The sequence below is a fragment of the Protopterus annectens genome, chromosome 7.part0, assembly GCF_019279795.1.
Source record: "Protopterus annectens isolate FY-2018-M chromosome 7.part0, PAN1.0, whole genome shotgun sequence".
NCBI lineage: Eukaryota > Metazoa > Chordata > Ceratodontiformes > Protopteridae > Protopterus > Protopterus annectens.
Window position 1 is genome coordinate 935,334,824 of NC_056739.1, and position 72,089 is coordinate 935,406,912.

Here is a 72,089-nt window from a genome sequence, read left to right on the forward strand (position 1 = left end):
CTGTCACATTTAAAATGAGAGCTGGTTATAATGGGGATCAAACTGGGAACAGTACCTCACAAAGCGTATGTTCTAACCACTATACTACTGCCATACTGCTTATATGGGTTGTCTCTTACTATTTAATTTCTTGTGCTGTTTAAGCTGGACTAAGCATAGCTAAGCAACAGACACCCGCGCAGCTATGCTTAAACTTTATCACATTTATAAAAAAAAAAGTTTTGTTGTGTTATTTTAGCTATACCCTTTAGAAAATCCCTGCTAATCCTAAACCATGTACTTTTATCAGCCTTCTTCTTCATGGTGGGCATACCTCTCAACCTCTTGGAGCAAAAAGTCTGGACAAACTCTAGAATGATAGGGGGACAAGTAGGGACAGATTTTAAATATTGCTCTTACAAACTTAGACAGCTGATATAATGATAGATCTTGCATTAACATGGATCATCTGAAGGATGTGGAGTCTTTTAAACTCAAATGTTTGTCATTATTTAATGACTTCAATCCTCAGCTATTTTCCAGAAAGGTACAGATTTAGGAGGAATACACCAAAAATATGAGACAAACATCTGGACATTCTGCAAAAATCTGTACAGTTGAGAGGTATGTTCCTGACATGTTGGGGGTGTTATGAGCATTCTCGCTCATTTTAATTGCCAAAAGGCAATTCTGTAGTGCAGGGGCATTTGTATTGTGAGAGCTCTGGTCTTGGACACACCCCCTGCACTCGTACATGGCTCTGTGTAAGTTTAACAGCATAGGCAGCAAGCCTTCATGAATATACAAGGCACTCTGCCGTGCTGTACAGGAGCAGTCCCTGCAATGCAGGAATAACTTATTCCTGCATGGCTGCTTGCTGAATCCCAGGGATTGTATTTGCTATGGCTGGATGAGAATTTAACTTACCTTTTATCACTTTGGACAGGTATCAGAAGGTTAAGTGAGCTTTGAGCCAAATGCCGCCACACATGAGGTAGAATACACACTCATTAACTAAAACTATCATTTGTGATATTCCAAGGGTTGCCTGTAGTGAGAAATTTTGCAGTGCTGCAAACAGCATACCATTTTCAAACATGGTTAACCTTCCACAAAAGACCATTAAGCTTCTGTTTCTTGTGAGCTCATTCATTCCACCAGACAGACGGGGATTCTGGCCTTCAGCCAGTAGTTAGTCTGAGGAGACTGAGATGCTAATAGCATGCCTCACTGATTAAAAAAACAAGGCACAGCATGCACTGCATTGATATAGTACAGTTGTATGCTCATGCCCACCTATTATCCTTGGTGCTTGTGCTGTGCACCCCTTCGTGGGATTCCTTTCCCTTTGGGTTTCTAACAAAATTCACTATTTCCCCTTGGCCTACAGACCTAACTTCTTGCCATGTTTGACCACACTACTTGAAATAAGCTGCGCATATACAAGTCTAGGGCTACCTAGCAGAACTCTGCACCACGGTTTTGTGTAGGGTAAGAATCCACAGACAGCTTTATTTTTCTTGTCTAATGTTGTACATTCTACTTTAGACAGGTATAAGGTACTACTCACAGATGTTATGAAGATCATTGTTCTAGGTAGTCACAACATTTAGATTCTTTGACCACCATTAAATTCACTCTAGATGTTGAATGAATATTCATCTTTTTAACATAACACTTTATTTTAAGTAAGATTAATGTATGTTCACCCTGCTATATTAAACTCAAGGGATGCCAAGGATCAGTCTTGGAAGCTCTTCACCATATTAATCAACTACCTGCCTCCCTCCTGATCCTTCCTTTGGTTTTGCCATTATGATGATGTGCTAGCCATCTTGTAGTCATTTTACTCTCATTTTGACTATCAATTCCAAACTTGAAAATGGAATTAGAAACCTCTTAGCCTGGATTAACTACAAGCAGCTAGTGCTAATCAAGAGCAAAATGAAATGCATATTTTGTTTCCTCAGCTACTCTAAAAACAATTTCTCCAAATAAAACATTTCTCAACAAATTATGAAAAACTTAATTCCTTTTAAATACCCTGCAATTCTTCAAAACAAAAGACCACTGTTGAGGGAAGCACCATATTCATTTATTTTCCAGTGTTGTGCACTTTTGTCTTGGCAGTTATAACAAAGACCTCATCAAAACTAATAGTAGTGAGACACATTTCTGTTTAAATACGTCATGTTAATGAATCCTGCAGCTTAGTTAACATTTAAAACTATATGCTTCTTTAAAACAAACAAAACTACATATCCATTAAATCTTTTCTTAAATACAGATATAGGTAATATATAAAAGGTTTTTAAATGCATTTAAACATGTACTTTAGTCCAATAATTTTATAAGGGGAGTAATTTTAACATATTACATATGCTGCCAATGTACCTTCAGTGTCATAACTCTAGTAGCATCCAAAAACTGTCAATTCAGTTCTTTAAATTCTAACATGGTCAATATGTTTTAAAGGTATTTGGGTAGTCTAACATAGTGTTGTAACTTTTTGTTGAAGTCAAGTAAGTACGACATGGTATTTAAAAAAAAAATCTTTATTTCTGTACCCTGTATATAATGGACGGGTATTTCCTCTGTTCTTTGTCAAATGAAAAGAATCACTTTGTATAATAACCAAAACATTTAACAAAACTAAGAAATATTAAGTTTTTGACTAAGTGCCTTCAAAATCTTATGACCAAATTTAAAAATGCAAGGTGCACATCGCAACTCTAATACCATGAGAAATCTCTCTTCAGTTATTAGTTTTAAAGGAAAAAGATTAAGTGCAAAGAGTATAATTTGCTAAACACTATTTTATGTATTATATTCCAGATAATATACCAGAATTATTAGTGCTGGATTTAGGTTGGTAGTTTTAACTTTTATTCCAACTGGTCTGGCAAAAGGATTTATTACTTTTGTGACTTGTCAGTCATGTTAATTCTGTTATGTCTATTGATATCGATTTTCAATATTCCAGACATAGACTGTTTAATCTCTTGTTGCCATACACTTTCTTTTTATCTGTCTTGCTATTTGTTTGTCTATTTATTTACCTATTTAGATTTCTTTGTTATGATAGGTCACTGATCACAATGAATCACTTCTAGCCCCAGGCAGGGAGCAAACGCTCACAAGAGAAGCTATATCAGACTATTACATAGGTAATGATGCCTAACTGCAAACTGAGAGACCATTACTACAGAAGAAAAGGAAACCATTGAGAAATATATCTCATGCCCCTGACTAGAATATGTCTTCCCAGTTTTCAGTTCTTCCTGAAAGATCTGCAAATTTCCATTACATTTGTAATAGGATCTGTAGATTCATTCTTCACTCTCCCAGACATGTACATCACTGTTCCACTTTCTCGAGACATAACTTCCTGTCTATAATGTAAGAAAATATTCAGGCATTCTGTACTTAACTCTGATGCTGGTGCTCCTGAATTATGAATTATTCTCTCCACTTTGAAAGCAAGAGATCTCCAAAAACAGTTCTAACTCTTGAATACTATTCCCATGGATTTATTGTCCTTAAAATAATTTTATCTCTCTAAAACTAACACACTACCTAGTGATATTAGAAACAGAAAGCATTGTTAACAATCCTTAATGATTTCAGTACTCATACAGCTTGTCACTTTTGATAAAGAGCCATTTGCATTTTTGCTTTAACAATGAAACCTCTAGCAAATGTTATAAAGATGAAACACTTATATATAAGGGAAAAATTATTCTAAAATAATATTTGCTGTTGAGATGATATCAACAAAATAATATTTCAATATATCTTATCGAGATGCCTCATTAAAAATATTGAACAAATTTCTAATCTTAAACTGAATGAAGACAAAATTAGTATAATTCCAATAAATCTAAATTGAAATATCTCCTTAACTAGAGACTATAATTATAACAGCAATAGTAAATATTAGTTATTGGTGAGCAGTTTATTTTTATGTGAATATGTAATATGCATCTATCTATCTCTTCAAACAGATTTTCATACATATTTTCCTAACTGTTAGGGGAGCAAAGGATAATTCTGCAATGCTAAGCATCCTTGAGTATGTAACTAAATATACATTGCAACTTGATACATCAAGAACTGTAAAAAAAATGCAGTTCACATTTTTACAAGGTCCATGCTAATATGGCAATGTGAATGAAAATTAACATTTTGCCTACTTGCAGACTTCTAACAAGACAAAGAAAAGGCACCATGATTTCATCATCTGACAAAAGGAAGAGAACATGACAACAACGTTAGAGCACTCCCTTATGTAAACCTACCCTCGAGAGCTATCACAGTTTGTTATTTCAGTCGGTCTCATTTAGTAAATATTTTTATTTTAGATCATAAAATAGGTTGGGTTCTGCTTGCATTATAATGTTGGCTTGAATTATAATGCATTGCATTGTTGTTTTTAGTTGAAATGTTGCCATTTAGTCTCCTGTGACAGCCATTAATTAGATAAATAGCATGGGGAATGTTTACACTATTAAAAGTGTATATTATCTGAAAATACCAAGTCTTATTCCAGTGTTTTCATTCAGTAAGGAAAGTAGTATGAGTTCTAACAATTATGAAACTATTGCTGACTGCCCTATCAATAAAATTATAAATGTAGAAATTATAAAGCAACTTAACTATTATTGTTTCCCTGATTGGTCAATTTAATTGCACCCAGGGCAACATCAGCTTGTGTTCATATTAGCTTGGCAGCTTTGATTTGCATCTAGCTACACTAGAAATGTCACTGTGTTGCATGCCACTCTGTTGAGACCACTTAGCCAGGTAACATACAGCTTCCTTGAGTACTTAGCCAGATAACATTTGAAGCACCGGTCAATGCAAAGGACCTGCAGTCTTGTCCCCCTTCAGTCACCAGTATCCTAGCATTTAGCATCCTAAGACAGTGCAGTAACTGATGATTATCTTCTACTTAACACAGGAAGCAGTGCCTGAGAGAATTGTAAACACTGCACCTCTCTCACAAAAGTTTACTTGCAGTGAACATAACACAGATAAACCATCTTCTCAAACACTACCACGTTTTCAGACAGAACACACTAAAATGTCATATACTGATGACATAAAAGATCCTTGCCAAGGCTTCTTATATTTTGTAAAACAGGCATCAGCAGATGTCCCTTTACTCATCTACTCCATGCAGACCTACAAGAAGTCATCAACAGCATGGTTGCTTCAAGTCAAGTAATACTAAATGAGCTTCTTGCTTTGGTATTTGGAAAGTCAGTTGTTGGGCATATTAGTTTCACACGTACAGTCAGATGCCTTGTGTATCATGGCTTCTTAGTACCATTTCCCATGATACATATGAGTGCAATGTGAGTGACCTGGGGAGCAAAACTCCAAGGGGCACACAGAGAGGAGAGGCATGGAAGAGCTACCTATGCATGTAATGGATGCAGTTAAGACACTGGTCTTGGGTGGAATCCTTCCTTCACCAAGAATGATGTTTAATTTGCAGATGAAGAGGTGATAATTTGGGTTATTGCTGTGGTATAGACAAAGTCCTAAGCATGATCCAGGAGAGCTGGGTTTTATTTAGCAGCTCAAGAGGCTGAGGCAAAGATGGATGTGTGCTCATCCAGGGTAGGCCATTCTTTTAGGCATTCCCTGTGGGATGGAGTGGTCAATACAGAAGGCACTCTTGGATGTAAGAGGTCATAAATTTAAAAAAATCCTTTGGCAGAAGCAATCAAAGGCACAACACCCAGGGATAACCTTAGGTTCTGTGTTAGCCATATACTTTCAAAGAAAGAGTCCTCTGTCCATAAGGGGGCATGGTAATAGGAAAGAGCACTGCTTTAGCCAAAAAGAAAAAAAGCAGCAGAAGGGGAATAAAAAAAGAGAGAGAAGCTAATTGGCTTTAACAGCAGGCTTAATAATTGGTGCCATTCCAAAGGGATACAACATGTATCAGCTTGGGGTGAGATGGTAAATAGTCCTATCTGCCTTGCAAACATACTTCTAAGCTTCTTAGCACAAGAAATCTGGACAAAGCCAAAAATAATGGTGGAAGAAAGCCCCCCAAATAGGGGCAAATTTTTAATATTGCTCGTATAAACTTAGTCACTAGAATTAAAAGTTTTGTATTACCATGTGTTTTTGAAGGCTATGAAGTCTATCACCATTTAATCAATTCAATCCTCACTGATTTGTCAGAAAATAACACATTGTATGAGGAACAAACAAATATATGAGGCAAAAATCTGGACAGTTGAGCAGTATGCTTGCAAGGGATGACTTTGTATCTTTCATTCAATGCTTACTTTATACTGAGAAAAGCACTTGCTAACCCATAGTGCCTTTTAGACCATCAAATGGGCACCTCAACATAGCAAATTCTTCAAACCATTACCTGGACCACATTATGTTGGCTGCTTTTTATGTTAGGAACCACAATAAGAAACTGCTGGATCATTACGCTCTGCTGTAAGAGTGGCACAGTGGATAACGTTGTTGCCTCACAGCAAGAGGCTCCTCAGTTCAATTCTGGAGTGCCTTCTGTGTAGAGTCTGCTTGTCCTCCCTCTGTTTATGTGGGTTTTCTCTAGTTGCTCCCATTTCTTCCCACATTCCAAAAAGCTGCAGTAAGTGGATTGGTCACTCTAAATTGGCCATAGGTGTGAGTGTGCATGCAAGTATATGGTGTGGAACAGCTACTGCAGCAGGGCTAGCCTCCTGGCTGTGTAAAACACAACTTTAGATGATTGTCACTGTTAAAATGACACCCTGACCCATGTGGAAAATATGGGAAAAAGGGGTTGTGGGTATGTGGGTGGATGGACGGATTGAGGTTTTGCTGCTCCCGGAACATGTGCACTCATGTGTCATCAGAGAGACTCAAGTTTAAATAAAGCACTTCTTCCATATCTGTGGTTTGCACATACCATGTCTTCAGGCCTAGTAAAACTGTGGTAGTACATCCAAATTGTCAAGACCATATCTCCTCTAAACTGATACCCAGAGACCAACAAACCAAGCTCCTTGATATTTAAATTACCATAGACAAGACATGCTACCAGCTATAGCATGCTGCAGAATCCCCTTTTCTGATTGCAGCTGATCACAATAGATTCCTGGAAGTTTTATAATAAATTCCTCTATGTAATTACCTCATAATCCTAGATGACTGTAGCTACTCATCTATTAAATGGGACATATATATACCTGTAAGTTTTAGGGTATGTTCATAGACTTCAGGATTTGATACATAGAAATTCCCTTGACCAAATAGTGAATCCACTAAAGGCCAAACTATTTTGAATCTGATCCTCACTGATACCATTTCTGCTTGCTCCACTCCCCTATTGAATTCTTCTCCGGTAAAGTCAGACCATAACACAATAACATTTACTTTCAGAAATGCCATATACCCCTATTACCAGTGTTGCTGTATTTAAGGACTTAAAAAGAATGAACCTTTTGCAATTATAAAAAGAAATGTCAAAATGTATTGATTACATCACATTGACACAACTTCATTAAGGAGTTGTCTCTCCAGTTAGAAAGATGCATTGATCTAGCATTCTCAACTAGTCAAATACAAAGAGAACCTAGGGTCTAAAAGTGAGAGAGAGATGAATGATGGAGATAAAGTGATAGTTTATTTATAAAACTGGAAAAAAGAAGAGGAGCTAGACTAGAGCCCTGAGGGACTCTTTTAAGTAGAGGAGTGAAAGCAGAAAGGATGTTCTGAAACAGAGAAGTACCGATGGGAAAGATAATGTTTAAACCCAGAAGATGTATCCCAGCTAAATCCCATTTCATTTAAGTGATCTAGCAGAATGTTATTGTCAATCAGTTTGAAATCTCTGGCAAAGTCAATAAACATGGCTCTAGTAAAGAGGACTTGTCCATAGCCAGGAGAATGTTATCAGTAAATGTCTACAGTGCTGTAGAAGTGCTCCTATGATCACTGAATGTAATCCTCAGTACTTTATGTCTCTTGTCTCCCATAATTATGGTTCAGTGTTTCACTCAGAGCAATCCACTTTACTAAACGATGCTTCCTAACAGGGGCATCATACACACACACACACACACACACACACACACACACACACACACACACACACACACACACACACACACACACACACACAATCACATTCTAGTCCATCCTTTTTGTTCTTGAATGTCTCCCATGGGGGTATATTGCCTGTCTGTTCTGTTTCTAAACCATATATCCCATGTGGATGTCTAGACATATGTGCTGTTGTCCAAATCTTTCTGTTCTGCAGTCTCTATCACGTGAACATGTTAATCTTTGTAATGGAGCATTTTGTTTTTATGTTTTAAAGCCAGACCAGATCCTGTAGTCAGGGCTGGGCCCTAGGCAGCTGTCTAAGTTGCCTACTGCTGTATCCAACTCTGGTACTGGTTTACAAGCTTTGCCATGGTATAAAACATCCAACATTTTTCTGGGCCTTGAGTGATACCTATTGTCTCCTATAAGAATCTTCATCCATTGTAAGGGGAAATTTCTCCTGTACTCCGTACATGAATCCTGTAGAGTAAATCCAGGGTCTGTGTAATAAGTTAAAAAATAATCTCTGATCTGTTTAAGACCCATGCTCTCATGGGTATAATAGAGACCTTACTTGTTTATGATAGTTCCCATCATTACTGTTAGCAACTCTGCCCCCTTCTCTCTTGTATCCAGCACCCTCAGTCAATCAGAATTTTGGTGGTTGCATTATTCTGCATCTCAGACCTGCATGCTGTCCATTTTTCTGGTGGAATAGCTGAATAGTTTGAATATATCATTAACACTGGGTACTTTCTTGTGTCTATCCACCCAGTAATGTGTGGACCTTCCTTTTAGATTTTACAAGCTTGCTTCATTGTTTCTCAGTGCTAACAAGTTTGAGCTAGTCATTGTCATCATTTGGATGAATAAGGAATATGTGGCTTTTTTGTAGAAGAATTCCCAGGCATTATGAAGGAAATTAGATTTGCCCAAATAATTACATCTGAGATCCATCATTATCAGCTTAACCTGGACCTGGTTTTCTTGCTTGCTGTATCTACAAATGGCATGGTGATAGAGCCATTCTCATGGTTTGAGTTCTACAGACCTCCCTTCGTGTTGAAATGTTGTATAGGCAAAGCTTTAAAATGTCACTCAGGAATGCTTTGACTTGTTTTGCATCAGCATTTTGGGTAGCCCAGGGAAAGTAATCTGGATGAACTTGTAGTCTATAAGGCAGCTATTTAATTTTTATTGGATCTTACTGTCAGTGTCATCTACTCAGCTCTGTCTATGATACCTTTAACTTTGGATTTTAAACTCTGCATAATACTGCTAATGCCCTCATGAGGGTATTTATAATTTCATTGTGATGAAAGAACAGTTAAACCACAGTGTTTCTGGCTTCATCACTCTAACAATAGCCATTGTTATGAATATCCACAGGCCCTTACAACATCTAGCTGGAATTGATGTACAGGTACTATGGTGTCTCATGAGTTAACTGTAGTGACTTGTCTTTTATATTTCTGGATGCTTCTACAGGGCAGCTTAAGAAATTAGCAGCACTTCTTCCTGCAATCTATACTGCTAAGTTCCAAAGCACCATTCTGGGATCTAATTCAGTAGATCAAATTAACAAAATACTGAAAGTTAAATTACCAAAATGAAAAGAAAGGAAATGCACAACGAAAATGAAGACGATCACAACTCACAAGACCAAACTACGATTATGTTTTTGTATGCAAATTGTGGTGTAGTCCAGATTTGGAAGTTTACCTTTTCACTCAGTTTAGTGCGATCTCGAAGATGATATATATAATTTGCAAAGGGTGTGGGAGAGAAGGCTTGTCCCCTGCATAAATGATGAAAACAATAGTTATACGTGTAAAAAAATAGTTTAACATCATGCAATTGCTCCTTTATTCTGCTACATGTAAAGTACCTGCCTCACTCTAATGTCTTGTGCTACATACATTTAAGCAGTGGAGAGTTATTTATGTATTATGCTCTAGGCAGTATAGGCGCTGCCTGTGTAACAAAGTAGGTTTAAAAAGTAAAGTGCAGTTTTCTCTAAGATGAATAGAGGCATGATTTTTAAAAGAGTTCTAAATGTTGGAAACATTGAGCATGTAAGTAGAAACAGAGAGATAATTTTAAACATAGGGCAGTAATGGCAGCTATAAGAAAACTTTTGAAGTTGTAACTTGTAAATTACAATACTTATACAGTCGAACAGTGATTTATGTTTATTTATGTGGTATACTTTAAACAGTTTTTAGTTCATAATTTTTTAGATATCTAGGAGAGAGGCTTTTTCTATTTGATTTCAGAGCAGTGTATAGGGTGTCAGACATGCTGAGTGATGTTTGCAGCCTGTTTTTCTGTATTATGTACTTCTTTGTTTTATGTTTTCAGGGTTTCGAACCTTCAGCTTTTTCGTCCTGGTAATTTAACTTTCAGTATTTTCTTAATTCAATCTACTAAAGTAATCTCCATTCTGGGAACCATACTTTTTGTCATATGCTCTAAAATAGCACTTCAGCAATTACATGTTGGCCAGTCTTGTATATGATCTTGTGACGGTTTCTCTGTCTGAATCATGTGTTGGCTACTATCAAGCCATTTGGGTGACAGAAGTCTAGAATGGTCTCTCCTTCTTTGTTCCTATTGCCCCACCCATTTGGACCTATATGGACCAAGGCAATCCTCATAGCCTATTCTGGTTGTCGCAATATGTGCATTCAAGTCACCCATTATCAACACCAATTCATGTTGTCCTGCTTTATCTAGTAGGTCCTGCAATTACTATCTGAATGCATTCATTCTCATTATCACAACCATGCTGTGAAGCATAGACAAGATTATGAATTCTATCCTGTCATTACATTGGAGTCTGGTTGCCATGAGACTGTCAGTAATTCTGATGATATCTCTTACTGCTTTATGAAGCCTCTCTCTACAATTCCCACACCATTTCTAGCCTGTCCTTCTCCTAATTAGTAGACTTTGGATCCCAAGCCAAGCAGCTTAGATGCACTGTCCTTCCATCCTGTCTCTTGGATACAAAAGATGTCCAGCCTCCTCCATATCATCATGTCATCCACTTCCAAGCTGCACCCTGTCAGTAAATTTACATTGTGTAACAATTCTCAGTTTGGCATGTTGATTGGTTTTATGTCCAGCTTTTGCTCAACAGAGCTATCCCAGGTAACCCAGGCTGGGCAACTAGACAACAGCTGGCCAGTAGCTTATTGACAAAGGGTTGCTGAGCTTTATGTCAGGTGCACACTGGCCAAAAGGAGCACGTACACCCCTCCTACTATTAGCATGGGTTGCTGGCATAGGTTGGAGTAGGTTGGGTCCTCAACTAACTTATCACCAGTATCTACCATGCTTATTTTGGCAACATTAGTCAACATGACCACATCACCTATAGCCAGATCTTTACACCATCAAATGGAAAGCCCTGCCACGGTGCACAGTCTGTGTTCTGTTTTCTCCTATCTTGAGGATACTGCACACCACAGTAGATGCCCAAAGCAGTTGGTCTTTACAACTGTCCCCCATAGGGCACCATGTAAAGCCTGTGCTGCTGCCCACAGCTCCATTCATTGGTGAGTTTGAGATGAAAACACTCAGCATGTTTTTTGGAGGTGAGAGGAACCCCACAAAGATGCAGGGAGAATATGTAAACTCCAAACAAGCATTGGTCAGAATTGAACATTGCACCTTTGCTTGGGAGGCGAAGACCTTAAGCATTATGTCAACTGGTCTCAAAAAATAAAATTCCATGATCTGACATAACTAAGTAAAAAACACATACCAAAAGAATACTACATGAAAAATGTATGTGTGTAAAGATTATGTTAAGATAATTATGCCTTCTAGTGGTTTTGTTAACAGTCTGTTCTAGGGAGCATCTGTTTATGAACTCTAAGAATGATTGGGTGTATCCTGCATTAAGAGTAGAGATGCTCCAGTTAGTTTCCCAGAGTACTATAGTTTTTGTTCATAGAGAGTTCAATGATTACATTTCAGAGCTTTATATGATAGTCAGGGTACATTGAGGGTGTATGTCTGTTGCAATTTGGAGCTCATTGTACTGTGTTAATGGGTTATTGGGGATCTGTCTAGACAAGAGGTGATATGGTCCTTAACAAATATGGATATGCCACCGCAGTTGCCATTGGATATTTTAGCGTGGTAGGTGCAAATCCCAGGTATAGAGGGAGAGCTTTCTGAACAGTTAAAAACAAGTTTCATAAATTACACAAACATGGATGCAGTCCAAATGCAGGACAGCTGAATGTGATATGCTGGTTACATTGAGATGTTCAGCAACTAGACTCTGTCTAACAAAAGGCACTATGGGGGAAGAAAGGTTTCATCCAGAATGTAGAAACCTCAGAATGAGAGGTACAGATAGTTCTTGGCAAAGCAAGTGGGACTGTTGAACATCTCATCCAATGCTGACACATACTGGATCACCCTGGAATAACACCATCTATCTAGCCCATTGAAGAAAACAATTATCTTTTCTTTGCATCTAGGGATTACTCTTGAAGAAGGAAGGATTCTGCTCAGGACAGGAGACTTGCCTGCATTTGTAACATGCATGGAGAGTTCCAGCATGTCTCTCTGCATATCTATCATTGTTTTGCATGCAAAGTCATTCACACCCACATGGACCACCACCATATCATAGTCATAATTGCCAAGTGAAAGGCCCTTAACAGCCTTTGCAATAGTAGAGATCCTGGTACCTGAAAGACAACGCACTGTTGTGCTGTCTTTGTTCAGCCTAGTGACAAAAAATTAGTGAGTAGCAATATAAAAAAACATACAGTGGGATTCAGCAAACATCTGTGCAGGAATAGCTTATTCCTGCACAGAAGGGACCGTACCCATGCAGCACGGCAGCGCACCATGCATATGTATGAAGGCATGCTGCCGTGCTCTAAAATGGACACGGTCCTGTGTGCAAATGCAGGGGGCATGTCCATGCAGTTCACAGACACTAAATATGCCCCCTGTGCTAAAAAATGCTGTATGGCACTTCTAAAGCTGTACTGGCATAATATTAGAGCTTAGCTCTAATATTATGCCAGAATGTCAGTGCCCATGGACACTGAAATGCAAAATAGAGCATTTCAGTGCCTGCGGACACTGAAAAAAAACTGCAGTAGGAAATCAGTACAGAGGGTGTCTCTACAGTCTCTGTGACACACCCCCTGTATTGCTAAAGTGCCGTATGGCACTTCTGCAGTCTGCAGAAGCAGGAAATGTGTGCAAAGGCACACATAACAGGGGATAAATCCCCCAAGTGTACACAAGCACAACCCCAGCACCACAAAATACATAAAGCCCATACTGTACATGTCATGCATCAGCATGAAACATGCACAGAATCTTGAAAGCCCAATCATTACAGTATGTCACAAACACAGTCCTAAGTATTAAAGCACTAATGAACATAGAATGTACGCTGGTATCTAGTAGCCAAGTATCCAACCACTTAATGTCATGAATCAGTAAGTAAGGTATGTCACATAAGAATCCACATAAAAATCCACAACGCTTAAGAAGTAATATGTAAACAGATCCTTTATTCCCAGTAAGCGCTTTCACCCATAGGCTTCTTCAGACTTTCACACATTACAACAACCTTGCAGTTTTAAATATCCCTTTTTACAACGCTATTGGTCAGTCAATGAACTATGAAAAAGGCTTTAAAGCGCTAAAACCCATTGTTAAAAAAGTATGTACATAATACGTACATTTTATTAAATAGTGAAACATATAATAGATAATATATGAGATGTAATGTATAATATCAAACTCTCCATAAAAACCTTAAAGTAATATAAAAATCAACATAAATAAAGGCATACTAGTAAGAAGAATCCAGTAATTAATTATTCCCAATGTTAAAACCTTAAGGACCTATGCATCAAGTCCTATTCTAATACTTGGATAAAAATACTCATAATAAAGTGAAACTATTAACTAGTAATTTTGTATATAAACAAAATAAAAACATTAAGATATTAAAACATAAGACATAGACTTAAACCTCAACTTTATTCTAATGCTTTGGTACATGGAGCCTTCTCCTTCTTAAAAAAGGTTTCACCTGTACCTTATCATTTAGACCAGGGTATTGGTCGGCCCTACATCTAATTATCCACTTCATTTTACTTTCTAATGTATAATTAATTATATCACCCCCTCTTGTATTAATTTCAATTTTTTGGATAACATTGAATCTAAAAGTGTGTGTAACCCCCAATTCCATATTGTGTTTAGCCAGAGCATTAAACACTGAACCTATTCTAATGTGATAAACATGTTCCCTTATGCGTTCTTTCAGGGATCGATTGGTTTTCCCAATGTAGAACGCAGGGCATGCTGAGCATCTGGCCATATAAACAATGTTCTTACTATTGCAGTTGGTGTTTGTATAAAAATGAAATAAATGTTTGGTAACAGGATGAATAAAATCTGTTGCATCTTCAATATACATACATTGATTACATTTCCCACAGGATGTCGTATTAGTCATGCATGTATTTATTCCTTCTATGGTCAAAGCATTTTTAGGTCTACATAGTAATTTTCTTAGATTAGGTTGGTTCTTAAACACTACATTCGGACTTGGACCTACAATTTTACTGATTTCATTGTCTAGAAGGAGAATGCCCCAATGTTTTGTCATAATTTGTCTTAGATGAATAGCATCCTTTGTAAAAAGCATAGGGGCCCTAAGGTTCCCTGATACAGTTGATGAATCAATATTGGGTAAACCTAGAGGTTCTGAGAAGTAAGGTTTTGCTGTAGTGTTTCTCAAATTGGTCACTACGGATGTGGTCTGTACAAATGTTTCTTCATTATATCCACTTTGTACAAATTTGGCCTTTAAATCATTCAATTCCTTAATATAACCTTCGTCAGTGGGGTTCAGTCTTGATGCCCTCATGATTTGGCCTTTTAAGACGTTATTAAAGACATGTTTGGGATGCATACTGTCCCTGTGGAGTATGGTATTTCTATGGCACAGTTTTCTATGTACAGAGGTGTTGAGCAACCCATTACTAAGTCTAAAAATGTTAACGTCTAAAAATGAAATCTCATCAAGTGAATAGTTTAAAGTAAACTTTAAAAAACAGGTTGAAGTATTTAAACTTTCGACAAACTTCATGAGTGTGTTAACATCACTCAGCCAAATAATAAAGAGGTCATCTACGAACCTACGATACAGACCTACATGGTCTTGAAATAAATCAAGCTTAAAGAGGAAGTTCTCCTCCCAATGGGCCATGACCAGGTTGGCGTAGCTATTGGCACAAGAAGTGCCCATAGCCACGCCATCCCTCTGCCAGAACACCTCCTCTCCAAACATAAAAATATTATTCAACAAAACTGTTTCCAAAAATAGTGTAATCAAGTCAGTTTTTTCAGGGGTGTAATCAGAATTAATTCTAAGGTAATCCTGTATACACTGTATCCCTAAATCATTAGGGATAACAGTGAATAAACTAACAACATCTAAGGTTACTAGTATATAATGTAACTTGTCATCCAATTGTGTGGTATAGGCATATAAATCCAGTAAAAATAGTTTGCTATCGCTTAAGATGGTGGTATTAGTATCTACAAGAGGCCTAAGATGAAACTCAGTGTATATAGATAGGGGCTCAGTCACCCACCCTTGGCCAGCCACAATCGGTCTCATAGGAGGTTTCACCATTGATTTATGGACCTTCGGAAGTTCTTGTATGACTGGAATAAGTGGATTGGCAACCTTAAAGTAATTATATCATTTTTTACTAATAGTGGACGATACTAAAAGATCATCCAACATATCATAAGTCTGAAATACCTTTTCCATTACAATCATCATGTCTATTTTCAAGTAAAAATCTGTATTACTTAGAAGTTGCTGCATACTTGTATTATAATCAGATACGTCCATAAGTACAATAGGTCCTCCTTTATCGGCAGGCCTGATAACAAGTGTATGGTCATTCTTTAAATCTGTTAGAGCTCATCTATGATTATAGCTCAAATTATATTTATATTTAACATCATGACTTTCCTCAAAATAGTTATAAATATCATTTTCTATCATCCTAGAAAAAACATCCACTAATGGATGTAATTGTGGGATATACACACTATTAGGGCAGAAGCGAGGGCCATTATTCAATACATTTGAATTACCAAAGTCAAGCTTAAGTTGAATATTCCTTATAAACATTTTAGTGTCAATAATGGAGTCAACTACATTACTTCTTTTCGTGGGAATTAAACTCAGTCCTTTATTCAGGACTTGTTCTTCATGAAGAGTCAAGACTTTCTTTGATAAATTAACTATTAACGAGTTGTTCTCTCCCACATTTCTTTCAGTGTGGGTCCCTGATGTTCGCCACCCGACCCCTTCCTTTTCTGTCTGCCCCTGCTCATAGATCTTGTCCTCCCTGTGAACTGTTTCTGAGCTATGGGGAAAGGGGTTTGTGTAACCTCATTGGAATTTAAAGGTGACTGGCTGGTATCATTATGAGGTATTTTACATCTGACAACTACCTCCACATATGTTGGAGCATCAGATATATCACGAACAAGATTATTGGACTGGGTTATAGATGTCCCTACTTCTTTATTAACTCGAGAATCATTCAAATTATCATCTGCAACATCATGGCCGATACTAAATCATCCCCACGTGAGGGTATAAAATTAAGTCCTTTAGAAAGGACTGAATAATGAGCTTCCTGTAGCTCAAAATTTGACAAATTTAACGTACCTCTGTTAATTTTCGGCTGACTTTGCCCACACCTAAAGGGCTATCTGATTTCCTTTTATTGGAAGCTCCGACACGCGAAGCAGGTGATTCCCTCAGATTCGTAGGTCGCTCTTTAATAATCTCTGGTTGTTCCAGCCGGAACCGCTTATTAGAGAAATTAATAGTTGTTTGTTGGGGCTTCTTCCCTGCAGCGTTGAAGACGCCATCATTAGTCGCAGGTGTCTGCTTCCCTTCTAAGGTGGTGCTGGTTTCTCCTATCAGTGCAGGAAGCATTGTACAAGCTAAACCATCCACTCCTAAAGGCGGGGGATTCGAAGACGTTAGCTGTCTGGAACCTTGATTTGTGTCAATGATGACATCGCGTGTGTCATCCAGGGAGTCTAAAGCGCATCTAGCTTGTACTTTATTAGACGCGTGATTATTTTTATTATATGGAACATAGCTTTCCCTTGGCCAAGAGAAGATATTCCCTTTATTAAAATCATTGATGTCACGGACAAGCTTTCGCTCCTTGGTAGCTTCCATTCGTGTATCGAATGCCTGCATTCTTTCCACCATATGCTGATATCCATCAGACAGACTTGAGTATGCAGGCATAGTCACTAAATAATTTTCAAGTATAACAATATCTTTTTTGAGTTCCTCCTCGATAGACAAAAAATATTCATTCATAAGGCACATATAATCTATGCCCAACTTAATATGTAGCTGCTGCCATTTCTTAAGCAGCTCTGGATAAGCGTTCCCATATGAGGGCATTTTAAGGATTCTAAGCCCTCTGGGAACAATTCCTCTTTCTATGTAAGCAAGAAAGCTAAATCGCTGCCACTGCAGCCGTTTAAAAGTGTTAGCTTTTCTTTCTAACAATTGTAAAGATTTATTAAACTCAGAGACGGCATCTTGAGCAGGTACAGAACTATCCATAGCTCCAGGATTAATCTCTTCAATGAAAGTTAGCAGAGGGTTAGTCTCCATGTTGATAAGAGACTTAATAGAAACAATTGAATTTGCCATATAAACGCTAATTAGGCTGCAAATTAGACCTTACTGGTGGAGAATCCTCTGGGGTAGCAGTCAATAAATAGCCAAAAACGAATACCAAAGTTCACAAGACGAAAAACTCAGTAGGAAAAACCACTTTAATACGAACAGCAGAGCTTTCGGATACAATCCTTCATCAATACTAAAAATACAAAGGTCCTTACTCTTTAAATATAGGTCCAAAGGGGTCATATGACCTGCAGCCAAAGAATCATATGACCTAGTTAAGTGTGTAAGAACAATATATACAACAATATCATTTATAAAAACACATAAAACACATAAAACATATATATATATATATATATATATATATATATATATATATATTCCTATAAGTACATACATATATTAACTAAAAAATTACTAAAAATATATATGTATTTCATAGTCTAGACCTACTAAGCTTAACCAAAACCGGTTTAATGCTCACCATACTATTTAAGCCAGGAGCAGAATCACTGGCAAGTCTCAGAATCCACTCGTATTCCCTAATTTCCAAGGCATTATTTACATCTCCACCTCTAGGGGAAGGCTGGACGGTGTCTATAACTCTAAATTTAAAAAGATGTTGCTGTCCACACTCCGACATGTGCCTACATCGTGCATTCCTATCAATACATCTCCTAATCTTGGATTTGTGTTCTGTGATCCTTTCCTTTAGCTTCCGTGTAGTTTTACCTACGTAAAACGACTTGCAAGCTACACACGTAGCTAAATAAACTACATATGCTGTAACGCAGGTCACTGATACATTAAATCTAAAGGTCATCCTATTCACAGGATGTTCAAATGTATCACTCTCATCAATAATAATATCCTTACAACAAGAACAGTTATGGCATTTACATGTGCCAGAGCTACCAAATAAAGGTTTAATATTAGTATTAGGAAAATCCTTATAACATAATGAGCTCTTGAGTGTTCTCATATTTTTATATGCAAAGTAGGGTCTATTACCTAATAATACTTTCAAATCATTAGACACCATTAGAATTAACCAATTCTTAGATACAATTTGTTTAATAGAGGGTGTTCTCATACTAAAAGAAGTCACATATCTAACTACTACTTTCTCTGAGCTACGAGAAGGTATGCCCCCATTTATGGTGTCAGAAAGAAATATCGGCTGAAGGACCGTCTTTCTGTCTTCTATCACTTTCCTTTTTTCATTAGATAGTAAGGAGCTATCATATCCACTAAAAGCAAAATCTGCTAGCATCTCATCTAGCTGCTTTTCAAAGCATTGATCATCATTATTAAGTCTACTCAATCTACATAATTGTGATCTCACAGTGCTTTTAAAAATGTGTGGTGCATGCATGCTGCTAGAATGAGTATACCTGCCTGCACAGACATCTTTCCTATGTAAATTAGTATGTAAAAGTCCCTCATTAAGTATCAGATTAACATCCAAAAAGGTGATATTAGTGTCCGAAGAACACATTTTAAACTTTAAAAAGGAAGATGCTGAGTTTAAATGAACCAAAAATCTATTCAGATCCTCCAGTGTGCCTTCCCAAAGCAAAAAACAATCATCCACAAACCGCTGAAAAAACTTAATGTTATATCTAAATGGATTCATGTTACTAAACATATATTTTCTTTCCCATTGATAAAGCACCAGGTTGGCATAGGTGTTAGCTGCGGAAGTGCCCATAGCCACACCTGTAAGCTGAAGGTACAGAGAATCGTCAAAAAGAAAGACATTGTTTTTTAATATGACATCCATGAGACTACATATATTCTCAATTTTACCAAAATCAGGTCTAGGGCGTGATACTAAAAACTCTCTTAATAGGTCAATACCAACATCACTCGGAATGACCGTAAAGAGTGAAATGATGTCCAATGTAACCAAATAATGCCTGCTAGCAGCTAAATGTGCCTTTCCTGCACTATACCAAACCCTTAGCTTTTGCAAAAAATCAATAGTATCCCATAGGACAGAATCACAGTCATTAAGATGTGGTTGGAGCTGCCCATGCAGGTAAATAGATATGGGCTCAGTCACCCAGCCTGCCCTTGAGACAATGGGTCTCATAGGCAGATCTGTCATAGATTTGTGAAGTTTGGGAATACCATATAATTGCGGGGTAACAAGGCAAGGAACAGTCAAGTAATTCAATAAATCTATGTCTATGTCACCATGCAATTGCAGTTCATAAATCACCATGTTCACATATGAAATACATTTTTTTACATCTGTATAGGTAATGCATCTAAATGCAGCAGCATCCATAAGCAAGGAGGACATAGCTGACATATATTTAGCCCTCTCCATAAGCACCACTACTCCCCCCTTGTCCGCCTGTTTAATCACAATGTCTTGACAAGACAGCAGGTTCTTAAAAGCTTTAAATTCATCAAATGTCAAATTAAAACATTCATTACCGTTTCTAACACTACCATTATATAATTGTCTGATTTGAAGCTCACACAAATCATGGAATGCCTTTACTACTGGTACATGAAAGGGTACAAAAGTACTCAAACATTTGTAACTTCCCTCTAATGCCTTGGTGTCGCCAAACAATAACTTTAAATTCAACAGTCTAGTGAACTTCTTTAAGTCTGTCAAGGCCGATACTAAATCATCCCCACGTGAGGGTATAAAATTAAAGGACTGAATAATGAGCTTCCTGTAGCTCAAAATTTGACAAATTTAACGTACCTCTGTTAATTTTCGGCTGACTTTGCCCACACCTAAAGGGCTATCTGATTTCCTTTTATTGGAAGCTCCGACACGCGAAGCAGGTGATTCCCTCAGATTCGTAGGCCGCTCTTTAATAATCTCTGGTTGTTCCAGCCGGAACCGCTTATTAGAGAAATTAATAGTTGTTTGTTGGGGATTCTTCCCTGCAGCGTTGAAGACGCCATCATTAGTCGCAGGTGTCTGCTTCCCTTCTAAGGTGGTGCTGGTTTCTCCTATCAGTGCAGGAAGCGTCATGCAAGCTAAACCATCCACTCCTAAAGGCGGGGGATTCGAAGACGTTAGCTGTCTGGAACCTTGATTTGCGTCAATGATGACATCGCGTATGTCATCCAGGGAGTCTAAAGCGCGTCTAGCTTGTACTTTATTAGATGCGTGATTATTTTTATTATATGGAACATAGCTTTCCCTTGGCCAAGAGAAGATATTCCCTTTATTAAAATCATTGATGTCACGGACAAGCTTTCATTCGTGTATCGAATGCCTGCATTCTTTCCACCATATGCTGATATCCATCAGACAGACTTGAGTATGCAGGCATAGTCACTAAATAATTTTCAAGTATAACAATATCTTTTTTGAGTTCCTCCTCGATAGACAAAAAATATTCATTCATAAGGCACATATAATCTATGCCCAACTTAATATTTAGCTGCTGCCATTTCTTAAGCAGCTCTGGATAAGCGTTCCCATATGAGGGCATTTTAAGGATTCTAAGCCCTCTGGGAACAATTCCTCTTTCTATGTAAGCAAGAAAGCTAAATCGCTGCCACTGCAGCCGTTTAAAAGTGTTAGCTTTTCTTTCTAACAATTGTAAAGATTTATTAAACTCAGAGACGGCATCTTTAGCAGGTACAGAACTATCCATAGCTCCAGGATTAATCTCTTCAACGAAAGTTAGCAGAGGGTTAGTCTCCATGTTGATAAGAGACTTAATAGAAACAATTTAATTTGCCATATAAACGCTAATTAGGCTGCAAATTAGACCTTACTGGTGGAGAATCCTCTGGGGTAGCAGTCAATAAATAGCCAAAAACAAATACCAAAGTTCACAAGACAAAAAACTCAGTAGGAAAAACCACTTTAATACGAACAGCAGAGCTTTCAGATACAATCCTTCATCAATACTAAAAATACAAAAGTCCTTACTCTTTAAATATAGGTCCAAAGGGGTCATATGACCTGCAGCCAAAGAATCATATGACCTAGTTAAGTGTGTAAGAACAATATATACAACAATATCATTTATAAAAACACATAAAACACATAAAACATATATATATATATATATATATATATATATATATATATATATATATATATATATATATATATATTCCTATAAGTACATACATATATTAACTAAAAAATTACTAAAAATATATATGTATATCATAGTCTAGACCTACTAAGCTTAACCAAAACCGGTTTAATGCTCACCATACTATTTAAGCCAGGAGCAGAATCACTGGCAAGTCTCAGAATCCACTTGTATTCCCTAATTTCCAAGGCATTATTTACATCTCCACTTCTAGGGGAAGGCTGGACGGTGTCTATAACTCTAAATTTAAAAAGATGTTGCTGTCCACACTCTGACATGTGCCTATATAGTGCATTCCTATCAATACATCTCCTAATCTCGGATTTGTGTTCTGCGATCCTTTCCTTTAGCTTCCGTGTAGTTTTACCTATGTAAAACACTCAAGAGCTCATTATGTTATAAGGATTTTCCTAATACTAATATTAAACCTTTATTTGGTAGCTCTGGCACACGTAAATGCCATAACTGTTCTTGTTGTAAGGATATTATTATTAATGAGAGTGATACATTTGAACATCCTGTAAATAGGATGACCTTTAGATTTAATGTATCAGCGACCTGCGTTACAGCATATTCTGTCTACAGTGGCAATGTGGTGGTCAGAAGAGAGGTTGCTGTCAAACTGTGTTCACAGACCTCCTATAAGGAAATCTGTCTCCATTGGACTACCACTGATGTGGTCATTTGTGGACAACACATTGATTCAACAGGGGATTGGGACACATTTCTTGACATTGAGACCAAGGCCAGTATTTTGTCAACAACTGGAGGCGTCAATGGTGACATTATGCAGGATGTTAACATAATCTGGGGATGTAAACATAGCCCCCAATTAGCAATTGTCTGCAAACATTGTTAACCACAGTTCATTCCTGTTGGGCTGGATATCAGAGCCACACACAACACACAAGACTGGACACAGGACAAGAACCTGTGGTACTCCACACATGACTGTTTGGCAGTCTGACATGGAGTCCATTGCTTTCACACTGAGTTCCATCTCTGAGCCAGTTTGCAGACCACTTAGTGATACAGGGATTAATTAATAGATGAGTGTGTTTGCCTATGATTCCTGAGTGTGGAATTGTATCACAGGACTACAAACTACAAGGGCCACATATCTTGTTTTGGCTTCATATTGTTCTATAGTAATATCACATGGCAAACAGATTATAGGACTGAAGAGTGTCCGCAGCTACCATAAAAGTGGGCCCTGTACAATTGACATTTGGTAGTTTGCTGGGTGGAGTACACAAAAGTGTAGCAACCCCCCCCCCCAATGGATATGGATCACAATGTTAATGACACAACCACAGACAGAGACACACACTTGACAGGAATGAGATTCAAACCCCTACCTACCTAGTTTACTGTACTATAGTATTACGCATTTATCAGACATGCCACAAAGCTTACATATTTGAGAGTTGTCTAAAGGTATCTTTAAAGGTGAGTGACATCAACAGCAGTGATAAAGGAAGGGAAAGGGAAGTGTAGCAAGTGTCAATGGCCTCAAAATCATGTCTGTACAACTACAGGCCTCTCACACAAACACACTTTTACATTTGCCAGGATCAAGATTAAAACTCCTACCTAACTAGTTTACTGCATTATAGTTTTACGCATTTATTAGACATGCCACAAAGCTTAGTTAAGAGCTGTCCAAAGGTATCTTTAAAGGTGAGTGACATCAGCAGCAGTGCTAAAGGAGGGCAATGTAAAATGGAGTGAGTGGGAATGGCCTCAAAATCATTCACCTACAAACACACACACAAACAGACACACCTTTACATTTGACAGGACTTTGATTAGGATTGCTACATAAACAGATTTTGGTACTCTACTGTTACAAAGTTATCACAAGCACAACAGAGCCTATAGGGCTGAGGGGTAACAAAATGAATTTGTACAGTGACTGATTGCAGCACATTTTGATATTGGGTAATGGGATGTGTACTGGAGTAAAGCAGTAATTTCTTCACACACACCCACCCACAGTTCCCATGCCCGAGATTCGAAACCCTACCTATCTAATTATTTGTTTTAGTAAGTTATGCATTCATCGCACACGCTATTGAGCTTACAAATTTGAGGTTTGTCCAAAGGTGCTTCTAAAGTGACATACATCAGCAGCTAGTGTAGAGTGGGACTATGGGATGTGCACTGGGTGGGAAAGGATTCACAATGGTACTGTCTCTCACCATCTGTGTCTCTCTTCCCCATGTGTATGTGTGTGTATTTTTGAATTATTGTAGTATGTTGGCCTTAGATATGTGTGTGTATCCCACAAAACAGGTGGAGATTTACCGCATATGTGCTACCTACAGCTGACTGTGGGTTTTCCTGTCCAATGTGTATATGTGTGTGTGTGAAGACCAAACAGTTTACATTTTTTGTGTATTGAGTGTAGGGGTCCATTCTCTAAGTGTAGGACCATGCCCAGTATGACCTTCTATACTGCTTGTGGGAATCCATTCCAAGCAGAGTTGTACTCCAGTAAAGGGTTTTGTGTGCTACAGCTACACCTAGCAAGCTACTTTTGTAGGATATCTGTAGATAGGTTGCCAATATGGAGACACAATTGGTCCAAACATGGGGGGGGGTACTGTGTGTAACTAAGTTTCCTATTACTGCCTGTGTTGCTTTTGTAACGTGTTCTGTTTTAGCATGGAATTTTGGACATATGTACTGTTTTACAGTGTAATGTATTGTGTCATCAATTACTGACAGATATGATTTGTTTCCTCTCAGTTGTTTACCAGTGAAATAAAAGAGCAATGCAGCAGAGACCAATATTGTGAGGCAAAGACTAGACATTGTGGCACAATCCTGCCATTGTGGAGGGGTGGCTACAGACAATTGAGTGATGGGTCTGTGTAGTTGGTCCAGCACCTTGGTGCTATGCTGGCTGGGGATCCCCTTCTTGTGCATTTCTCAACTTAACTGAATGGCCATATCCTGCTGTGGGCATACCTCTCAGCTGTACACATTTGGCAAGGTTATCCAAAGGCAGGACTCATATATCTGGTCAATTTCCATTCACATTGTGGTTTACAAGCAGGTTTGTGGTTATACATTCATGGGTTTGCAGTCAGGGGGAAGTACGAGCAAACATTAGAGTTTCAGACTTCACACACTCCATGATATCCATGCATTTATGCCCCCCTCTGTAATTCTATCCTCTTCCCAACAGTATGGGAGTAATATCTCAGAGATATTTTTATATGACCTTTATCACAGCAGTATTTATGTCTTGGTCCACAATTCTTGCACTAGGACATGGAGAGGTATGCTACTGGCATTTGTCAGCATGATCTTGCATTTTTTTTTGCTTAATGTGTTATGTTGTTAGTTAGGACCCTATGACCTTCCGTATGATGGTACTATGGGTAACGCATATGATGGCATTATGGGTGAGCCATGGGCATTTGCCAGAGGCCTGCAGGCCACATGAGAGTGATGCAGGCCACTGCATTTTGTCACTCATATGTTACCAGGCTGCAAGCCAGTGGATTTACCTGGGGTGACATAGGCAAGTGAGTGAGTTGTTCCTGGAAATCCTTTCCAGTTCATAATGATTCATCATTCTGGATGTGTGCAGGGTGCTGCTTATGGCTAGGGACACACCTGCATGGGACACCATTTCAGCATGCTGCATCCTGTGTGTATTCCATAAAAAAGTGTGATAATTCTGCAATCATTCCCAACAGCAAGGATATGACTGAAGAAATACCTATGGCTGTTGGGAGGTGGTGGTGGAATGAGTGCATGTGTGATATGCAACCTTATGGCAACTGACTCATAGATATAACTGGAACCTTCTCCTTCTCCTGCCTTGTATGTGGACATCAGCAGTGTGTCATTAATTTATAACTGTGGCTTTTGTGGGCTGCCAGTAATTGGGCAGACAACCAGTATTCCATATTAGAGGGACAACTAACGTGATGCTAACCTCTATATTTAATTCCAAAAATGTGTGCAGTTCAGAGTTACTGTCTAGGCACTGCTTAGAGTACTTCCACCTGTGTACTGTTTCTATGTATGGACTCCTGTTCATAGCATGTCCAGCTTTCTGACAGTGACACATATTGACATCTGGACAGTAAGTGTGTACAACTAGTAACATAGGTATAGCTGAGAAGCAGATTGGTTGGCACTGTAGTTGTTAGAACATAGCCCTGTCAACCACAGTACTGTACCTAGGCCACTGAGACACAACATCCAGGCCTACATGCTGTCCACTTCCAGACAGTATTAAACACTCACAAATAATTGGCACACTGACCCCTGCATATAGTGGACATACACCAATTATCATGTTGATTGGAACAGCTCAGGCAATCCGTGCTCCACTGATATTACTCTACAAACTTACATGTTACTGCCATTTATACATGGGGTTGGGAGGGGCACACCTGACAACTTTACACATTTCACTGACTGCACTGGTATTTCAGTTATTCTCCGTTTGCTTCCATTTAGTATTGTATTGTGCCCTATCTTGCAGAATAGAGGCATATCAGTAAAATACACAAGTTAGATTGTAATGGCATACATTTCAGTTTCAGACTTCTTACTCTTCAGAACTATACTGCAACTGCCAGACCTGTTGTAATATGTCTATGTAGGTCTGTAAGGGGGCTGTTCACCATTGCCAGCATTTGTGGAGCTTTGCCTGACCTTTCTTTCCGGTCATCTAAACCTGTCCTGTTGGGTGAGGCTGGGGGTGGGTATGGGAATGCTCATTGACATCCATGTCTGTGACCTGTGGACACCCACAGTTAGTTGAGCCACCACATGTACTGCAGTCAGAGTTGTCAGCTTGAGTTCTACTGCCTAGTATGGGGCAACAGTATTTGTTATGGATTTCATACTGTCCCATATAGCTGTCAGCTATCTGCTGCTATCCCATTTGGCCACCCAATTCCCTTGCATGCTTGCATCCATAGCATAGATATAATGATCAGAACATACTACTCCATTCAGTAATTGATAGTAAGGGTGACTTACCTTGTGCCAGGGGTGGTATTGAAGATGGTGCTGGAGGGCTGACTATGTGGGATGCATGCAGTACACTCCCTATACATGGTAAAGTACAGATAGTGTCATGTTTGGCATCCCTTTTACTGTATGTGCAAGTCAGAGAACGGTATCAGTCCCTGGGTCCCTACAGTGTCAGTGTGTGTGTGCTATGCATTGTGTTGTGTTCTTATGGGTTATATTATTAAATGATGATTAATTGATGTTTTATTTAATTGGTTAATTGGATTGATTGTATATATATGTTTTGTGTGTGGGTGTATTTAGTATTCTGAAGAAGTCCTATTGTGGATGAAACCTAGGTAAATGCTCGTGTAATTTGCTGCTAATAAACATGTGTTGGCTTGGACTTCGTTTTCCTGATTCCCTGTTGTGGTTTTGATGCATTGCCTCTTTGCCAAGGCATAGGCATACTGAGCACACCTCTGTCTGCCTCAAGGGGTAGGCTCAGGAAGTTCTTCCTCCAAGTCCCTCTGTGCCTGTGGTGACCTTGGCAATGGTGGGGGGGCTGTGTGGCCCCTCCCCATGTTGTTCCTGCTGCAGCTGTTTCCACAGGATCATATTGTGCAGCATGGCACATTCTATGAATATTTGCCTACATGAAGCTGGAGACTACTGCAAGGCTCCACTGGATATGTCAGGGCAGTGGAACTTTGACTTAAGCATCCCAAACACACTCCCTATAATGATGCTGGTTTTTGCATGTGCCTCATTATGGCAATGTTGTTTGGGGGGCTGTGCATTTCTGATGGATGTCATCAGCCACGGCGCCAGTGCGTAGCCAGCATTCCCCACTAGATGGCCAATTGGGATGTCCCCCCTGGCAAACCCCTGATACAGCTGTGAGGAATGCCAGATGTGGGAGTTGTGATAGCTTCCAGAGCTGCCAACACACACTTGCATGATAATGCCCTGGGCATCGCACACAACCTGGCAGTTGATGGAGCGGAAGCCCTTGTGGTTGATGTAGACCCTACTCCACTCACCAGGTGGTGCTTTGGTGTGGATGTGCATGCAGTCTATGTCACCCAGTACCTGCAGGTATTCAACTACATGGTGGAAGAGAAGCATATTGCTGGTCAATTCCTCATGGGGGTTGTGGAAGTAGATGTGTTCAGGGACATGTGGTAGCATGGCATCCAGGAACTGATGGAGTACTCTGGATGCAGATGCCTGTGACACCCCCATGATATCCCCAGTAGGTCTTTGGAAAGTACCTATAGCTAGTATTCCTAAGGCTACACATACCTTAGTATCCACTGGGATGGGTTCCCCTCTGTTTATTCTGGATGTGAGGTGAGGCTGCCACAGCTCCACAGTTTGCTGAAATTTGTCCCTGTCCACCCTGTAATGCTGTACAATCTCCAGGTCATGTAGCCTCTGATAGGTCACCCTAGGTCTGAACACTCTCCTCCTCCTTCTGGGTCTGCGGCAGTTGGCAGCATTATCCTCCTCACCACTGTCAGCCTCCAGCACATAGTGATGTATCTGAGCAATGGCAGCCCCTAGCATTTTGTTGGTTTAAATTCCCAGGTTTACTCCAAAGGTGCAGAGTTTGTGGAGAAACACAGACTGAGGGGTGTTTCCATACTTTATAGTGGTGTGATTCTACTGCTGCCTGTCAGATTGTCTGTTTCTGATTCATTCCAGCTGCCAGCTTACTTGCTCATGAGTTGGATTTAGCCACTGTGAGTGCTAGAAACATTACTGGTGATTTGTAGATGACTGCCTTTATTCTGCTGTTGCCCTTTTTGTAATTAATTTTTACTTGCATCTCCTCCCATTTACAGCTCTGCAGCTACCTGCCAGCAATATTATATTTGCAGGCCCCATTCTGAGTTGCAAGACTCCCATAGTAGTGATTTATACATCAGTTCACCTTTATTTTGTGCTGTTGCCCTTTAAAAGTCTATTTTTCATGTCCTCCCATCTTCAGCTCTGCAGCCACCTGTCAGCTGTAGTGTTTGAGTGCTTTCATTGGCCAGCTGTGGGTTGCAGACTCCCATATTGTTGATTTGTACAGCGTTTCCCTTGTTCTAGTACTTCCTTTGCCTTTTCCTTCTATCCTTCCTCTTTCAGACTGTTGGTAGTGTAAACAGCAAGATTTGTCCCTCCCCTGCATGTGCACACTCTCTTCAGTTCATGGAGTATGAGTACACAGCCTCAGACACAACCCATCTCCTAGCTGTGCTTAGCTAAGCAACACCAGTCAACAGGGCTCCAATGTGCTTTCAGCAAGCATGACACACCCCCTTTTCATGTTCATTGCTCCTCCTCCCTACATGATGGTGTTAGAGCACCTACACGATTAGGTGCAGTCTGACACTTAGAAATTTTCCTGTTGAATTTGTGATTCAGTATAAGTCTCCTCATTAGCATACCCCACTGCTTTAAGCCCTAGTTACTGCACTATTCCTGAGCTTTCCCGCTTAGCAACCACTGTTCCCTGCCTATGTTTACTTTCTGCATGCCATTGACTATAATGCAAAATGCAGAAAGTAGTTGTAATGCACTCCCCCCCCCCATTCCTACTTCTTCTCCCCCCTCCCCACATTTCCTGCCCTCAATAGCCGAGTTCGGCCAACATAAACAAAGTTTTAGATTTTACTATTTCTGAGTGGTTTTGCATACCAATGGCCATATATTTGGCAATTGGCATGCATAACCTAATTAATACATGCTTTCTGGAGTACTGACATGGCTTCATTGTGTAGATTGCAGAAATGTATTCGGTTAGTAACCGAATACATTTCTGCAAGCTACACTGTTCCAGCACTGAACATGCCGCTTTGCTGGATCTCTAATTGGGCTCATTTGCATGGTTTTCACCAGAAAATGAGCTTATTAGCATCCTGCATGGCTTTCTGTGCAGGAATAGTGTAGGTCCACTCATGCATGTGAAAACGGAACGTACGTGGATCGCAGAGGCCATTTTCCATGCAGGAGTGGTTACACTGTTCCTGCATGGAGAATAACGTGTCATGAATCCTGGAGATAATAAATAATCTTTATCCAATGTGTACATACTCCTATAATTAGTTATTTATAAAAAAATACACATATGACCAAGGCATTTACTGTCTTGCATTACATTTGTTCATTACTCTAACTTTTCCTATCTAATGTTCAGTTTAACTTTTTGCCTTTAACTTTATTCATATCCCAATAAAAACACATAACTAAACTCCAGCTTTTAGATTGGCTGTCTTTCGTATTCAGTTTATAATAGTGTTCCACTCTTCTGATTAATTTTAAATATTCTGTATGTAAACTCCCCATTTTAGCTGGGTGCGATGTTTTCCATTTCATTACAATTACCCTTTTTCTGAAACAAATGCTAATAAAAGTCTAGTTGCCAACTCTTGCTTTTTCCCTTCTATTGTGTTTTTCTGTATCCCTCTTCATATAGCTTCCCATGACCATGATATAGATTTCCCAAACATTTCCATCCAGCCTTCAGTCACTTGCCTCCATCTTGTATGTGCCCTTCTACCCCCTAAAATATATGTAACTTCATACGTCCTTCAGTCACCACCTCCATCACTTTGCTTCCATAACTCCTTTGCTATGCCTTCTTTATTGAGCAGTGTGCAACACAAATGTAAAATCCTCAGCTGTTGATCCCAAATGTAAGGCTGTTTCCTAAGATAGTGGGTACTTTCCCATATTTGATTTCATGCAGTTTGTTTCATGACATTGTGTGAGGCTTCCATAATCTTCTACACCCTTTCTAGTCTGATCATTCTTCTCATAATCTTACATTGTCTGATATCTTTATAAATTAAAAAAAAAAAAAGAAAAATACAGCAAAAGGAAGGCGAGACACTTTTCCACCAATGAACAAATTTAATATCAAGCCAAAAGGATTAGCACTTTCGTCTCTGTTCATTCAGAGACTTCATCAGATCTTTTTCTAGTACTACTCCATTCATTCCAATTGCTTAGTGTGACAACAATCTGTATATGCCTTCATCAATACATTAAGAGTTCCAAGATGTTGATTTCCAATCTCATAATACTTGTACAGATTTTAATAGAGAAGTATACTTCTCTCTCACCTTGCAAATATTTGTTAGAAGTACTCAGCTTCCTTACATTCTACCTGCACTGTTCTGTAATTAGGCCAGTCTGTTCTGTCCCCATGGAAGAATCATTTGCTTCTTCCAAATCTGCTCATAATGGCACAGTAACACTATTCATACTTTCTTCTTCAATTTATAGAGTACAGACCATATCCATCTTGGACTGGGGCTTCACCTCTTTTTTGTATCCTATGTAGCCATCAGAATCTCCTGTAATATAATGGGTATTTTCAGTTTACCCTGATTGTCATCACTTACTAACTTTCTGATCCTTGCATTCTGGAACAATTCTGCAATCTGTCCCCCCACCCCTATGCTTTGGATATATTTCTTCAAAACATGACTCAAATGCTTTCTTTTCTTATCTGGTGAGGTTTGTATCTGCCCTGCTCCATCCAGTGCACTGTATACAAATTGTTTCCTACAGTTTTCTTTATATGCCCATGAAATTTGCTTTGTATCTCCGCAGCCACCAAAAGCCACTTTGTTATCTAGTTTATCTGTGCTTGCAAAATTATTAAATGCACTAATTTTCCTTTTGAGATGTACATTTCTTCTGTCAAAAGAAATAGCTGGTTTCTCTCTCTCTCTGACATATAAATCCTGCAGTTCCTTTAATTTATCTTCCTTCTCATTTATTTTACCTGATAATGCTTGCTTTTTTCTACCTCCTTCTGTCATCATTGCTGTAATCACTTGCTCAAACCATAGGTTATGAAAAGCATCCTTTTAGCGGTCATCTTATTAAGTGCATCTGTTTCTTTAACTGTAACTTGTTGTTCATTTATTCTGCACTTCTTCCCAGCCCATCTCCACAAACCTGGTCTATACTGTCTCTGATCTGCTTTGTTGGGCCCCATCCAGACTCGAAAAAGTAAATGATGCCTTCCCACCTCCTGGTCCTCCATATGTTTATTAGAGTGCATTCACTTTACCTTTTCATTCTACCTTTCCTGATATTTAATGTTATATTCCTTTGTATGGTGTACCCTATTCAGTTCAGATCTGAAGGCAATACTGAAGTATCCTCCATTACTTGTATAAATTCTTTGCGCACCATTCCTTTCCACTTTTTAAAAAAGTTTTCAAAAATGTTGTGTCATTAGTATGAAGGATGTACATATTATCTGTCATAATTTTACTATAATGAATCGATTTTCTCCTTATAATGCATCTTCCCATTGTGCTTATTTTATACATTTCAGTTTTAACTATCTGAAATTAAATCAACACCCTTTAAGGTCCATCACCATATACGTGAATCCCTATTGTTGAAAATTAAGTGCATCTCTGATCATTAGTTTAGTCTCCTGTAGAAGGACTACTTGAACATTTGAACATTTTAACTTCTGAAAATGCTTTTTACATCCTATAGGATGATTACACCCTTCCAACATTGCAGGATATGAAAATAAAATAAGTAGTGCTTGTCTGTTACTTACTGTTTTCTTTACCTCCATTATCTGACCTATGTCTTGGTCCCCATCTGCCCAGCTAGATTTTGGTGACCTGATCCCCTGAGTTGGACTATAACTCCTATGGCCATGACCATGTAATGAGATCACCTACTCATTTTTTCACTCCCATTGCTAAACAAGTGAGTTGACTCTTAGTGGGTTTTCTCATTACATGTCTCTTCCATTAGAATGTACACATATTCATTTATTATGAAAGACAAGTAATATAACTTATATATTTCAAATGAGAAACTGTTTAACGTTGTATCTACTGCAGAGCATCTCCCTATTGTAAATGAAACTGAATTAATGTACCATTATCACACATTATAAACATTATAATATGCACACCTATTGACTGTATTGCATTTGCATAAGCACCAAACTCTAAGGCAAAACAATGAAAATTCTGGTTATAGTCTTCAAATTACAGAGACAAACCATAGCAAAATCTTACTCTGTTATATACTTTGACATCTCCCATGTTATGGGTAGAGTGATATAAACCTTTAAATCACTATCAAAGTTACTATTATTTGGTTTGTTGTATATAAACAGCTTATGTATACATCTGGCATTGCTTTGCCTGCAAAGTTTTGCATACTAATTCAACATCTGCCTTTGGAGAATATAAATTAGTGACTCCTGTGCAAAATATGTAATTATTATTTAACACAGATATTTGTAATTGCCAAAAATCTGTTTGCCTGAAATAAGAAAAAGAAAAGCACATTTTAAACATCACTAAAGACAAATTACAATGTGCTTTCTCTGAGACTTACTTTATACTGTCCAACATAGCAGAGCTGTGGCTGGCTCATCTACTGCTGGTGCCATTCCTTGATCTGGCACCCCTCATCTCTAAGTTTGGGGGGTCTGTTCCCCATGTGGCTGGTGCTTCTCTCCTCAGGACTGAGCCAAGTCTGTTTCCTTCCCTCATAAAATTCCTACTTCAGTTATAGCAGACCACTTGCTGTAGTTTATGCACACATAAAACACCGCCAGTAGCCTTCATTTCTGTTCCGGCATTCAGAAATGGTAGTAGGGAAATGAAGGCCAGTACTACACTACTGGTCAGCATCATCTTATTGTACCCTTAACACTTTGCACCAGAGCGGCTGCCCACCATCATAGCTATGCTTATGCAATATACTTTGATTGCTATGTCATTGTTTATACAATTTGTCAGTTAAGGTAGAGTCCACTAGATTACTTTTAACAGTTAGAGACACACTGGACAGACTTACTTTCGAGAGCCCTTCTCCTTCCACTTCTTGAGTGCATTATCTTGACAGGTCAGTGAGGATGCAGCACTGTGGCCTTGTTTATGTATACTGCCCTCGGTGAGCCGATAATATTCATCCTGTTTGTCTGAATCTCACTTCCCGCTTGTCTCCAGTGCTGTTTATGTATTTTACACCATGCTGTCTTACTATTTCTTCTGAAATGGCATTGCTTGCTGTAGTCATAGTTTAATTATTACCTAGAGATGTTCCTGTCCCACTTGGCTGTATCTGAGATTCTGAAAAGTTATTGGTTATTTTCAATATTTTGTACCCTTTGCTCCTTTGGACTGACATTTCCTGTATGTGATCTGTCACTTATATCTTTGGTTTGTATTGCAATTGGAAATATCTGCATCATTTCTGGAACGCTTCTTATTATATTATCCATAGCACTTTCCTCTTACCTGGTGGTCTTCCTCACTGGCTGTGCATATGACACCTCTTCTGCTCTGGATCTATATGTTTCCTATTCCATTTCTTTACATGTTTAAATGTGTTCCAGTCTTCACAGTGGCACTGTCTCTCTTTTATTTATAAAACTATTGGGTGTCTATCATGAATATGTATCTCCATACCTTTTCCTTGACCAATACTATTAGTATGGCTAGTAGACTAAGTCAAAGGGAAATCTGCATCATTTAGCTTCCTTTTCAAGTAATCTGCTGCTCTGTGTTATTGATACAAATCAGAAGAAGAGTAAAGTGACTTAGATGTTACAGCAGAACCTGTTTTTCCCATTATATTGAAGAATTGGTCCTATCTTGAGAAATGATCTGAAGGCTGACAGAATATTGAAAAGACCATAAAGTAGCCATATGAGAAGAAGTTACACATTAGTAGGGATGCAGTGGACATCTGCCTTAGCTGTAGTCAATATAGGTCAGAGTCTGGCAACCACACATACAGAGAATTGAAGTAATTTATCTGTAATACCAAATAAATTCAGCCTCTTACTTGGGCACATGCTTCAGGGTTTCTTCCTTTCTTCTCTGTAAATCCATTCTGTTGTGAAAATAAAGTCTGTTGATGTTTGTGTCATGCTCTTTGACCATAGTTTCCATAAAATCTGACAGTTCATGGATGTTAACATTCCCTGGGATGACAATTAAGTCTCACATTACATATCTGACTTCTGTTTTTCAAATCATCTACTGTCATTTGCAACAGAAGCATTTTTTTTCTAACGCCTGTTATTTATCTGAGTCTTCAATTATTTGTCTTTCCATCAGCTTGTTCTCTTCCACAACCGCAATAACCTGATTTTAAAGACTTTGAAGTACATTGCCAGTATGCAGTACAGTTAAATGGTAGGGCTTCTCTTTGTGCATAATCACTCATTTTCCATTTGATGCAGTATCCCTGTCATGTCACCTGCATTCACTGTGCAGCTGGGGAGAGAAACTTGAACTTTACTGTGGAAGGAACAACTACTTGTGCTAAGTAAATATTGAATATGCACTGTGTAGGGCAACTGCCAACTACTATGGGCAGCTTTGAGGAACTGCAATCTAAATTTGCTAAAAGTTAATCACTTATAGGCTGTTATATGCTACTATACAGACTTGTGTGTAGCACAGCATTTTGAACAATTACAGGCAGCTGTCTGTACTACAGTTATTGCTAATCACCCTAACCAATAATGATTCAAATATGTTATGTGGTATAAAGAAAGGTGCATCTCAAGAAACCTGGGTCTATACACTGAATGGTTAAAAGAGGTACATCGAGATGAACAACATTGTGCGAACATGTGTAATTTATAATAACAAAGAAAAACTGAAAATATGTAAAGTGAGAACACTGGTCCATATCAAAATTATACTCTTCAAGGTCAGACAGCAATCAGAGGTATCCACCATTGCTAGATTTTTTTCTCCACTCTCACTACAATACAAACCAAAGCAATCATTATCTACACTACTAAAAAATCACCAAAAGTAAGAGTTATTTCAATAAAAATCAGTACAAATAGAAATGCAGGTATCCCCGATATTCTAGAGCTGTATTTGTTAATTTGTTTCAGTAGATTCAGTGGAAATTTGTCACAATCAGTAGCTTTGCAGTTTAACTTGTAGCAGCTTGTAACAAATGTGCTCTAGGCCATGCAAGTGTGGGCAATTTAAAATAAAGAAAAGTACAGTGGCATACCATAAGCATACCAGCTTTTTATAAGTCTTCAAGCTTCTATCGAAAGCATCCAAGGAATATTTCCCTTATTGAGTGCAGCCTTTCTCCTAAGGACCTTGCTGTGGATGTCCCTGCCCTGGTTGTACAAACCTATTACTGCAGCTCCCTTTATGTGTGGTTGCCAGACTCAGAACTAGATTGATTACAGCTGAGGCAGATGTCCCCTGCCTGGTTACTACTGTGTAACTTCATTTCATACCACTAGTTTAGAGTCTTTTCAATCTTCTGTCATTTACAAGGTTTTTATTTAGGGGTGTCTTCTCCTCATAAAACTTAAAGAACTGATGTTACCCTCTCATATGGCTTCTAGGGTATTCTAAATGTGATCTCTTGAGTTGTGTGAGATTTAACATCCATAGTCCATTCCTTTGGGACAGATTATCCCTATGCCAAGTGATTTAAGATGTCTCTAAATAAACACATTTTTCATATACTATTTAGCTTTATCACTAACCTCCATCCACCTTTCCATTTTATGTAGCAGTTTCCAACACTGGAAAAAATGTATTTATAGTGTACATGTTTTACATTTGTGCAGATTTTGTGTATAGTGCTTAACATTATTCACTTAAATTGGAACTGGAATTAATGTTTTTTCTTAACACTTTTGACTTTCAGGCAATGTTTTAAATGCTGGAGAGGTGAGGGTCTTCTGTAGTTAGCAGCATATTTTGAGAAGTGCACAGAAGTTCCACAATGCTAGTCCTGTTAAACAGCGTCACTGTGGTTAAAAAAAAGCCAGTAAAGTTTGTCTTCTAATCCAGTATGGACTTTAAAGTGAAACCTCAGTTTGTTCCAACAGCTATCATATCTGGAACATAATACAAATGAAACCTGCACAAAAACAGAAAGTTGTCATTCTTTATTTATCACGTAGGTTTGAATAAAAATAGATTTTCAAGCAATTTTACTTGCTTGATTCAAACTAATGCAGTTATCAGTATTACAAGGAGAGCTGCTCAAACTATTTCCACCCACTCTGTAATAATACTTCAGGCTTTCAAACTAAACTGCTTACTTTGGGAATACAACAATATATATGCATCAGGACTAGTTAATGTGAGATCGACGGTAAGAAGACACTCATCAAATTTTCTTTCACAAACTTAGATCTGTAAAGAACACTGCATGCATTTTCCAGTCCGTCTTTGTACAATATTCTCATTACATTTTATTCTGATTCTGGTGGATGTTGCAGACATATCAGTAATTATAGGAGCAAAAATATTCAACTGCAAGGTGCCTACCTGTCATGTACAATACCGCCATTAAATCCACTGACAGTTGAAACTAACGACAAAACCAGTCATCGTCACCTGGCTGCAAGTTATCTTTTACAGATTAATTCTTTAACCTTACCCCATTAGATTATTAAAAATAAGTGATTTCTTAGCTCTGTCTACTGTCAATATTACTGAAAAGTAATTAAGAAATAAGACCATTACTTCCCTATATACCATAAATAAGAGTATAACCAAGGCAGTATTTTTTAAGAATGCAAAAAGCTAGGGCACATTTATCAGGAATTTATAGTACTGTTATGTATATTTCATCTTTTTTTTTCCATACTGCCAGGCTATATTTCTTTTTATGCTGGTCTGAAGCATTCTCTTTCTGGTGGTGTTTAGGAGGGTTACATTCCAACTATGCTCCTGTACCACTGTTAATGTGCATTGGTTGAACAGAAGATACATGATACTGCAGATAAAGGTCTCAGTAAATATTAGTAAAGAGAGAGGACCAATGCAGGTTTTCTAATTTTAATAATGCTCCCATCTCTGTATGTCTGGGGGTCCAACTATAACTTCACCTGCACATTCATTAATCTTATGAGCAACACTGATTCCTTCTGTTAATTGACTATACCATTTAAAGCATGTGTAATGCATTATCTTGTGAGATAACACTAATTCTGTTATGTTGTCTTCATCACCATTATCATTAAGCCCATTTCACATTTTTAATAGGATTGGGGAGTCACATCAGCATTAGTCAATGTGACCATATTATCACGAACATAAGTTTACACCACAGAGTATTATACAATAATTTTCTTAAGAAATGCTTCTTTAAAGAGATGGTGGTAGATGAACAAAACATTATATTTCAGAAGTTAGTACAGTCAAAACAGTGAAGGAGTTCTTGAAAACATATGTGAAGATGTGAAGGTTGCCAGCCTAGCTAGATAAGAATTTTGTAGATAATTCAATGTCATTGTAAATATGAATATAATTCACAGGCTTGTCCTCTTAAATGTAAGAAAACTGTTAAATGCTGAACTTCAAAAATGTAACCACAGTGCACTCTGCTGGAAGAAAGCCAACTATTCTCTGTCTCATATCACCTACTTAGAGGCGATCTCTGCTTGACTTACAAAGCCATGTCTGACTCAGCTCTGTTAGAAATGCTACATCTAAAGAAATCCATGTCCCTCCACACCACATGCTCCAGAGACCTCAACCTCATTACCACAATTAACAGAACATGCTTGAGGGACAGGTTCATAACCCAGGTACTGCCCATGCTATGGAACAGACATCCCATACATGTCAAGCAGAGCACCTCACTGACCCTTTTCAAGAGAAATCTTAATGAGTGCAAGGGAAACAGAAAATTCACCCCAGGGATAACACCAGTGGCTCTACCTGACAGAGGCACTGGGAACTAATGTTGGGTGGCACTATGCCAGGGTAATCCTATGGCTAGGCTTGTAAAGACCCCATGGCCATTAGCTTAGTACACACCTATGAACCTATAAGTCAAGCATTGTATGACTGATCTCAAAGCTCAGAGACGTAATGTCTGGACTGAGGAATTCCTTCTATTGTTTTGAGATCAGACTTAATTGCTAGATTTTACACATATAATGTCTTTTATTGCTGTAGTTTCCTGGCGAGGTGCAAGATCAAATAAATATTAAAACTCTGAGTTTCTGTTAGCCTGGGAACCAGAGAAGAATGATGTAATCTAAAATGAGTCAGCAGCAATGTATTATTTTTAAAACTTTCACAGAGAGAGAGAATCAGACCATTTTGGATTTTGTCTGAAGAACATCACTCACCAGTACTCTGCCTTTGCTCTATATGTAAGTTTATTTAGAACTGTGATTGCTCTTAGAGCTAGATAGGAATTTAGTCAGATTTGGTCTAGCTGTGTTCTATATTTATGTCAGACTATTCTATAGTATTATTTTAAGCATTTTCCTGTGATTTCTGATCTCTTGACTAGCACTGTGTTGAATTGTGAATATTTGTCTTGTGTTTTTATGATTCATTATTAAACATTTTTAAGCCTTTCAACTGTGGCTGTTTTGTGTAGAGATAATTTAAGCTCTAGAGTACTTGCATGTATTTAGTGGTACTGTCCAAGCCACTCCAATAGTCTTGCTGCTCAATCACATTTACTATTTGGATATCTGTAATATTACACAGAGAAATCAGTCGCCCTTTGGGAAGGGCCTCAGACTATCTGATAAGTAGGGGTCCTGGTGGCAGTTATTTCTACCTTATAGTCTTGAGCGAAGGGGGCATAGCTAGAGAACCTGTGCCAGCTTTCCCCAGGAGTGTCTGGGTGTTTGTATGTAACTCATATCTCAAAGTGTGTGTGTGTGTGTTAGCTACTTGGGCAGGGACATGAAGCACTGGCTGGACAGTGAGAGTGCCAGGAGGACTTGGCTTGGGACCCTGGCTAAGGACCCCACTCTATAGCTGTGCCAGTGGGGAGTCTTACTGGGGATCTGGAGAGAAAGGGAGAAACTAGCCCCTGACTGACTGTGATCTCTGTGTGCTCTTAAGAGAAATTGTACTTTACTGTGTATATCTGTTATCCTTCCCAATTTGCACATCCCTCACTGGTGTTAGTAGTGAGGATTGAGGCTCCTTGATTACTGGGCCAGTGCATGGGCATCACATATTAATTGGTTGGCAGTGGTGGGATCTCCACACCACATATTAATTGGTTGGCAGTGGTGGGATATCTACACCACATATTAATTGGTTGACAGTTGGCTTGTAGTGGTGTGGATAGTGAATTCCTGCAGTTTGTGTACAGTGATCACTGAAGATGTTTTTGTACTCTAAATCAGCCAAGCAATGAATTTTCAGAGTTCAGATCACAATTGTTTTATTTCTTTTGTTAGCTTAGTTAGTCAGGGAGAGCAGGCAAACATGTCAGTAGAGGAGTATGGCAAACTGACAAGGAGCCAGTTGACTGAGATGTGCCAGGCTAAGGGACTGGCACATGGAAACCTGACTAAGGCAGACATGATTGCAGCTTTGGTCACAGCTGTATCAGAAAACAGCAATCAGGAGGATGATCCGACTGACCGTGGAGATGTACAACACTCAGGGAATGGACAGCTCACCCTTGCTACAGAGGACATAAAAATCCATCTGGAGCTAAAGAGACTTGAGTTGGAGGCAGGGCATTTGGAAACAGAATCAGCAGAGAGACTGAGACATTTACAGACTGAGGAGAATAAAAAAATGCTATGCCTGGAAGCTGAGGAGAAGGAAAGGCAGAGGCAGCATGAAAAGGAGATGCTGACTCTTCACCAGAGTCATGGAGGTAATGGAGAATGGAGTAAACTGACTCCAGAAGCACAAAAGGTCAGTAAATTTCTTCTGCAGTTTGCAGAGGGGGATCATTTTCATAGTTTTATTTATATGTTTGAGAGGGTATGTAAAGAGTATTATGTTGACCAAAGGCTCTGACCACCTTACTCCATGGTAAAGCTGTAAATGTACTTTTCAAACTGTCAGACAATGATTTCTTAAATTATACTGCTGTTAAGAATTGTCTGTTATAAATTTTTTAAGCTAACACTTAAAACTTATAGGAAAAAGTTTTGTGAGCATAGACGCAAAGCAGAAGAATGTGTGTGTGAATATGTTGCTGAACTCAGCACTTATTTTCATAGGTGGGTGAGTGAATGTCAGGTTGCCACTTTTGAAGGGCTGGCAGACCTTTTGGTGAGGGAACAAGCCCTTAACACTTTGCCTGAGGACATAAGAATCTGGTTAGCTGATAGACAATGTGCTACTTCAGATAAGTTGGGGAAGAAGGGAGACCTATACCTGGCAAGTAGGGCATCCCTACACAGGATAGAAACCCCCAGTACTGCTCATGGGTTTAAAGGAACACAGGGTGGGCAGACCAGACTTCCCCAACAGAATCTGCCAGTAGCAGGGGAAACCACTAGTCCAGGTACATGTCCAGGACCTAGGGTTAAATGTTTTGAATGCAACCAGTGGGGCCATGTGGCATATAAATGTCCATGGAGGTAAGGTGGGAAACAAAAGTTGAGAGAGCCAGTAAATGGGGAAGATAAAATGCCAATAGTAGGTTGTATTGAGACAACAGGGGTACCAAACTACCATCCTGCAAATGTCTTGATAGGGAAAGATTTTGATGAGGCAGTACTATGTGTTAATGGGGTTCATATTATAACCACAAAAACTGAATCACACGAACACGTATTGAGCGAGACATAAAGAGCATAAATTCACAATATTGAAGGTATGAATGGATACCACCATAGGGAATTCTTCCCTTTGCTTCAATGGAGTGTGATCTCAGAGTTGGTATATTTAAGTAGGTGTGTAGGGGTGCAGGGGGGCTTGCCCCCCCCTGAATACAACAATTAGTGACAGTATTTGTTTGTTGGTTTTATCATGTTTGGGATTCAATGTTTTGGGCTTTCACCCTTTACGTGTGGCTCAATACTTGTTCGTGCGATTACCTTTTCATGCTTATAATATGATCCCATGTTAATGCAGTTACATGCAGTTAGAATAGGAGATGGGCATGTGGATCTGGTAGCCTGGGGGAGACCCAGACAGACCGCAAACTTGCAGCCAGGACTGGTGAGATGGTTACTTCAAGGAGGGAACTATGCTGTAGCAGTGAGACTGAAGGAGAGCCACAGCTGCTTGTGGGTACTGATGTTGCCTTGGACAGAGTGACTGCAAAGGTAGAGGTGAGTAGCACTACCCAGGCTGACAGTGAGGCACCGCTATCAGATGATGGCAGACTTCCTGTGGAAGGGAAGCTGGGAAGGGTTACAAAGAGGGAGTTGAGACAGGCTCACCTCTCAGACCCTACATTACAAGGCCTGAGGCAGGCAGCTAGTGATGCACCTGATTCTCAAGGGAAGGTGGAATCTGTATACTGGGACAAAGGGTTACTGTATAGAGAGTAGACCCCTGAAGGAGGTCTAGAAGTTGAGAGAATACAGCAGTTGGTAGTGTCTATATTCTACCGTCTGGTGCTTCTAGCCATAGCCCATGATATTCCCTTTGCAGGTCATATGGACATAAAACATAGAAAGAGACATATTATGCAGAACTGCTATTGGCCTGGTATTTCCAGAGATTTAACAGGGTACTCCAGGACCTGTGAACAGTTCCAAAAGGTAGGCAAGGCAGGAGACAAGGGGAGAGCTCCTTTGATGCCTTTGCCTGTGATTGGGAAGCCATTTCAGAGGGTAGCTATGGATATTGTGGGGTCTCTGAGTACTCCAAGTTCCACAGGGAAAAAGTATATCCTAGTGGTAGTAGATTATGCTACAAGATACCCCGAGGCAGCATCTTTGTCCTACATTGAGGTAGAAAAGGTGGCAAATGCTTTTTACAGAATTTCATCAGGGTAGGTTTCCCAAAAGAAATACGGACTGACAGAAGTGCTAATTTCATGTCAGACCTGCTGGCTTGTCTGTGGAAGTACTGTGAGGTGAAGCACCTGAAAACCACCTCCTACCATCCCCAGACTAATGGTCTTGTTGAGAGGTTAACTCTATGATCAAGTCCATGCTACTGGCATTTGCAGACCAGTTTAAGAGGGAGTGGGACAATTATTTGCCCCATTTGTTGTTTGCTTACAGAGAGGTTCCCCAGGAACCCACAGGTTTTCACCCTCTGAGTTGCTGTATGGGCATAGGGTGAGAGGGCCTCTAGATTTAATTCATGATGAGTGGGAAGGTGACTGTGAATCTCACAAGGAGTCTGTTTTGGTATATGTCCTAAACCTCAGGACAAAGCTCAGGGAACTCATAGGCTTGGCCAAGGAGAACCTGGCAGAAGCCCCACAGCAGAAAAAGGTATGGTATGACAGGAATGCTCAAGCTAGAGAGTATGCTGTAGGATAATGGTTGTCATTCCTGTCAGAAGCAACAAGCTGTAAGCAGCCTGGGAGGGACCCAACAAGGTGGTACGAAAGGTAAGTGATGTTATTCCCTGGTAGAACTGCTAGGCAAAATACAGGGGTACAAACTGTACCATGTTAAAATGATAAAACCTTACCATGATAGGGAGGCCCTTGTGCTGAGTATTTGCAGTGGATTGCAGGAGGAGTCTGAGGGAGATCTTGTGACTGATCTCCTCAGTGAGGCTTGGACTGACACCTCAGTGGAAGGGGAAGCAGTGTCCCAGTAGCTATCTCCTACCCTGGTTCGAGAAATCCGAGCAGTGCTACAGGAGTTTGGGGAAATGTTCACTGGGAAACAAGGGTGCACCTACCTGGTGCAGCACCAGGTGGATACAGGACCCAAACGACCTATTAGGCAGGACCTAATAGGTTGCCTGAGATAATCAAACAGACTCTGAGGGAGGAGATACCAGAGATGTTGGAACTAGGGGTAATTCAAGATTCCAACAGTCCCTTGGCCTCCCCAGTGGTGCTGGTGCCAAAGAGGGATGGCAGCACTAGGTTCTGTGTGGACTACAGGAAATTAAATGCTCACACAGATCAGATGCTATGTCCATGCCTAGGACAGATGAGGCCCTAGAGCACCTGGGTGGGCCTAAGAATCTTGCAACCATTGATCTTACCAAGGGTTACTGGCAGGTGCCCTTGACTCCCAGTGCTAAAGAGAGGTCAGCCTTTGTGAATCCCTTTGGCTTTTATGAGTTCACATAGATGCCCTTTGGGATGAAAAAATGCCCCAGCAACTTTCCAGAGGCTGGTAGATCATATCCTAGCAGGAGGGTTTGCCCTTGCTTACCTAGATGATATTACCATCTACAGCCATTTCTGGAAAGAGCATCTTCAGCATGTCAGAGAGGTGCTGGGCAGACTACAGAGTGCAGGGTTGACCATTAAGCCCAGCAAATTTCATGTGAGTATGGCAGAGGACTTCTACCTGGGACATAGAGTGGAGAGTGGTAATATCAGGCCAGAACCTACCAAAGTGGAAGCCATTCATGCATGGCCTGCACATGTTACCAAAAAGCAAGTGAGGCTATTCTTAGGGAGAGAAGGGTACTACAGAAAGTTCGTCCCCAGTTATAGTACCATATCTGCTCCTCTCACAGACCTGACAAGGAAGAACAGACCAAATAAGGTAGTGTGGACCACAGCATGTGAGCAGGCATTCCAGAAGCTTAAAAGAAGCTTTGAGAGGACCCCCTGTGTTAGCCAGTCCAGATTACAGCAAAGAATTTATTGTGCAGGTGGGTGCTTCAAACCACGGGGTTGGAGCTGTACATAGCCAGATTTCTTGAAAAGGAGAAGAGCTTCCAGTGGTTTATCTCAAGTCATAGGCTTAAATCCAGGGAGGAATGCTAGGCAGCTGTACAAAAGGAATGTCTAGCCATAGTGTAGGCACTGCAGAAATGTCTGCCTTATCTGTATGGAAGAAAATTCACTGTAGTTACAGATCACAATCCCCTAACATGGTTACACTGAGCCAGCCAGCAAAATGCCAAGTTACTAAGATGGAGCCTAGGGTTGCAAGTATATGATATGTCAGTGCAGCACTGCAGTGGGGTAAGCAATGCCCCAGCAGATGGGCTGTCAAGACAGGGAATGGGGTAAGGTATACTCAGATAGACCTAACCCTCTCAAGCAATGTTTCTCAAGAGTCACCTGAAAAACTAGCTTGAGTTCTCCATAGTGGAAGATATGTGAAGATATGCGAAGGCTGCCAGCCAAGCTAGATAGAATTTTGTAGATAATTCTATATCATTGTAAATATGAATATAATCCACAGGTGTGTCCTCTTAAATGTAAAAATATTGTGTTAAATGTTGAACTTCAAAAATGTAACCACAGTGCACTCTGCTGGAAGAAAGCTGATAAGTATGACTGATCTTAAAGCTCGGAGACATAATATCTGGACTGGGGAATTCCATCTATTGTTTGAAACCAGAATTAATTGCTAGATTTTACATATATAATGTATTTTATTGCTGTAGTTTTGTGGCCAGGTGCAAGATCAAAGAAATGTTAAAACTCTGAGTTTCTGTTAGCCTGGGAACCATAGAAGAATGATGTAATCTAAAATGAGTCAGCAGTGATGTATTATTTTTAAGACTTTATAATCCACGAAGAGCAGAAACAAACTAATAACAAATCCAGAAGCACGATGGCAAAAAACGGCAACACAAATGATAAGATTCGTTTTCAAATTTAATAAGATACACGTACAGTTGGTAAGCGCTTTCGGCTGCATAAACTCAGCCTTCATCAGACAAAGTAAAACACACTTGACATTAGTTATATATTGTATACTTAATTGACCAATTAGTAAATAATTCAATAAATAGATCTTATTACATCAATTAAAAACTCAATTTGCATAAAATACTCGTGCCAATAAAATACGCATGATATAGTATAAAACACGATTAACAAACATACAGTAAATGTCATTATAATAAATGTCATTATAAAACCATAGTTAATGTAATTTTCTATCTGTTAAGTTACACTATATAGCAATTGATTAGATGTATCATGAATAATACTTGAGACATCAAAACTATTATAAACACCTTACTTTATGTGGATATTGATACATTACATGATGTATTTATTTATCTATTAAAAGCCCTCAATTTTAATATACTGGAAATAGATATAGAATCATTTATTCCAGGAGTGTGTGTGGCATTAAGAAAAACTTGCCACCAATACTCTTTAGATTCTAAAATTGTTTTCCAAGGGCCTTTTCTAGGAGATGGAACCACCTGTTCAAGTACTACAAATCTAAATTTATGAGTGGGATACTGAGCAAGATGTCTATAAAGTGCATTATTCCCGGATTGTCTATTTGTATATATCTATTTCCAGTACATCAGTACATCAGTGCTGTTCAACAGAAGCAATGAAGAAAAAAAATTCACAGTTTCATGCTGCTGGGAGAGGAATGTCAATATTTCTCAAGACATCATGGTGTTGTACAACCACTAGTGTAGGGCACCAGGCTAGTGGATCACTGTACAGCTTTGATGACACCACATCTCATCTTTCTGCTGTTTTTATCTGTTCCACTCCCATTGCTAATACTTCATTCATGGATCGCTGTGACCAAAAGTGCAAAGCTTAGTATTTGTTTGTACTGAACCTTAACTAATATATTTCTGCTTTGTGTTGGTCATCTCTGCCAAAATCCTCATTTACAGTCATTCTGTTTTCCACCACTGGTGGCTTTATTTTTTTTGTGATATTTATTAGGATGTTGATGGCTATCTAAATGTTCATAAATTTGTCTAAAATAAATTATAGTCCAGACCACTGATCCATGATTTGGCACATATTGTATTTAGTCAGTCTAACATAATATGTTTGCCCACACACCCTTGTATCTTGCCCTTCTACTATACAACTACCTGGTTCCTCAGCAGCAGTCTTAACCACCCTAACCACTCTGATTTTCCAAGCATCTGTATGTGGTGGTTTCAAACACCTTTGTAAAATCCTAGTATGGCATGTTTACTGATGCCCTCCTCTAAATCTGTCTTGTAACATAATCATAATGATGAATTTCATTTGTCCAAATGCTCTATCTGGCTATGCGCCTATACTGCTTGCTGTCATTGAGATTGTTGTACTGAAGGTTGAGATTCTCCCTGGGACTTTCAGTGATGTTATCTGTAAGTAAAGGGGTCTGTAGTTCTTTAGACTGTTCTTTTTTCTCCCTTAGCACAAGGGTAGTTGACTTGTTATCTTCTAGCCCTGAGGTTAGATCTGCACTTTCACTGATCAAATCTGCCAGTAAATAATCAGATTGCTGAGAATCATGAAAGGTACTTTATTTGACACAAATGCTTTATCCCTACTTACAGAATCTGGTGTCCACTCCCCCTTTGAGTGATGCCCTGAGGTCTGTCCACTGCTCTTCCCACTCTGCCTTACTGTATTCCAAGAATATCACTGTATCCTTGATTTCTTCCATGAAAACTGAAGTTTGGGATTCATTCATTGATTTTTCTCAATATTCTGTGATCTCCCTCCCAACTTTTCTAAGCCTGTCCAAGTGTGTCAAGTGCTTCCTCTGCTCTGAAGTATAAGTAAAATGCTTTGTTCTCCTTCTTAAGCCCCACCCCCACCTTGCCAGCTAACTTTCAGTTTGTCTTTCTCCACCTGTACATTCTTTGTTGGTTTCCTGCTTGTATCCTTAGAGTTTTCCTCCTTCCTACTGTTTTATTTTTTTGCATTTTTTGTGTAACCTGTGATCTGAAGTTGTAAATCTTTATTCATACTTTACAGATAGGACCTTGGTTTCGTCCTCGGAACCAAAACGCTGTTTCCCAGATCATGCAAGCCAAAAACTCTCAGATAAGAACCGACCCACAATGCCCCTCTCCTAGATTTTCCAGATCTTGTTTGCCACGCTCCTGGTCAGATGTGTTTAGCCATCTCTCTCAAGCTAAGTAGTAATTTGTTGTTTTTATGACAGTTTTTCTTTTGAATTTCAAAAATGTTAGTCAACTTAGTCTTTTTTCACTGTCGCCTATAACCTAGGCCTATTTCCTACCCTTTTTTTGGTAATTTAAAATTTTACCTTTTTTGACTGTCCCTCTCTCCTGTATTTGACAGGCTTCCTTTACTGGTGGTATTCCTTATTTTTTTTTTCTACAGGATAGTATTATTTCTTTTACCATGTCAGACAAAGTTAAATTGGGTTTTAAACAGTGTGACAAGTGTGGACGTAAGATGCCTAACTCAGATACACGTCTGTTGTGTCTACTGTCTGGATGTGGATCATTTGAAAGCTGATTGTGACATTTGTGCTGTTTTTTATAATCAGACACTAGCAGAACATAAGATTAAACTTATTTTGAATGGTTTACTGAACATACCTTTTTTGGAGGCTCTATCTGGGTCGGAGGTCTCACCCCCTCCTAAGACCAAAAAATATAAGGAAAAATGGAGTCACTCAGTCCCTGCATCTCTGAGATGTTAGGGGACCGACTCCATCCCGTGCTTCACCGGCACCCTCAGCGCAGACCTTTTCGGCACCAGGATCTGTGTCCTCTCCCTCAGTGCCAACCATAGTATTCACTCCTATCTTGGTTCCAAACACAGCACCACTGACTTTGGTGCCGTCTTTGTCTCCTACATCGGCTCCGATGACTGTTCATGCCTCAGCTCCATCCCGGTCCACGGTGGCGACAGCTTCTTTGGCTCTATGCTCCTCGATGACTGCACATGTCTTGGCACCATCCCTGCCCATGGTGCCAACAGTTTCTTCAGCTTCATTGGCTCCAAAATGCAATTTCATGCCAAGGACTAGATATTCTCCTACTTACGATCCTTTCTTGGGGCAGAGATTTAGTCCCTTTCTAGAAAGACCTGATTCTCCTTCTGCAGCCTCTTTTAGATCCACTAGGAGTATTTCTGAACTAGACCTAGTGCAGGTTGTAGACCAGCTTCTGGTAGCTAGGGGATTGCCCATTCCAGCTAGACCTCCTGTCCCCCCTGGCTTGGAATCTTCTATCTCATCTTCTTCCAGCTAGACCTCCTGTCCCCCCTGGCTCGGAATCTTCTATCTCATCTTCCCCTGCTTATCCCCCCATCTCCCACTTCAGTACATACTGTCTCGGCTCCGACAGCAATGCCTTCCCTGTCGGCACCCATCACCCTTGCAGCATCGGCTACGATGGAGCCAATGCTTTCTTGGAGTGGTGCTTGGACAGTTCATACCTTGGTACCTAATCCGGCTCCTATTTTCTCGTTGGTGCCATCTATGTCCACGGTTCTGACAGTTCCCAATTCTCTCATCACCCCTCAACTGGAATTAGTCTCGGGTGCACCTTCTGCAGAGGTGATGGATAAGGCCCTTCACTCTGAAGGCTCACAACCAGACCCTAGGACACCAGTATCAGAACCCCCTGTGAATACAACCCCTTCTCCGGAATCATCTTCAGAAGATCCCACTGGAGAGCCACCCCAGAAGAAATGGTGCAAGAGGAAGTACCTTGAGCCCCTGGAGGAATCTATCACAGAAGACACTGATTGTGATGAAGGGGAAGGGTCGCCTCATTCTCTCCAAGGTGACGTTTTATTCAGAGACATTCTCAAAATCCTCAAACAGTGGGGGGGGGTGGATTTCCTCTAATCCTTCTTCTGAGGAATCAGTGTTTTGGCAGGCCTTCCATACCCGGCCATCTACTTCCTGGGTTACCCCACCAGCAGATGATCTAGTTAAACTAATTGTGCAGTGTGCTTGGAAGGCCATGGACAATGTAGAACCTGTCCTCCAGAGGCCAGACAAAATTTTATCTACACCTGAAAACCAGCCTCACTGGTCCAAGCAGCTGACAGTTGACTCTACGGTCGTGGCGGCGGCCACCAAGAGGGAATTGGCAGAAGATAGTTCCACTGTTCATCATCCAAATAGGGAATCCCAGATCATGGACAAACTGTGAAAACGGAATTATGCTTCAGCGACCTTCGCCATTCGGTCATTGAATTATCTGGTGCACTTTACTCGCATCCAAACAGACTTAATTTCTGAAATGGCTTCCTGTTTGATGGGGGTACTGCCTGATGAGGTGCGTGACACTGTCGCCTCACAGCTAGCTACCCTTGAATCCATCTCAAACTCCTCAATGTGTTTGATTTCTCACACCGCCGAGGGGGCAGCCCAAGCAGCTGCATCTGGTGTTATCATGAGACGTGATGCTTGGATATGGTTGTGTGATTTTGCAGACCCTTTTAAGTCTTCCTTTGTTAATGCACCTGTCAACAATTATGCACTTTTGGGTCCCAAGGTACATGACACACTTGCACATAGTAAGAAAGATGGAAAGACCTTGTCTGCTGTGGGCATACATTTTTCCAACCCCCAGAGACCATACTCCAGGAACCAGAAGGGGGGAAAGATGTGCTTCTAGAAATCCCAAGGATCCTTTCATGACACTCATGGTGAGCAATCCTCCTGGGGCAGAGGGGGCTACTCATATGAAAGATGTCCTTTTTGGGATAGAGGGGGTCTGCATAACCAGGGAGCCAGAGATTCTGTTTCTGGCAGACCCTATCAGCACTCCTGAGCAGCTGCCTGATTGCTTTCCTCTTGAAGCAGTCAGGGGGTCTTTTCTCTCTGCATCTACTAGCCTGGCATTTTATTACTATCGATGTTTGTGTGCAGAGAATAATATCCAGAGGCTACCAAATACCCTTCGACCTAACTCCCAAACCTGTCAAATGAATCTCTGATGTACCACCCAATCAGAGGGGATTATCAGCCTTAGAAATAGAAAAACTGCTAAGAAAAAGATTCATCCAACCAGTCCCACCAGAACAGACAGGATCTGGGTTTTACTCGAGGTTCTTTTCAGTGCCAAAAAAGACAGGGGACTGGAGACCAATCCTGAATCTCAGCCTACTCAACAAATTTATCAAACCTCAAAAATTCCAGATGGTCGCAGTCCAGTCCATTCTTCCCTTCCTAGGGAGAGACAATTGGATGTATTCTATAGACCTACGGGATGTGTACTACCATATAAAGATGGATCACCGCTACTGGAGGTTTCTCCGCTTCCAGCTGGGAACTAATCACTACCAGTTCAGGGCACTACCATTTGGTCTCTCAACAGCCCCCTGAGTGTTCACCAAATGTATGGCAGTTGTGGTAGCTCATCTTTGACTACAAGGATTCCAGGTTTTTCCCTATCTAGATGATGGGCTCCTTACTGGTCTGACCAGGAATCTCCTAGTTCGCAGCCTTTCTTACACTCAAAATCTCGCTCTCCACTTAGGGATTACAATCTACAAAGGGAAATCTCAGATGTCTCCAACAAAGACACTGGAGTTTATTGGAGCGGTCTTCAACACAACATCCTGCCAAGCTTCTCTCCCTCCTCACAGGCTTTTGAAAATAAGACACCAATTTCAAGTCCTTCTACCTCACACGTTTGTACCAGTGCGTCTTGTACTGCAACTCTTGGGCTCCATGGCAGCTGCCATTACTTTGGTACCACTGGTGAGACTGCACATGAGAATCCTGCAGTGGCTCCTCTCCGCACAATGGTCACTGTTAACCCACCCACTCAACCACATGATATGCCTTACGAGCCGTTTCAAGGAGGAAATGCTATGGTGGATGGAGCCACAAAAGAATCTTTGTTGTCGACCATTCTGTCTTCCCCAACCCATGGCCACGGTGACCACGGATGCTTCTCTTTTGGTGTGGGGGGGACATTTCCAGGGAAAGACTGTCCAAGGCACTTGGACCCCCCTCGAGGCCAACTTGCACATAAATGTCCTAGAACTGAGGGCAGTCCTCTTAGCATTGCAAACGTTCCATGCATCCCTGCCTTTGGGGACCATTGCAATTCAGTCAGACAACATGTCAGTTGTCTGGTATATCAACAAGCAAGGCAGAACCAGATCTTACCCCTTGTGTCAGGAAGCCATGAGGATTTGGCGCTTGGCGATAGCTTCCAATTGCTTTCTTATAGCAACGCACATTCCCAGGAGCTCCAACCTTATTGCAGACAATCTGAGCAGGAACATCCTGATGCCTCATGAATGGTCCCTCAATCCTGTAATAACAGCTCAGATCTTCCAGCAATGGGGCAATCCTTGCTGCGACCTGTTTGCTTCCCACCTGAATTACAAATGCAGGAGCTATTTTGCCTTGATTCCCCCTCAGGGGGAATCACCAAGGGATTCTCTAACACACGATTGGCCCCCGGGTCTTCTGTATGCCTTTCTCCCATTTCCCCTCATCCCAAAATATTTCCAGAAAGCTCAGAGGTTGAAAAGCAAAGTGATCCTAATTGCTCCCTACTGGCCACATCAAGTCTGGTTCCCTTTTCTATGGCCTCATTTGAGTCACAGCCCGTGGATCCTGGATCATTCCCAGGACTTGTTATCCCATCCTCAGGGATTGATCCACCTGAACCTGCACAGTCTCAAGCTCACAGCCTGGTTCCTCCACTTCCAATGACTGCCAGACTACCTGACATCCAATCTCCTGTTCATGAAATTCTTCTGGCCTCACACAAACCTTCCACTAGAAAGGATTATTCTAGTAAATGGACTAAGTTTTCTATGTGGGTCAAAGATCAGAACTTAGATCCTTTCTCTATGCCTATTCAAAAGATTCTGCAATACCTGACTACTCTCCTGCATGCAGGAGCCTCAGCTTCAACGATCACTGTACATTTAGCAGCTATTGCTAATTTTTATAATAGTCTGGAAAATTATTTGATTATGTCACACCGCCTATGCAAGACTTTTTTGAAGGGAGTGTTACATGTTAAACCTCTAGTCAAGCCTCCCTTAGATCCCTGGGACTTGACTATGGTGCTGTAATCTCTTACAGGCTCTCCCTTTGAGCCTTTTGATTCACGTGACTTAAAATTTTTGTCTTGGAAAACCATACTTCTAGTAGCACTCACCTCAGCGAGAAGAGTATCTGAGCTGCAGGCCTTGAGTGTCAAGAGTCCTTACTTGATCTTCCACATAGACAGGGTGTCCCTTTGTACTGACCCTTCCTTTTTGCCCAAAGTCATTTCTGTTTTTTCCATTAATCAATCTACTGACCTGCCGGTTTTCTTCCCAAGGCATTCTAATAGCTTTGTTGTTATTTGCACAGGACTAAATCTTTCAGGAAAACAGACCAATTGTCTGTGGCCTTTGCAGGACCCAGATTGGGTAAACCTGTTTCCAAAGTGACCTTATCCTCTTGGCTTAGAAATGCCATTACCTATCATCCTACAGAATAAGCTACCCTAACCTTCCAGAAAAAAAGCTCATTCTACCATATCTATGGCTACCTCTGTAGCTTTTCATTCCAGAGCCTTTGTGGATGATATATGCGCAGCAGCCACGCGGGCAAGACCTCATGCCTTCATATCTCATTACAAATTGGATTTGGCCTCCAGGGAACGAGCATCTTTTGGTTCTATGGTGCTCAGGAATATCCTTCCTTAGGGCCACCCAGGACTCAAGTAGCTGGGGACTCGGTCCTATCTGTAAAGTATGACTAAAGATTTACAACTTCAGATGAAGTTATGTCTTACCATAGCATTCCATCTGAGTTGTAGATCTTTATTCATTCTTTATTTCCCACCCTCCTTTCCCCTGCCTGGACTCCTGGTGAATCTCAGGTAATCCTGGTTAGAGTATCTGCTCAGGCAGAGCCTCCTACTTTTTCTATTACTACATCTTTACCTAGGGTGGGCAAACTCGATCTGGAGTATCTAGGAGATGGGCATTGTGGGTAGGTTCTTAGCTGAGAGTTTTTGGCTTGCACAAGCTGGGAAACGGCCGTTTCGGTTCCAGGGACGGAACTGAGGTCCTATCTGTAAAGAATGAATAAAGAACTACAACTCAGATGGAACGTTATGGTAAGACATAACTTCTTTTTTTGCACTTGGCCACCTTTTTTTTGCCCATTCTTCAAGCCCTTGTCTAACTATGAAAACTCCATTACTGACCCAATATTTTGTTTACTCCTTTAGATTGTATAGACTTGCAATGCATTTTTGCCCTCTAATAGTCAGTCAGTTGCTCCCCAGCTCAATATAGACTTTGCACTTGAATTCTTACTTTACTTCTACTTTAAACAACATAGGAGTATGGCCAGCTTTCTTTTATTTGAGAAATACTTAAAAAAATCACTTTCATTCACAAATAAATGTGAGTTTTTAGAAGGCCAAACATGTAGTATATATAGTAGGGAGGTTTATGTATCTATCAATATAATTTCACTGTTTATTATAATAAAAAATGAACACTGACATAGGTACTGTACCATATACACAACTTTTCACAGGCTTCATGGCAAAAATCAGTGTAGACAATAATAACCAAAATGTCTTTTTTTAATTTCTAATGTATCATGCTTTACTGATTTTTGGTGATTAGTCAAAATTATGTTACATTAACTCTGGAACTGCAGGCTATAAAAATGACAAATATAAGACAAATATGTAAATGCAGTAGATCCTTAATATGATAACCTGGATTTATTATAATCACATTGTTTGAGCATTGTCAAGCAGCTTGCAGTAAAAGACATTTTTTTGGCTGTTACTCTACCCTTCTATAAGTAGTTATGTTAACTTCAGAATTTAAATAAAAGTGGGAAATATGCTGATACATGCCCAACACGGGGCATGAGCAGATCCTGGACTCCTGCATAAGCTAAAGTTTTAATTTTGGGAGTTTTTGTTTTTGACCAGTTTTGCATCTTATTTTCAACCAGTGTTAATGTAGATCTGATTCTTGAAATATGATTTAATGAATTTGGTATGGCTAAATTTTACTAGACTTGTGCAGTCACGTGGCATTTTCACTGTAGCCTTAGCTGGAATGGCAGATATTCATTTGTCTAAATGACACACCAGGTGCAGCTCTCTTGAAAATTCAATAGTGGCATACATTCCGCTTTGAATTGCATTATTCAGCTCGGGTGATTAAGTACAAAATTAGATGGCTTTGAATACAATAAAAGGGAGTCATTCACCTGTCTTTGGTGTCCTCAGATATAGAACATAATAGGAGGGAGATGTGTAAATGATGGATAAGACTGAAAAACAATTTGTTCTAGAGGCAAGATGCTGTCCCCAATGTATGAATATTTGTAAAAATGACATTGTTTTGAAAGATGATCTTTGAAGAAGGAATCCAACAGGAAGCATGCCCAAAAATAATACGACCAACAGCATCTTATATACAATTCCAAAACTCCACAGGAAGATACAATGCATGTAAAAGGATGAAGTGCTAATTGGTTGAGAACACTGAAAATATAGGCATTCATCAGACAGAATGCCCTTATTTCTTGGAAACTCCACATGTGAGGCTAATCTGCTGACTCTAGCAGATAATCTGACAGCTACAATTGAATGTCAGGTCAGATAGAAAAGATAGCACTCCACTTATGACTGCACCTAAACCAACGTTCTGACCAGGGGTTTACCAATACAAACTTGGACATAAGCTGCTGAGGTTGTCTGTGTATTAACTCTGCAGGTGCACTGTAACTGTTTGCATGCAGTATGGATGAAATTGCAGGAGAATCACATACTACTGCTGCCTGTATTATAAAAAAATCCAGACCGTTATGTGAGACAAAGCTTGGAGCTTTATAAAGTTCTTATTAACACCTGAGTGCCATAAAATGAACTTCGCTAGTGACTGTACCTGCATGCCTGTTTAAGGTTCTGTGTAGTGAAAATGCCGAACTGCAAGGGATGATTTTTCTAAAGTTGTCATTTTGTGAGCCACTTCATTAGTACCATAAAATTTATCAACTCATTACCTATCCACTGCCTATAGACATGAGAGATGCGTGTGCTACACCACCATTTTCAGATGGCCATTATGCCATATGAATTCCAAATAAGTAAGTGCAAGTGAAAAATTATGCACACCTAAAAGCTGGTAATAGTTAAACCAGCTTACAAAAGGAGTGGCACTGAGTAGCATAAATGTCCGTATATTTACAGGTAATAACACCTGTCCACTGCATTCTTGGCTCTCTATCGATATAATGAATTCAAATATGCAAATAGAATAGCTCAGTAATGATGTGCTCAGATAGGACAATGATAATATACTGAGGTGTCTGCAACACTGCACTTTAGTCATGTCACAGATATCATCGTGCACTCAGTGCTAACAGATCAGGAGCAGAACTTGTGCTTATTGGATCACAAATACAAAAAAATCTATACTGTGCATAGCGGCTTGACAGTTTACTAGACAAAGAGGTAGAGCACAGGGCAAAATGGTATTTTAATCCTTGCATTAGAACAACACTATATTACTGTGTTAGGAAGGTAAAACAAATAGACATGATGTAGCAGTCCTGGTATAAATATGAGACAAATTAAGGTAATTGTAATATATGAAGTGTGACGCCCGTGCCCTGGCCCAGCAATCAAGGAGCCTCAATCCTCCCCACTAACACCAGAGAGGGATGTCTCACATAGGAGGAAAGGATAACAAATGCACACAGTAAGTGCTATTTCCCTTAAGAGCACACAGAGATCACAGTCAGTCCGGGGCTGGTCACTCCCTTGCTCCCCAGGTCCCCAATAAGACTCCCCACTGGCACAGCTATAGGGTCCAGATCTCAGCCTAGTGAGCAGGCTGGAACCTCTAGCACCCTCTCTGTCCAACCAGTGCTTTGTGTCCTTGCCCAAGTAGCTAATACACACACACACACACACACACACACACACACACACACACACACACACACACACACACACACACATATGCACTTTGAGAAGAGGTTATACAACTACACAGACACTCCTGGGGAAGGCTGGCACAGGTTCGCCAGCTGTGCCCCTTTCTCCCAGACTATACAGTAGTTCCACTTGCCACCACCCACTAATACTTATCAGCTACTCAAAGGCCCTTAAAAGGGTGTCCAATTACTACTGTTCAATATTATTATCCAATTGGTAGTATAGCCCAGGGCTAAAGCTATAGGAGTGGTTTGTACAATTTTACCAAAGGCATACAAGTACTCTAAAGAACTTAAATTATCTCTACACAAAACCAGCCACAGTTAAAAGGTTTTAAAATATTTAATAATAAATAATTAAAACTACAAGACAATACTTTCTACTATACAGTGCTAGTCAAAAGTTCAGAGATCACACAGAAATACTTAAAATAATTCCGTAGTACAGTTCTGACATCACAGAAAAACACTTAGTCTAAACTTTCTAATTCTTACCTACTTCTAGGAGAAAACACAGTTCTAACATACTACTTACATAAAGAGAGCATAAGGCAGTGCTGAGTTGGACGTTAATGACAAAAAATGCTTAGTAATCTCTGGTTCTCTCTGTTTAAATTGAAACTGCAGTTCTGACAAAACATTACATCATTTCACACTTTCCTGGTGTTCCCAGGCTGACAGAAACTGCATTTACATTATTTTACACTTAGTGCAATAAAGGACATTCCATATGTAAATTCTAGTAATTATTCCTTAAGTTAAAACAATAGGCAGGATGCTTACGCCAGACTCATCTACTCTAAATTCTAACTTCAAAGGAATTATCTGCACAATTCTATCTGGTTAGGCTGGCAGCCTTCATCCATCTCTACTAGTCTTCAGATGAACGATATTGCTTTAATGAAAAAGCAATAGCCTAAGGAACTTAAATACCATACCTGCTTTGGCTGAATCACAGCAGGTTGAGTATGCACTTCAAGGAAGTTAAAACAACATGTACTCTGTATATGTATGTCGCTTTCCCAACAACCAAAATTACATTGAATTCAGAAGTGAAGAAATGTCTGTAGGGACAGAAGAAATATATCTCATGACTTAAAAAAATATTTCCTTCCAAGAGTGTCTGCATTTGAAAGTATAAAGGGAAAACTAGTAGAGAAAAAATGGCTCAGTGCCAACCCCCAGATTTCATGTACTACAAGGACTCTTGCCAGAAAACTAGAAGCTTTTTATCCAGAAATTAAATGTATTCTTTACACTGAGTTGGTTACCCAAGAAGCTCAAAAGCTTGAAATGGTACAGAGTTCATAGGTAAGACCTAGGCTAGCTGCCCTTGTGGGCCATTTAAAGCTTAACCAATTTCCCTTTTTGTGTTCAAAATAACCACTCACATTTGGTTAGAGATTGCCTTTATCATTCCCATGGTAAATTAGATATCACCCCCAATAAGAATAACTGGGATCAGACCATAGATGAATGGGATAAAGCATTTAGGAGCTGCCTCTGTCCATTAGTAGTACAGGGAGCAGTTCTTTGGTAAATGTTCTGTTTCTCATCAATATATCCAAGTTGCACTTGAATATGGACAGAGATGAACTTTGTTTTATGCAGATGGGGCATCTGTACCAGAGCAGCGGTATCCCCTGTGAGTTGAGCTGAGATCTGTTGACTTGCAATATTTGTGAATGTTAAAATATATCAATGTAATTATCTCTTACTTTCCTTGATAAACAGAAACGAATAGAAGCAAGAACAATTTGTGGAATATTATGAGCCTAGTACAAAATTACATCTATTACACGTATGTTTCTAATTGATGCTTATGTCTCCAAACTGAAGAAAATGTAAAACAAGAAAAATGAATTCTGCTAGTCCTGTAACCCTTTAATATTAGACTGAATAACTTGGAGTATAAGGAAGATGAAATAATGATGGGCATGCTTTTAAGGAAAACAGGCCTTACCTATGAATATTTTCAGAACAAGAAGAATTACATGTTGCAAGTTAAAATAATTATCTGGGAAAATGATGAGTGTAAAATATGTTTGTCAAAAATAAATAATAGCAATAGATATGAATGAAGAGTGGCATGAGGCACCTTGTGAACGCTTGAGGTGTATAAGCCTATATCACATGTCATAGAATTCCTTTGGGTGTTCATGGGTTCATAGTAGATTGCTAGGCTAATGGTCCTAGGGTCCTTACAAGCCTAGGCAAGTTCAACCCTTGTTCCCCTAAGTATCTAGAGATATGCCCCAGGATTCAATAAACTAATTTTTCCATGCAGGAACAGTGTAGCCACTCCTGCATGGAATATGGCCACTGATCGATCCAGTAAACTACTGTTTTGACATGCACAAGCCTGCCTACACAATTCCTGCACGGACGCCACTGCAAAATGTTAATTACCTCATTTACTGGTGAAAAACATGCACATTAGGTGAATTAGTGATTCAGCAAGCAGGCAGGCATCCGTGCAAGAATAGTGTTAGTTGCAGAAATGTATTCGGCTACTAGCTGAATACATTTCTGCAAAAATGAAAACGGAGGCATGACAGCTCAAATAAAGCATGTATTATAATCTTTAGGCATGCCAATGGACAAATATATAGCCATTGGCATGGAAAAGTGTTTAATTTTCATAAAATTAAAAGTTTCTTTTTTGGCTGATCTTGGCCATTTAAGCATAGGGCAGCAGCACACAAACGGGATCATGCCGAAAATTAAAAAAATGTGAAAACTCAATTTTAAGGGAAATCTGCATTTTGCTATTATAGTCTGTGGCATGCAGAATCAAAACAATACCAGGGAACAGTGGTTGTTAAGGGGAAAGGCTTTGGGGTAGAGCAGTAACTATGAGCTAATGCAGTGGGGTATGCAAATGAGAGGAAATTTACTGAATCACAAAAATCATCTAAGTGCCAAACTGCAGCTAACCATGTAGGTGCTATAACATGACCATGTAAGCAGGAGGAGCAATAGACATGAAAAGGGGGGGTGTCTTGCATGGTGTAAGGAGCCCTAAAGTCTCTAGATAAGCACAGCTAAGCACAGCTAAGCACGGGTGTGTGTCTGAGGCTGATTTGACTTATTCCATGAAATGAAGAGCATGCTCACGTCCAGGGAGGGCCATTTCTTCATGTTTATATTATCTAAATGGGTTTGCGTGGTGCAAACCAGGTCTAAAACAAACAAACAAAAAAAAAACAGAAATAGCAGGACTGTTTACATTTGGGCACCTGATTTACACGGCGAGCCTCAAGGCTTAAAAGGGAAGGAAATGGCAAGGAAAAAAAAGGAAAAAAAGGAAAATAGCAGAACAAAAGCAATCAAGAACAACTGACATAGCTAGCAGGTGGAATGCGTCATAGTCAGCCAATCATACAGGCAGCATCTGAAGAACAACAGTATAAACCATGCAAACACCTTACAGTCTAGTTTTTCCCACAAACTCTGCACAATTAGTGTACACATGTAGGGGAATTTTAACTGGAAAAATTTTAGGGGCTGCCATTGCTTTGATCCATCAGTATGTGCCAGAGGCTGAGGGCAGTGAGTAGGATAATGCTGACAACCGCCACAGACAGAGGAAGAGGAGAAGAGTGTTCAGACCCAGGGTAACTTACCAGGGGCTACATGATCTGGAGATGGTACAGCATTACAGGCTGGGCAGAGACTTACGTCAGCAAATCACTGAGCTGTGCCGGCCTCAACTCAGACCTAGAGCCAACAGAGGGGAACCCATCCCAGTGGATACCAAGGTATGTGTAGCCTTAAGAATTCTAGCTACAGGTACTTTCCAAAGACCTACTGAGGACAACATGGGAGTCTCACAGGCATCTGCATCCAGGGTACTCCAACAGTTCATGGATGCCATGTTACCATATGCCGGTGAGCACATTTACTTCCTCAACACCCGTGAGGAGAGGACCAGCAATATGCGTCTCTTCCACCATGTAGCAGAATATCTGGAGGTACTTGGTGCGATAGACTGCACGCACATCCACATCAAAGCACCACTTGGTGAACAGGGTAGAATCTACATAAACCACAAGGGATTCCCCTCCATCAACTGTCAGGTCATGTGCAATGCCTAGGGCATTATCATGAATGTATGTGCTGGCAGTCCTGGAAGCTATCACAACTCCCACATCTGGCATTCATCACAGCTGTACCAGGCATTTGCCAGTGGGGGCATCCTGCATGGCTATCTGGTGGTGGATGGTGGCTATGCACTGAAGCCGTGGATGATGACACCCATCAGAAATGCACACATACCCACACAAGAATGCCATAATGAGGCACACACACAAACCAGGATCATTATAGAGCATGTGTTTGGGATGCTCAAGTGGTTCCGCTGCCTCGACATATCTGGTGGAGCCTTGCAGTACTCTCCAGCCACATGTGCACATATGTTCATAGTATGTTCCATGCTACACAATATGATCTTGTGAAACAGCTGCAGCAGGAACAGTACGGGAAAGGGGCCACACAGCCAACTACCACTGCCTAGGTCCCTACAGGCACAGAGGGACTCAGAGGAGGAGGCCCCTGAGCCTGCTCCTGTAGGCAGATAGAGACATTCCCAGTATGCTCAGACCTTGGCAAAGAGGGAATGCATAGCACACACACTGACACTGTAGGGACCCCAGGGACTGGCACCTCTCTCTGACTTACACACACACACACACGCAGTAAAATGGATGATGCACACATCACATTACCTGTAACTTAACATGTATAGGTGGTGTACTGTGTGCATCCAGCATAGGCATCCTTCAAGCACCATCCCCACAACTGCCACAGGCATAAGGTAAGTCAGTCTTCTTAACAATAAATGAATGGATTAGTATGTTTTGCTAGCATATTTATGGTAATGCTGCATGCATGCAAGGGAATCGTGTGGCCTACTGGGATAGCAGCAGACAACTGACAGCTATGTGGGACACCAGTGAATGTCTACCAAAAACTGGCCTCCACACACTTTGCAGTAGTACCCAAGGTGGCAAATCCCACTGCAATATATATATATATATATATATATGGGAACAACTAACTGGGGGGGCCATAGGTCACAGGCATGGATGTCAGTGTGGGGGGTCCCATACCCACCCCTCACATCCAAACAGCAAGTCAGCTGTAGAAAACCAAAGAGAAATGTCTGGTAAAGGCACACAAATGTTGGTAATGTTAATTCATCCCCCTACAGACTCACACAGTGATAGCACAGCAGGACTCACAGTTGCAGTAAGGCAATGAAGGGTAAGAAGTCTGAAATTGCCATTACAATCTGACCTGTGCTCTTTACTGATATGCCTTTAGTCTGAAATACATGGCACAGTAGTATGGTAAATGGAACCAAAATGTAAAACAAATATCTGCACAGTCTGTGCAAATGTGTACAGGTGACAGGTGTGCCCCCCCATATACCCACATAAATGCAGTAGCATGTATGTTTGCAGGGAAATAGCAGCATACCACAAATTGGCAAAGCTGTATCAATGTACATGAAAATATGTTGCCTGCCCACAATATGCAGGGGTCAATGCGCTATGTGTATGCGTAGTTAATACTGTCAGGATCTGGACAGTATATTCTCCTGGCAGTCGTCTTGTAGTGCCCTAGGTACAGTGCTGTCTTTGACAGGGCCATGTGCAGATAACTGCAGTGCCAACTGTTATGCATGTCAGTGACACCCACTGCTCTGCCACAGACATAATTGGAAGTCACAGTGCTATGTGGAATATACTACACATATAATGGACATCTTGAAGGAAGTGTAGTCAAGGTGCTAAGGCTTTTATGAATATAAGTGCTTTTTGGTACTGTTGCCAGTGGTTATTTTCAATAATCCTTTTTTTCTTCTGTTTGCTTTACAAATAATGGAAGTGCCTGCACTGTTGAATACACTCTGTACCCACACCCATAACTCCCAACCTCTGACAGCTAGGTGTCTGGACAAGGGCAGAAATAAAAGTGTAACAAAGGCACAATGATAAGCATGTGTTGTAAATATCGCCCTTACATACTGAGAAAGATGTTAGGGTGAGGGGTTTGCAGTAGTGGGAATTGTCTGAAGGTTATGTAGTCTGAAACAGTAAAGTTTGTCACTATTCTGTAACATCAGTCTTCCATTATATGTAACTAACTTGCCATAAATAACACAAGTTTAAGTAGACAGGATGAAACCTCTAGCCAAACACTTGGACAACCTGCCAAAAAATGAACAGGTGAGATATATTGTAACATAAGGATATGAAATCTCATGGTAGAAAGATGCCACGCAAGCAGGCTATCTCCAGCCAGTATATCACCAAGTTGCTGGACTGTTTACAGTATGTCATCACTCAACTGGCTGTAGTCACACTTCACAAATGGCCTTGTTGGCCAAGAATTACATAGTTGCCCTCATAATATTGGTCTATGCATAATACAACTAGTATTTCTCTGGTAAAGCACTGCGATCATCTGTGGATGTCTAGCACTTGGTAATAACACCATACATTGCAGTGTCAGACTACAGATATGTCAGAAAATGTCTGCTAAACAAACCCAGTACCCTGAGGAAAGTCCTGTGTACTCCTGAAGGGTATGGCTATAGCACACAAAAGCTTGGACTGGAGTACACCTATCTCTGGAATGGAGTCCCACTCTAACTATAGAAGGTCACACTGGGCATGCTCCTACACTTAGAGACTGACAGGACATGTTGGTACCCACATTGGACTATATGACTGTATTATGTATATATGTCGGTGCATACAGACAGCTATGTACATCTTAACTGTCCCCCCCACACAAACACACATCAGACAGGATTACCATCAGCTAACTGTAGGTGGCCCATATGTGATATATCTGCATCTTTTGTGTGCGATACACAGACATATATATGGGCAACAGATATCATATGTCATGCATACACACACATAGATGTGGGGAAGTGAGAGACAGCCAGTGACAGAAAGAGAGACAAAAGCGGACACAGACAGAGTGATTCACATATGCAGACACCCTGAATGGCATACAGTGATGGCCTACTATGGACAGTGGCATACCAGTTGTAAACAGTTGCACATGCCAGCATAAAAGGTGAGCCCCATTGTGTAATAGTACTGAGGTTGGGTTTATAATATCACATCATCTGCCTGTGTGTGTGTGTGTGTGTGTGTGTGTGTGTGTGTGTGTGTGTGTGTGTGTGTGTGTGTGTCACACACACACACACACACACACACACACACACACACACACACACACACACACACACAAACACACACACATACAGGTAAGTTTGCAGACAGGAATTACACAAACCTCACAATAGCCAATTGCTGACGTTCTCAACACAGTCAGAACACTACATACACACTCTGGACAGACCCCAAACATCATGCATTGCAGCCCTTTCCACTTCCTGTTACTACTTATATACACCTCTGTGATATGTGAGTAGTGTTAGTAGGTGATGGGCCTTCAAGTAACACACACTACACCCATGTACACATAATTGCTGTTCACCTGTATAGCACAGAGGCAAGCCCTATTGAACATACCTCTCAACTCTACAGAGTGTCGCTGAATTTCTACTTGTGTCATATTTCTGGTCTGTTCGTCATAAATCCTGTATTTGTGTGACACATTACTGGGATGATATGAGGACTTGTGTCGCTATTTAATGACATATTTTGAGTCTCACACTTCAAAACCTGCAGTACATGTTGTTACAACCGAACCAGTTACACTAACAACCTTCTAAGCTTACATTGGATATTATGTGTAGACACCCCTGTTAACATGCCAGGTTTGTCTGATATATGACATGGGACCACAGAAATCATGTGATAACATTTCCCACCTTTAATGTGACCTGTAACCTGTGCAATCCAATTGAAGAACAAACACACTGGTTAGGGGTAACATATAGAAGTTGAGATACGTACAATAGGCTGGTTGCATGACTGTGCACATCCTTAAACTAATACTTTGTTAAAGCACCTTTTCATTTCATAACAGCAGTCAGTCCTCTTGGGAAGGTGTGTATCAGCATGGCACATCTCAACTTAACAATATTTGTACACTCTCCCTCAAAAAAGCCCTCCAACTCTGTCAGATTGTGAGGGCATCACTTCTGCACAGGCCTCTTCAGGGCACCCCACAGATTCTCTATTGGATGTATGTGTGGACTGTGGCTGGGCCATTCCAAAACATTGATTGTCTTCTGGTGAAGACATTCTTTTATGGATTTTGATGTATGGTATGGGTCAGTGTTGTGTGGAAAGGTGTAAGTCCTCTCCGCCCACAGCTTTCTAGCAGACACATGATTTTGGGCCAAAAGGGACTGGTAATTTGAACTGTTCCTAATCTCTTCCACCTTGGCTACAGGCCCACTTCCAGCTTATGAATAAAAACCCCAAATCAGGACACTGCCATCACCATGCTTCACTATGGGGATGGTGTTCTTTTGGTGATGCACAGTGTTGTTCTTGTGCCAAACAAACTTTTTGGCATTGTGGCCAAAAAGTGCAACCTTGGTCTCTTTACACCATAACACATTTCCCCACATGCTATTGGGGGGGGGGGGGTGATGTGTTTTTCTTGAGAAATTCACCAGACCTGGATGTTGTTCTGTGTGCGAGAAGGCTTCCATCTTCCAAACCTACCCCATAGGCCAGACATGTGGAGAATACGAGGGATTGTTGTCACATGTAGTACACAGCCAGTACTTGCCAGTAATTCCTGCAACTCCTGTAGTGTTGCTGTAGGTCACCTGTCAGCCTCCCTGACCAGTTTGGGTCTTGTCTTTTCCACATTTGGAATAACGCCCAGTTCTTTGCAATGTCACTATTGCCCCATATTTCCACCACCATTTGATGACTGTCTTCACTGTATTCCATGGTATATGTAATGCTGTGGAAATGTGTGTGTACCCTTCTCTGGGCTGATCTTCTTCTTCTTCTTTCAGCTTTTCCCAGTTAGGGGTCACCACAGTGGATCACCTGTCCACTCATGATTGGCAGTGGAGTTTTACGATGTCGAGTTGCCTACCTGGCACCCAACCTTCCACAGAAGGCACACACACACACATGCACTCATGCCCTGGGCCAATTTAGAGTGTCCAATCCACCTACAGCATGTCTTTGTGATGTGGGAGTAAACTGGAGCACCCAGATGAAACCCATGTGACCACAGGGAGGACATGCAGACTCCACACAGAAGGCAGCCAAGCCAAGGATCGAACCAGAGAACCTCTTGCTGTGAGGCGGCAATGCTAACTGCTGAACCACCACAGCCACCCACCCTTCTCTGGCCTGATAACTTTCACAAATGTAATCCCTTTGCTGCTTCATAAGCTGTATGTGAACTATGGCTGTTACTGTAGCAGGCAACTGAGTAAATTTAGGATAATCCTGGTAGAACAGATGGCCGTTATTTGCTGTTAATCACAGATTATCTGTAATTGATGGCAGGTGGGTACCCAAGAAGATATAATGCTGTAATAATACAGAAAGCTGCTTCAGCACTGTATTGGCTTTATCCTGTCCACACATATGCATCTAGCTTCTTGTAAATTTTTTATGTGTCATAATTGTTCCCCTAACAGATTTGTTTGTTTTACAATTGAATTGTACAAGTTATAGGTCACATGAAAGGTTGGAAGGGTTCAGAAATGTGTTATTCTGCTCTCCTTTTTGTATTTCACAAATACCTGGCACTCTTATCAGGTGTGTGTACACCATTTATATGCACTGTATAACAGCAATTTATAAAATATTTCCCTAGGGTTGGGCCTTTGTCCCCCCATTTTGTCAGTCTTTGTACAGATTTCTTGCAATGACAGCTTGTGAGGTATGCTACAGATATGTGACATGTCCTGCAAATAGGCACCTGTGATGAGCAGTGTGAGGCAATGCAGTTAACCTCACCACAAGTGAACATGCAGATATTGCAAAATAGCTGAGCGTAACAGTTGTGTGCATGGTCACATGCATGACCTTAACATGCCTGGGGTACTGGTGAGCTGGCAGTACAGTCCATGGCCATTGCAGCAGCCCTTTGCCAGGCATGACGTATCAGGTTAGTTGTCTGATACCTGACCTGATCGTATGTGCGGCCATGGTATCCCAAGGTGTTCACTCTCTGGACAAGGTCATCCCACAGGGCAGTCCACGCCCACAGATTTTGTTGGCTCCGCCCAAACAGCACTGCATGGTGCTGTATTATTGCTTCAGTAATAACCTCAGTCTCCTCTGCAGTGTATGCCAGCTGACACTGCATGGCACCTGGAAGACATAAACAGGGAAACACATCTCAGGACCTCAGACATTGTCCAGAGTTATTTACAGAGCGAGCACATCAAAATTGCCTATCATTAGCCACTACTTACAACCAGATAATGCCCCTGTCATCTATCAGCACAGTATGAACCTGCATTGCACTCCTGGTCCTGATGTGTCATGTTCTCCTCAATGAGGGCCAGTACATTGCACAAACCACCATTCAACATTCATGTTTGTGTAGAGGGATAACAGTGACCATCTTCTTGCAGATGAAATGTCAATGGTGCTCAGGCTTTGGTTTCATGCAGTGTATAATGGAGCTGGAAGCATATGCCTGAGTTCATGTAGGATGCAGAAAGGAATGTTGTCAGGTTCCATGGAGACTTGCTTTTGTTGACTTTGATTAGGAAGTTTGCACCTGCTCCCTGATAATGAGGGGATGGGTGCGGGCGCTGTGCATATCCACCTACACTGATGATGAGCCAGGGGGGGTGATGTTTTCCCTAAACCTGTCTGCAGCAGATTGGCTACAGCTATGGTGTGTGTGTGTATGTGGTGTGATTGACCACCATTACAGGGTGGGTTGGGTTGTTGCCTTTGAGATTGCTGACATATGAGAAGATGGCCTTCTGATTGCCCTTGGTGAATGTGTCCAATTTGTAGTCATAATTAACCTTACAGTAATCCACCTGTGACCTTATATGCTCTTTCAGACAAAGGATGACTTGCTGCTAAGTTGGTGCCTGCTCCTACTTTTCCCTGTACAGCCAATATAATGACCAATTATGTGGTGTGTGTATTGCGCTTTCACTTCATAATCTCGAATGACTGAAATCCCGAATTTCAGTAACCCGAGACTATAAAGTCGAACCATTCACAAAACTGAAGTCCAAAATCCCGAATCACACCATCACAGACATGCATACAACATACACCACATAACACGCACGCCATTCCACCCACAGCAAACAAACCACACAACCCTACACTACAGATAAGAAGGGGGCCAAGCCCCCCTGCACCCACTATGTGGGGGGCTGCTCCCCCCACACCCACCCTTCTTATATATACCAACTCCGAGGTTGCGCATAACATAAAAAAAAAACATCACAACATGCCATCCTCCACTCACTCGCACACAAATACACATCACACATACACAAGCAGCAACAAATCCAGCACTCACACTTACACTTACACCTCCCTACCCTTACCCACACACACAATGTACAAAAACACACACAAACACTCACTCACTTGGAATTTCAGACACCATAACACTACATGCGACACACTGGAAATGCATGTGTGGATTCGAGATATTTGAATTTGCTCTTATGCACTTTCTGCATTCTGGTTTTAGGCTTCATGGTCTCGAACTACTGAAATTTGAGATTTCAGTAATTCGAGATTCTGAAGTGTAACCGTGTATTTCTGCTGTCCAGCAAAGGGGATTACTCTACTTTGGTGGACACAGGTTTTACAGGTAAAGAATTACTGAGTCCATACAGCTATGTCGGTGGTCATATAACTGTTTGTAGTAGGTCATAACACAGTTGGACACCTCTCCAGTGTCAACATGATAATCATGCTTATTCTAGTACCCATGTCTGTGTCAGGGCAATGCAACAACCAGTGCTGTAGAAATCTAACTCTGTTGGATGCACAGTAACTAAGATTACACACATGTAAAAGTACAGCTTATTTACCTGACATGTTGCATCCTATGTCTATTGTTATGCGGCAGCCAGGTACACCTACTCATACATACATGTGCACAGGTAATACCTGATATATATGTCTGTTCTATGTCAGTATGACACACTGTATACTCTTGCTGCTCAGTCATTCCTGTCAACCTGTTAGAGCAGGACATCTGGAGGATGCCACACATGCACGGGGAGCGATGGGCCAAAATTAGTGACACTTTCTTAATATTGCTGTAACACACTTAAAACATTTGTTAGCACAGTAGCCTTTGCATTCACAGACATACCCTGGAGGATGTCTGACACTCATATGGCAGGAAGAGAGGAGAAAGGCGAGAAGGTGGTAGTGAGGGTAGGAACCTTTACTGTTGGCAGTATGGCTGATATGGGGACAGAGCTAGCTAATATGATGGACAGAAGGAAGGTTGATATATTGTGTGTGCAAGAGGCCAGATGGAAGGGGGTAAGGATAGGTGTATTGGATTTGGGTTTAAATAGTTCTATCATGGTGTGGATGGGAGGAGAAATCGTGTAGGGGTAATCTTGAAGGAGCAGTATGCCAAGAGTCTTTTTGGAAGTAAAAAGAGTGTTGGATAGAGTGATGTTTATGAAGCTGGAAATTGATTGTGTAATGATGACTGTTGTTAGTGCATATGCTCCGCTAGTTGCGTGTGTGATGGATGAGACAGAAAACATTTGGAGTGAGTTAGATGAAGTGATGACTGTACCCAAGGGTGAGAGAGTGGTGATTTGAGCAGATTTCAATGGGCATGTTGGTGAAGGGAACAGAGCAGATGCGGAAGTGATGGGTAGGTATGGTGTTAAGCAAAGGAATGCAGAAGGTGAGATGGTGGTGGAGTTTGCAAAAAAGGATGGCCTTGGCTGTGCTGAATGCATATTTTAACCAGACAGAGGAGCATAGAGTGACATACAAAAATGGAGGAAGATGCACACAGGTGGATTATCTCCTATGCCGGAGGGCCTGTTTGAAGGAGATTGGAGACTTTAAAGTGGTGGCAGGGGAAAGTGTAGTTAGGCAGCAAGGAATGTTGGTCTGTGGGATGATGTTGGTGATCAAGAAGAGGAGGAGGAGTGTGAGGGCAGCACCCAGGATCAAATGGTGGAAACTGAAAAAGGGTGAGTGTGAGGCTGAGTTCAGGGAAGAATTAAGACAGGCAGTGGGTGGCAGTGCAGAGTTACTAAATATCTGGGTAACTACAGCAGAACTAGTAATGGAGATGACTAGAAAGCTGCTTGGTGTGACATCTGGACAGAGGACAAGGAGACCTGGTGGTGGAATGAGGACATACAGGGGAGTATACAGAGAAAGAGGTTGGTGAAGAAAAAAGTGGGATTGTCAGAGAGGTGAAGAAAGTAGATAGGAGTATAAGGAGATGAGGCGGATGGCAAAGAGAGAGGTGGCAAAGGCTAAGGATGTGGAGTATGAATGGTTGTATGAAAGGTTGGACACTAAGGATGGAGAATAGGACCTGTACCAATTGGCTAAACAGAGGGACCAAGCTAGGAAGGATGTGCAGCAGATGAGGGTAATAAAGGATAATGAGGGAAATGTACTCATAAGCAAGGAGAGTGTGTTGAGCAGATGTAAAGAGTACTATGAGGGGCTGTTGAATGAAGAGAATGAGAGAGATTGAAGTTTAGATGATGTGGGTATGTTGAATCAGAAAGTGCAATGGATTAGCAAAGAGGAAGTAAGGATAGCTGTGAAAAAGATTAAGAATGGTAAGGCTGTTGGTCTAGATGACATACCTGTGGAAGCATGGAAGTGTTTAGGAGAAATGGCAGTGGTCTTTTTAACCAGATTGTTTAATGTAATCTTGGAAAGTGAGAGGATGCATGAGGAGTGGAGAAAACGTGTTTGGGTACCAATTATAACAATAAGGGTGGTGTGCAGAGCTGTAGTGACTACAGAAGGATAACACTGATCATTCACAGCATGAAGTTATGGGAAAGAGTAGTGGAAGCTAGGCTAAGAAGGGAGGTGAGGATTAGTGATCAGCAGTATGGTTTCATGCCAGGAAAGAGCAGTACAGATGCGATGTTTGCCCTGAGAGTGTTAAAGAAGGTCAGAAGGAGTTGTGTTGTGTCTTTGTGAACCTAGAGAAAGCATATGACAAGGTTCCTAGAGAGAAGTTGTGGTATTGTATGAGGAAGTCAGGAGTGGCAGAGGGATCTGTAAGAGTGCTACAGGATATGTACAAGGGTAGTGTGACAGCGGTGAGTTCTACGGTGGGAGTTACAGGTGTGTTTAACGTGGAGGTGGGAGTACATCAGGGATCAGCTCTGAGCCCTTTCTTATTTGCAGTGGTGATAGACAAGTTGACAGACAAGATCAGACAGGAGTCCCAGTTGACTGTGATGTTTGCAGATGACATTGTGATCTGTAGTGAGAGTAGGGAACAGGTTGAGGAGACTGGAGAGGTGGAGATATGCTCTAGTGAGGGGAGGAATGATAGTCAGCAGGACTAAGACAAAATATATGTGTGTGAATGGGAGGGAGGATAGAGGAATGGTGCGGATGCAAGGAGTAGAGAAGGTGGATTTGTTTAAATACTTGGGATCAACAGTTGAGAGTAATGACAATTGTAGGGGAGAGGTGAAGAAGAGAGTACAAGCAGGATGGGGAGGGTGGAGAAGAGTGTCAGGATTGATTTGTGACAGCTGAGTACATTTAAGAGTGAGAGGGAAGGTCTAGAATATGGTAGTGAGACCAGCTATGTTTTATAGGTTGGAGACAGTGGCACTGACAAAAAGGCAGGAGTTAGAGCTGGACAGGGCACAATTAAAGATGTTAAGATTTGCACTGTGCATGATGAGGGTGGACAGGATTAGGAATATGTATGTTAGGGTGTCAGCCCAGGTTGGACAGTTTGGAGACAAAGCTAGAGAGTAGTGGATTATTTTGTTTTGGACATGTGCTGAGTAGGGATGCTGAGTATATTGGGAAAAGGATGGTAAGGAAGAAGCTACCAGGAAAGAGGAAAAGAGGAAGGTCTAAGATAAAAGGTGTATGGATGTGGTGATAGAGGACATGCAGGTGATTGATGTGACAGAGTAAGATGCAGAGGGCAGGAAGAAATGGGGACAGATGATCCGCTATGGAGACCCCTAACAGGAAAAGCCAAAAGAAAGAGTAGGAGATGTTGTAATGTCAGTCTTGACAGGTTGTCAATGATTTGCCAGACATAACACAACTCTGAGTAAATGACTACAAATATAAGGCACACATATGGTCATTGTGCATAACACTGGACAGTTGAATGGCATGTGCTCAGTATATCACGTGCAGTTCTCACACATCCACAACAGTGTTTCACTATATAAATACCCTGTATAGGTCTCTCACATTTCTGAGACAAACATGTATATCATAGTTGTATTCACAATTAACATATGCATATCTACGACATCCCAGTAGCTGGCCTAGCAGTGTCACAGTCAGTATTGTTTAATACACACTCCAGTAGTAGTCATATGTGAGTCATCCTTTCCTGGTGTGACTCAGGGGACTGAGCTATGATTTATGTCACTGCAGACAGACTCAGACACTATGGGCATAGGTTCTGATCAGCAATATATCAGTACAGCAAGTCTTGTTGAGACAAATTTGTTGAACTTCCTATTTCCCATTATTACATACCCCTTACTGCATTCCATTACATGCTTACTTGTTTGACATACCTTTTTTTTTTCAAGTATGGTTGGCTTGGTGTCTTTGTCTGTCTG